The sequence below is a fragment of the Aythya fuligula genome, chromosome 2 (genome assembly GCF_009819795.1).
Source record: "Aythya fuligula isolate bAytFul2 chromosome 2, bAytFul2.pri, whole genome shotgun sequence".
Lineage (NCBI taxonomy): Eukaryota > Metazoa > Chordata > Aves > Anseriformes > Anatidae > Aythya > Aythya fuligula.
This window is the reverse complement of record NC_045560.1, coordinates 32,913,728-32,985,816: the sequence shown is the minus strand read 5'-3', so window position 1 is coordinate 32,985,816 and position 72,089 is coordinate 32,913,728. Positions and strand designations below refer to the sequence as shown.

Genomic DNA, 72,089 nt, shown 5'->3' with positions numbered 1-72,089 from the left:
CTTGCACTTGCACAGTGGTCCAGCTGAGAGCAATAGGGGTATTAAAGGATACTGTACACTATATGATCAATAAAAAGTTATTAATACTATTGGAAAATATTTTGTTAGTCAATGAGCATTTATGAACATTTCATACGCACGTTGTCTAGAATTCTGCAATTTTTTTTTTTTTTAAGGAAACCACTTAATCCAACATGTAGGGAGCTAGTACCATGTCTAGGTGGGCATTGCAGCTGAAAGGGAGAGGAGAGGAGCACTACCTCTCTGCAGAGAGAACTAAATAGTTTCAAGGACGGTGGCAGAAGGTCAGTATAGCAGCTGTGCTGGGGCAGCCTTTTGATAGTCTTGTCAAGTTATGCATTTTGTTTTACAGACAGAAGACGCTTGGATGCTCTACCTTGTTTAGTGTAGCTTGAGTCTTTCCAAATGCATGCTTCATAAATTTTTCCTTATATTTATGAAACCTCATTAAGTTGACCAAAAATGTACAAAATGCTGTGATCTGATGGCTTTCAGAGCTTGCTCAGCCCAAGATAATATTTAGTCCATGCTATCTGATCTGATACAGATCTTTTGATCAAATCAGTTTGTCTAGTACCTACTGAAAGGTTCCTGGAGGATCCTCAGAAATATAAGAGAAAAATAAGGTTTGCCATAATAGAAGGTTTATCTTTTCATGTTGAGTTAAGAACTCAAGAAATACAGACTACATAGTATGTACAAAATATAGAATTAACTAGTTTCTCATGTTGACTAGACCTTAGCTTGTAAAAAATTATCCTATAATTCACTGAAAAAGCATACAGAGTATTACAGAAATAGGCAGGCTGCCTAATGTAGCTTGTGCTAGATGAATAAGATAGAAAAAAAATGGAAGCTCTTGGGAGAAATTGTCCAGCACACTCGCCGTGTAAAGTTCAGAAAGCAAACATATTTTCAGTCGGGATTTCCAGTGCTGTATGAATAAACCCACTGCAATAACCAGGCACTGTGACTTGAAAAGGTGAATGGGACTACATTTGAAAAGGAGCAACACAACTTTTTACCTGTTGTGGTCATTTGTACTTTTGCATGGAGTGAATATTCACGGCATGAAGCTTGTAGTTTTCCCAAAGCCTGCCCTTTCCTCCAATCCATGTCAGGACTTGTTCTCTTTGATGAATTTGTTTCAAAAGCACAGCTGAGACTTGAGAGGAGAAAGCCTTGAGTAGGCCAGGACTGGGTGCCAGGTGGCACTGAAGCACTGGAGTTTTTCTGTTTCAGTCTCTTCCTGTATTTCATCTATTGATTGAACTTAAAGTACAAATGCAGTGCTGAAAGTAGAGGATATCCTCTAAGACTCTCTTCTTATATATCCTGGTGGTACAGCTGGAGATGATGGTCTTGTTGCAAGCTGTAGTTCACATGTTCCTCTTACCAGCAGGGCTGGCCAGGCAGCTCCCTCAGCTGGGATCACATCCAGATTGAAAACAACCTTACCCTTCCAGGGAAAAATGTAGCTTCCTGCTGGCCAGTTTGCAAGCTTTTAACAAACACTATGCATACTTCTGACAAAAGAAAAAGAAAGAGAAAAAGAAAGAGAAAAATAAGACCAGAAGGGGAAGGGGAAGGAACAAAGAAGAAGAAAAATTTAGAACAAACCCACTTTGTGGGTTTGTTCTAAAGTAACTTATCAACAGTTTATTCACTAGTTGTGGAGAGCAAGGATGGGAATCAATTTGTTGTTGAATAAAGCACTTATTTATTTATTCGTTTTTTTTTTTTTTATTTTGAAGTGCCCTTTGACTACTAGGGTGATGAATGATTGAAAACCTGACCTTGTATTTGTGAGCAGACACATCTATCAACATTGTCATTAGTACCTGCAAATGCACAATAAACTGTACTGGTGTGTATGGCTGAAGTTTTTTTAGAGTTCATAAATTCAGTGTTGGTGGAGCAGGAGGACAGGGCTTCTTGCAGGGCAGGGTTTCTATTCCTACAAAATGAAACACTTTCAACTCTGCAAATATCTGCAATAAGAAGCAGCAGTGATGTGGGAATATGCTCCATGTCCACTTGCACTGAGCATTTCATAAAGTCATAGAATCATAGAATGATTTGGATTGGAAGGGACCTTAAAAATAATCTAATTCCAACCCCCTCCCATGGACAGGGACACCTCCCACCTGACCAGGTTGCTCAAAGCCCCATCCAGCCTGGCCTTGAGCACCTCCAGGGATGGGTCAGCCACCACTTTTTATGGGCAACCTGTTCCAGTGCCTCACTGAGTGTCCCATTCTTTACCCTCTGAGTAAAGAGTTTCTTCCTAATATTTAATCTAAATCTACCTTCTTTTCATTTAAAGCCATTACTCCTTGTCCTATCCCTACACCCCCTGACAAAGAGTCCCTCCCCATCTTTCCTGTAGGCCTTCAGGTACTGGAAGGCCACTATAAGGTCTCCCCGGAGCCTTCTCTTCTCCAGTCTGAACAACCCCAGATCCCTCTGCCTGTCTTCAAAGGAGAGATGCTTCAGCCCTTTGATCATCTTTGTGGCTCTCTTCTGGACTGGTTCTAATACATTCTTTTCTTTCTTGTGCTGGGGGCCCCAGAGCTGAATGCAGCACTCCAGGTGGGGTCTCACAAGACCGGAGGGGGAGAATCACCTCCCTCACCACACTTGTTTTGACACAGCTGAGGATAGAGTTGGCTTTCTGCACTGCAAGTGCACATGTTGGCTCATGTTGAGCTGCTTGTCAACCGACACCCCCAGGTCCTTCTCCTCAGGGCTGCCCTCAGTAAATTATTATAGAAAACTTAAATCTAAATAAATATTTTAACTCACCTTGAGGCAGGCAGGAACACATCTAGTCACTGCCAGCAAAGCCACATCCATGCAGTTAAGCTTAGAGAAGTGTTAGTTCTTGAGTACATTTCCATTGCTCAAGTCACAACTTCATTGCTGCCTTGCCCTAATTTCCGTATATCCTCTCCCTAAAATTAAGCATATCCTTTTCCTACCCTTTGTTGACAGAATTATTTAAGCCATACAGCTTCATGCATTACATCTGACATAAAAGGCTGGATGTCAGCTAAGGCCTCTTGGTGCCACTTGAAGAGAAATAAAGAAAATATAGTAACACAATTCTATTGTCCTCAACAAAAGACAACTGGATTGCTAAGCAGCAGCATTTGATCTGGTGCTGCCAGTTTCTAGAGGCTGCCAGCAAACACTCAGCAGAAGCCTTTGTTCTAGTTTTTTGGAAAGAAATTAAGTCAGCCTGTTAAAAAATAATAAAAAAAAGTAAATGAATGACCAATAAAGTCGCCACAAGTTTCTAAGTATGAGATTTTATCTTGGAAAAATCTGGCAATGGTTTTATGACTATTTTATTTTCAAAAAGGAATTTGGAATTAAAAACTCCTTTAGAATTTACACAATTGATTTGTGCGGGGAGCAAACTTTCAGCCAAATTTTGTGCAACCTACTCATGCACGTGCATTTTGTTCATGCTAACAGCTCTAAGAAATCACATGCAAACTGAGCCCATAATGCTGCTATGCCCTGAAGCTTTGTTTTACTGTCCCAGTGCTGGCCAGGAGGTCATGTCTAGCAATTTGACTGTGACCAATGTTAATTTACAGGGTCAGGGTGAAAAGTCTATCTGGACAGAGGAGCTCCCTGTGATTTAGAACGGAGTTGCAGAGAGTGTGGCCTCTCTTTCCCACCAGTAATCCATCTTGCACAGCCACCACCTGGCTCCATTCACAGTGGCTAGTGTCAGTGCACATCTGCTCTACAGCTGGGCTCTGTCCCAGCACGCTGCTGCCCACCACGAACCACACCACTTGCCTGTGGTTTTCTTATTTCTTGGTGCTTTTATGCTCTTCCTTTCTCAAACTGCCATTGACATAAGCCTTGTCCTTCCCTCATTCTTGATTTTATTTCCCAAAACCTCAGGGGAAAGGGGCTGCAAGTAACATGCTCATTTTCATGTCGTCACTTCCATTTTAACAGGGTACAGCCCTAGGAACTGCTACTTTATAGAGAGAGAGTGACACCAACTACTCTTTGTCACTGGACGCCAGCCAGGGGAAAATACCCTCTCCTCACCTCTATTTTGAGCACCCAGTTGCCTTGGTGCTGACACATTTTTGCTGCCCATTCCCCAGGCATTCAGTTCACTGAGCCCATGACTCTGCTCCCAGGTGGCCACAGAAACCCCATGTCCACTTTGCTCATCTGAGCACAGGGGCCTTGTGGAAGGTCGTCTCCAAGTGGGACAAACTGTTTCCACACAGCTCTCCCATAAGAATCATATGAAATTGTAGAAACTCCCTGAGAACAAAAGACAAGTCACACCCACCTAAATCAGTATTTATTCATTAAATCAACCAACATCAGGCTGAAGGGAACTCTGTGCGCTTTCAGCTGGAGGAGTTCTTTCAGAAGGCATGAATGCTACAGCAGAGCTGGAGCTACTCTGATCTGTAATTTGCACAATGTGCAGTTGTTATTAACATTGACTTAGCATGATCTCTTCCAATTAGAGTTTATGCCTCTTGCAATCTTTTATAATCGGTTGCCTTATTAGCAACACCACTTGTAACAAGGAAATGTATATTTATGACGCACTGTGGTTAGATATGTACAAATACACGCCCTGAGCCAACACTTACACACCAGAGGTTATCAGGAACAGAAGAAGAATTTTAAGGAAAACCATTTTAAAATCTCCTTCTCATGCCAGAAGAATGCCAATGATGCCAGATGTGATGGAAAAAAGCCTATACCTTTCAGCACTCTTAATATTTTAATAGTTCACAGGTTGTCTACTTAATCATTCTGCTTCCCCACCAGAACGTTAGTGATAGTGCAGATGTGGATGAAGACAAAGAGTGAGTGAACATTAAGTTACAGAAGCAAATTCATGAAAGATTGCAGCTGGGCAGCCTCTTACAAATTAGGACTGTCCTGCAGGTAGTCTGCTTTTCTTCATGGTTACAATGCACGATAAATTAACAATCACAGTGAGAGAAATAACTCTAAGAAAATAGGAACATTGGAAAGAATCTGGGGAGCTGTGACATCTGTGAGTCCACACCAGCACTGAAAGTGGGCAGTAATGCTGACTGGCTCCTGAGCTTTGGATGCAACATATTACTGAAGACATTTAAAGTAGAACCATAACTTTTCTAAAAATGAACATCAATTCCTATGGTGAGGTAGTCAGATATGAAAAGTCCACTGGAAAACACAGTGGAAAACTAACACATAGGACGACAATACTACAGAGGAGGAAAAAATCTGTCTACCGTAACCTCAAGTGATGAGAAAAGATGAGTGCACACAGGTTACCAAATAGCTGTAGGTCTGGATGTGGACATGAAACAGCATAGCCAAAAGTAAACTTGTTGCCGGATTCTGGTAGTTTATTCCTGATGCTGCCACTGTGCCTGAAGTTTCAGAAACTGGAGTTGCAATTTCTACATGTGCTCATTACTTGTGACCAATGAGACAGCAGAAAAGGAGGTTGGACACCCTCCCCTGGGTGGTAACCACTCAGGCTAAGAGTGGAATTAATTATCGAGAGCAATTAGTGTCAGAGTAGCTCACAAATACTACTGCTGCAGAAGGATTTGTAGCCAGAATGCAGAGAATCTTCTCTAACAATTTCATTTAACAGAGTTTTCCTTACAAACTTGATATCACAGTGATTGTTTTTCCTAATAAATGAAAATGCTGTACTAATAAATGTGTCCTAAGAAAAGGTGAGGCTTGGTTGTTTTCTTTTGCTATAGATAAGCCATTGGTGGGACAAACATACAGTCCTGCAAGGCATGACTCATTCTTTCTGCTTTTACAAAGCAGATCCTGAAAGATGGCCAGGACATACAAAAACTATCAGAGTTTAACTTTAATAGGAGTTCATGCCTGCATGGCCCAGAGTGCCCTGGGGAGAGCAGAGGAGCTGCCAGGAGCAGAGGAGTCGTATATTTTATGTCTGAACTGACATCTATCATAGGTGCTGTTGCCTCAAATCTGGCTCTGTACACATATGTTGCAGTGTGGCAGGATGTATCGTGGTCTTGCCATGAAAAGTGCTGGGTTTCTGGGGTGTGGGTGGCTTGTTCCTATGAAATGGAGCAAAAGACTTACCACAGATGCTTTGCAATCACTAGGCGTTGACCGGTGTTAAGGAACTGAATTGAATGAACTGCTCTGGAGGCGTAAGGCTTTGAAAACCACCAGCTATCACTGAGGGACCAGCTTTGAGTTTCTTCTGGTTAGCAGATACCATAGGAAAATTTCCCAAACTCCAAAACCCCTCATATGCCTTTGAAAAAATCTTCCCCACCAAATCTACTGCTCAGGAGTTTATGTGAATTGGAAAGCTACTGTAACAGCCTCTGGGATGGAGACCTTCTCTATCATAACTCATCATGGCCTGCTCTCCTTCCTGCTCAGATTTGATTCAAAAAGCTGTGATAACACCCCTGGCGATGTACTGAGAACAGAAAATCCCTACCACCACCTCTCTTCATTTGGCTCAGTAGTAACTACATGACCAGAGTATTAACATTGCTAACTACTGCATGTTAAAATACTAATACTGCTTTCTTCTCTTAGTGTTAAATATGAGGACTGCAGCTTACTACAAACTCCAAAAATATCCATTTAGGCTGTAAGAGAGAGTTAAGCTTTCCCAGAACACATTAGGTAATCTATCCACTAAAAATTCTTCAGTAAAAAATCAAAATTGTTTCTCCAAGAGGGTTCAAACTGATCACTTTTCTCCTTTGATCAGAACCATGGCCATCTTAGCACCACTGATCTCAGCCACAAATTTGTATCCACACCTGCCCCCAACTTCAGATGGATTCAGTCAATACGACCTCTGCAGAAGGGCTGGTAGAGATTTACCAGGCAGATATATGTTCGGTGGGAGTGAAATAAAGATGATGGTTAGCACTTCCCTTCTTCAAAGAGCCTCAGGACACTGTGTTCTTGATCTGGCTCGGGCATCTGGGTCTTGCTCTTGGGGGGGAATTATCCATCACGCATCCTCAAAAGTCTCATTTGTGCTCCTTGAGATAGAATTTTGCTGCAGAGGAAGTGAGAGAAATTTGGCTTGGGAAGTCCTTGCTTCTCTATCCTTGATCTCTTGATGCCAGACTTTGTTTTCTTCTTTTGGAAATGCATTATTTTTTTATAAAATATTTCAGAAAGAAAAGAAATCAACTAGCAGAATTCTTCTGCATTTAGCTGTAATTCATCTCTATTCTAAGAACTAATTTATCTATATAATAAATATAATAACATATAATACATAACAGTACATTATAATATTTGATATATTTGGTATATAATAATATACTCTGTATAGAGAATTTTTGAAGAGATGATGGTACCTTAGATAAAAATAGTGTGAATGTTCTTTCCAGGCATGAAGGCATAGCATGGACCAACATTATTTTGTGAATGTGAGCTGTGTACATCATGGACAAAATATCTCAACCAACATTTTCAGATGTGACCAGTGATTTTTCTGCCTTGATTATATGTTTGCAAAATGTTGGATTTTTGCCAGGTGAAATACTGTTTTAGGTCCCCCTGAGACTGGCCTCTAGGAATTGAGACACTCTCTAAATCTTTAGCCACCTTCTAAACTTCAGGCCAAGATACAATTTAATTTAGATCAAAGAGTTTCCTTATGTGAGAGCCTTCCTCTGTCTCTGTAGCAAAAGGATTGTCAGTGTGCTAACCAGTCCCTCATATCACAACATGACCCAGTACGTAAGGCAACAGTGTGCAGTGATTTACCTCCCTGAGAGGCAGTGCAGAATTTCAGAGATTTCCCTGGAAGCCCTACTTGGCATAGGGGAAGTTGCTGCCTGTGTTCAAGAAAATATCTATTAAATTGCCTGGGAAATTCTCCTCAAGGAATACCACTGAGGTATAGTCAGTAACACACACATTGGGAATGCAGGGCAGAAGGGAGACGGAGAAGGCATGCCAGTATGGGAGCTGCGTTGGCTGCTTTACCTGCAGGCGAGTGCTCTATGTGGGATAACAGTGTATGGCTATGCTCCTGGAAAGGCTTTGTAGCTGGACTGTGTGCAGAACCTAAGAAGATGAAAAGCTGTAATTAAACCCAAGTGAAAATAAACAGATGGTCTTTCTGTTAAGAGTGAGGCTGTTGGGCATTCCCCTCTCACTTATTGCCAGGGTCATGAGAGTGCAGGGCTCTTGTACAATAAATAACCAGGCTATAACTGTAAGATGGGATTGTGAGATTTCCCTCAGTGAGCCATACCCACAGCACAAGGCCCTGAGCCTAACAATGCGCTTTATCTCCAGGTGACAGTCCCTTGGATATGGAACTTCATCTGCATCTGGATCGTGTCTCAGTTCTCAAACCACAGAAATAGGCAAAAGAGCTAGAATAGTCCATGAAAATTAGTTCCATTTCCTCAAGAATGGATTTTAATAACTGTATTAAGCATATATGGGCCTCTTCCCTTGCATTGCTTCTCCCCTGAGCACCTTCTATTTGAATTGTTTTTGTCCAAACTGGAGACTTGGATTCCAGAAACTTAATCGGTGTTGTGAAGCTTTTCCCAAAGGACATTTGTGATTCAACAATAAATGTTGCTCTTGGGAAAATGTTTCTTCCTCAGAAGTGATCACAGTTGGATGTTGGTCTGGAGATGAGGAGACCTTCTTATTCTGAAGGTCTCATTTCCCATTCTGCTCAGTATGGACTCATGCAAGGAAGACCAGATCTCATGTTGTGTTCCAGAGCATTACTGTAGAAATTATGGTGGTGAAAGTAATGAGACTAGTTATAAAAGAATGTAATCACACTGAATGATTTTAAAAAATCATTCAGTCTATCCCCTCTGAAAAAAGAATAAATATATATATATATAACATATATATATATAATAAATACATATTCAATCACAGAGATGTTTCAGAAACCAATTTATAAACTTAATTCTAGTTGTTATTAGACAAAGTTATATTAGGGACGCTTCTTAAAATCCTCTGCCATGGTTCATGGGCATGTAGGTGAACTGAGATCAAGAGCTATGTTTTTCTTGGGGCATCATAGTCAAAGGTGTCATGGAAACAGTAACAGAAGCCAACTAAACGGTAAAGTAAAGCTGAAAGCAGAAATCAGTCCAGCATCTGTTGTAAAATAATTGCCTAGGACCATTGTTTCAAACAGATTGGACTGTTGATTAATGACATGACAGATGATGATAGGATGTGCAGTAACCTGTAATTTATCTGTAATTAATCCATAATGATTTATCTATGGAACACCTTTCTTCTTTTGTGTGCCTCCTGTTTGAATACAATATCAGAAAAAAAAGTTGTGAACTGCATTAACATTTTTATTACATGTATTATTGGGATATAGTAATGGAATAAACACTGAACATTACAATAATTACATATTTTAAAATAAGAAACAAAAAATACCCAAATGATCATATGGAAAGAGAAAAGATAACCTAGCTAGCCACTGGATGGCAGAATTGCTCTATTTAACTATAGCATAACTAGGTTCTTTATTCTTCAGATGCAAGAGAATAAACAAATCAATCTGGATGAAAAGTAGTTACCTTATATGCAGCCTAGTAAACACAAGTAATCAAAATCTTACACCAAGTAGGAAGCATGGTTTATTGTTACATAATTTATGACATCCCTCAACCACTGCTAATTTAATAGATCAAATAACCAAAACAATTATTTGAGAAATTACCACAATAACAAACTTTGCTTTCATTTCTGTTTATGCAGCTCCATTATCTTTAAATTCATAAAAAAAAAAAAAAAAAAACTAAAAACACCTGAGAAAGTAGAAATATAAAGGTCTAACAAAATGAAATTAAGCTTCTTGCCCAAATGCTTTCAGTTTTTTTTAAATAAGTAATAGCTCCAAACAGTCAAGTTTTTCAGAAATTTTGCCCAGTTTGCTTTGAGGTCTCTGGTTCATGGCACATGGCATCAAAGGTATTTAAATTACTTGATATTTTTTTTCTGATGTTTTTTGGGTCTGTGCTTTTTCTCTTCCATTGGGGGAAAATTGGGAAAGATTTAATGCCACAGCCCAGAAGGCTATGACATATAATGTTTGCCTCCAATGAGGTACCAGTTATGGAAGTATTCGAAGGAAAGAGCCATCATGTAAGGCTGATATACAACCTTGGTAGTACCATAATAATACAGCAACAGCAGCAGTATCCTTTTGATAGGCTTTGCTGTTTGCTCATTAGTGACCTCTGCTCAGCACTCAATTTTCAGCTGTGATTTTGACTTGTTTTTCAGGGACAGATATACACCCAGTGACAGCTGCAAAGTGGGTGGCCACCATTGTTTGCCCAAATCAAACAAGGAAGAAAGCTTAAGAACTGATGATTTAACTTATTGCGGTTTCCTAAAACAAACAAACAAAAAACAACCAACCTACCACCACCACCACCACCGAAAAAAGCAACAAACAAAACAACAAAACAATAACACAATAACAGGGAGAGAGATTTGCTCAATCACATTGTTTTACAGTTGGCCACTTGCCTTTAATAACTCTGAAAGATGACAGCAGCCTACAGTTCTTAAACAAAGAAATTTCTCCAAGTTTTAGGTGGAATAAAACAGTATGTGGGTTCACAGGACATGGAAAGAGTGGTGTCCCGTTGCCCTGTCCAAAAGCTGCCTGTTGCTGTTTGGGGCATCAGCCTGCCGATGTGCACATGCATTGCTTCAGTCTCTGATCTGCCAACCAGCCACACGGGGACATAAGAGAGGGTTTGTCACAGAAATATTGGGAGGCTTGAGGGGGATGGAGAGCAATAGTCTGCAGACAACCAGACTTCATCAGATCCATGACTTCTTTTTTTTTTTTTTTTTTTTTTTAATTTTCTTTGAAGTCTGAAAGGTGCAATCATTTTTCAGACATACGCAAAAAAAAAAAAAAAAAAAAAGGATTGTAAAACTAAATAAATAATGATGCCCATGTAGGCTGTAGAAATCTAGAGCTCATAGAGCCATGATGGAAAGGCTGACAGCAGTAGATCCAGGGATTTGCATGTGGAAACAGTGGCAAAGGGCCAGTACCAAATCCCAGAGATGCTGCTCTCCCAGCAAAGCAAATTCTTTAATAGGCATAATTCAAAAACAGAGGAATAAACAGTATTTGTATGAATAGCTGACCAGTTCATGTGTGGAGGAGGGATCCCCTTGATGGGGAAAAGCAGTAGTACCCTTGAGACCCAAAACCACTGGATGAAACTGAAAAAATGCATGTACTTAATGTTACCGAAGACTCCTACACACACACAAGGCAAGAGCACAAAGAAAGAGCTTGCTTTTTTGTTAGGAGATGAGAAATCCTGGCACACCACTGGTAACTAGAAGACATTTAGGGGATCCTAATTTTTTTCTCCTCTAAGTGGTGAGAAAGAGGTAAAGGAGAGTATGATTCACTGACAGAGAGGGCTGCAGCTGCGCCATGTGAACCCCAGGACCATAGAGTAGAGGGCTGCGATGTTGGGGCACAGGACACAATGCCCAAATCCTGAGTAGGATCTGGGCTCATCCTGAGCTGGCCCCAGCTTGCCCTGGCCCCCAGGGATGGTGGCCCCACAAGAGTTTTGTTTGGGGCTTTCCTTGCCTGTGGCACAATGGGTGAGTAACTTCTGGCTACTTCTGCAGAGTAACAAATAACCCCGTTTTGAACCCAGTTACAGATACATGTGGGATTACTTGGACCTATTGAATCCACAGGCAAAATCAAAAAATTTTTGGTGTCTCTGAAATAAAAGCTTTGAGGATAAAAGCCTTCCATTCTGTACATTTAGGGCTTATTTCTCATAAAGAATGTAAAGCAATTGTCAAGAGAATAGAGCACATAGAATAAATATACTGTAGGCCTCTAATTTATTCTCAGAGCTTTATTGATGCCACAAAACCACAAACAGCAACAGATCCCTTCGTGTGAATTAAAGCTTATATTCAGTTACAACCATCTGTTCACAATGCATAGTTTTGAGACCAGATTCATTATGGCCTAACTCCAAAGTTATAAATGGCATTTACATTAGAGTAACATTAGAACAAAGCTTGGATGAATCTGGCTGTTTAGTGTTTTAATATTTTGTTTTTCTTTAACTATCTGTGTTATTACCTGTTGGAAAAGTAAGAGTTGAATGCAACTCTCACTGCCATGACTCCACTAGAGGTAATGTGCTGCTGGTCCCTACAGCTGTCTAAGGAAAGGACTGTGACTGTGAGCTAACAATTGGAGTATGTTATAAAATACTACTGTTGGGCAACATATTTAGGGGGAATTAATGTTTTTCTTGGTGTGCTAATCTGTCATGTGAAAACTCAACCATGTGGTAGCTTTGTGGGATGTAAATATGGCATCTGTAGGAAATTTATGTGTACATCTCTACTGGCAAGCTTGTATCTTTCATGTTTGGCTCTCAAGTTTTATTCTTCTGGTCACCCAGAGGGCACATGCCCACCTAAAACAAGCCATGGAGCTCTCTGGGAGGGGAGACAGAGCCTTGCTCATCGTACACTTTTTTGTCCTTCCTGCAGCACCAAAAGGTCTGTGCTACATGTTTTATGCACTAGTGACCCGCATGTCTTGGGCTGAAGGGCAAAGGGCTCTTCTGACATGGACAAGGACAACAAAACAGAGTAAAGGAAAACAGTTTGAGCTGTCCTTAAGGTGGCTGCCTGCCTGGGTTGCAACATTGACCAAGTTTCCTGTAACCATGATGAAAGCACAGTGTTATTGATATAAGCAATCTGCTATCGATTTAAGGCCTTCCAGATTTTGCCTACCCCTTTTATTATTCTGATGCAAAATGAACAATGCAAATAGCAGAACCTTGCTAATGGAGAGAATGCTGGCCTCAGGAACCTGTTGTTCCCAGGTTAGTACATAACCTACAACAGAATTAAGTTGTAAGTATTCTTTTTTCATTTATCTTTTATACATGTATATAATACCGTCCCATCTCCAAGTATTTCTTGCAATCTTGCAGATAACAGACTGTGAGCATGTGGCTTGCCATCCTCATGACCTGCTGGGAAAGATGTAGGCCACTGTTTAGCTATCTAAGTCTCATACCTGTGGACCTTGCCCAAGAAAGCATACATTGATTCAGTAGCCAGGAGCAAAAGAGACTGAGTTCTTGTTGCAAAGAGACTGAGCTCTTTAAGATGTAGCTGTTTCACTCATGCTTGAAAATGTGGGAAGACATAAGTCAGTAAGTGAATAATATGCTTCTATAAATATATAACTCATAAAGTAACTGAAAGCAGTTCTGTTTATTTTAGCTTTAAACATTGTAAAGTTAATTGTAACTCTTTTTTTTTTTTTAATTATTATTTTTTTTTTTCGCTTGATTCAGTTCCTACAGGTATATACTGTACTGTACCTTGAATTTCAAGGAAGTTTAAATGCTTATGCTTATGCTTATGTTTTAGAATTTATTTTAAAGATTCAAATAACACTTTTTTTTTCTTTTTTTTTTCTTTTTTTTTTTTCTTTTTTTTTTTCTTTTTTCTCAGAGCCATAGAAATACATCCTTTACTAATCAAGCTAATAAGGAATATTTTTGGAACATATTCAGCTTCTGTCTAAATCTTGGGTTTCAACCTTTCTCTTTGTTTATTAAGCAAGTTAAAAAGCAATCTAAAGCCATCAGAGAAGGCACAGATGAAAAAGCTAAGTTAAACTCAGCTCATTCTTGATATTTTTGGTACATAAAATGGCAAATTAACATCAGATTGAGGAACCTTTTTTCTTCTATATATCAAAATTAGTGCAGTCTCACTTTAGACTGTCAAATGGCCCATTTTTGTGGGGGGCAGGAAAAGAAAACCATTAATAAAAATGTACATATATTGTCTTTTTTACTTTTTTTTTTTTTTTTTTCTCCTATGAAATCAATCTACCTTCACTGCTGTAGAGTCTGCCTTCCTAAAGTTACTGTGAGTGGCGTTATATTCAACCTTGTTTATATAATCCCTTTGTTATATTATTTTGTTAATATTTAAAATAGCTTCAAGCCTGCAATTTGATTCTGAAATGTAATAAAATATTTGACAGTGGATTAAGCTTTCTCATAACGATACTTTTCCCTGCCAAACTCTATTTTTTTTTTTATACTATCAGTCAGTAGTTAAGGGTTCAAGCCTCTCCCTTGGTTATAGCTATCCATGCAGTTGTTTTCACCTCAATAATTTATGAGAAGGGTTTTCCCTTCAGGATTCCAGTTTAATAAGAAAAATGTTACGGCTCCATCACCATAGTTTAGGCAATATTATAGAAACCCAGAAGGGGAAAAACAAAGAAAACAAAAGCAAAAACATTTTTGCATGACCTTGAGCAACACGCATACCCGGTTTATGGTTTCTATTGTGTTGGTTCAAGGTTTTTGCATGAAAAACTAAACTGCTTTTTTCCTGGTCTGCTCAGTGCGTGTTAGTAACAGCTTGTGGCCATACAACTCCAGGCTACTTTCTCATAATATCTTAATGGGTTCATGCCTGCTCAATGCGTCAGTGTGAAACTTCCAAGGAAAATGAGGATTTGGGAGGAGGTGGCCCTGGGGTTGGTGCAGCCTGGTCCCATCCCTGGCTAAGCAACAGGGACAGTGCAGAGAGGACATGAACCAAGCATTTGTCACTGGCGCTGGGGCACCTTGTCCTCTGCTTGGCTTTTAAATCTGGCATGTCTAGCTTCATATGGTGGACATCAGTCAGTTGTGATGTTTTTCACACGTGCAGTAAATCCCCCTTTAAATTCACTCTGAATTAACAATAGCCTACACAGTATTCTAAAGTACAGTGAACCAAGTTATGTTTTACAGCTTTGTGGACATAAATGATTGCCCTGGTGTGATGGACAGACTTCAGCTTAATAGGGGAAAGGGAAGAGAAGGGACATTTTCCACAGGAAATGTGAATATAAACTATACGAGGAACATTTGGCACTTCTCTAATATGTCATATATGTTCCCCAAGCTTTTCAAATCCTTTCAAATTCTTGAGTGGAAAGAGAGCATGAATTACAGAAAAAATGCATAATATTTGCTCTATTATTGCTGCGTGATACTTTTGGCCTGAAGTGATCTTGTGAATTTCTATTTCAGATTACTATGGTCTTTCTCAAGAAATCTAATTAGACTTCAAAGATGTTCCCACTAAAGTAAATGAAGTCTATAATTGCAGCAGCAGGAATGACATCAGAACCTTTGGAAAGGAAAAAGATGAATACTACAAGGAAAAAAATGTAGGAAAAAATAATAGGATAATGTTGACCATGGGCCAAACCATGCCCTCAGCTGTGTATATTATTCCCAGCTAGGGGATCTGTACATGCCTCAGAGCAGGATATAGTCCCTTGCTTTAGATGGCAAAACTCTTCCATGGCCGTATAAGAAAGACACATTCAAAAATCAAGGGCTGCAATAAATTTCACTGTACTGAATTTCTGTATATAGCTATTTGTTTAGTGAAGAAGATCCATCTGCTTTGCATAGCAGCTTGAAAATGGCAGCTTTTCCTTCCCAGCAGACTCTAAGCAGATTCGTTGCTAGCAGTACAGTTTTTCCCTTGCATACAGCAGGCCTCTTGAAGTAAATGCAGGTAATATGGAAGAAGAGAAGAACCAGGTTCCACATTTATAACAGACTCACAGACCTATTAAGGTTGGAAGAGATCTTGCAAAGTGTCTAGTACAACCTCCTGCTCAAAAGAGGGTCAACGCTGTATCAGATAGGGTTGCTCAGAACCTTGTCCATCTGGATTTTGAAAACACTGAAGAACAGAGACCCTACAGCCTCTTCAAGAAACTTCTTTCAATGCTTAATTACCCTCAGAATGAATATTTTTACTTCTATCCAGATTGAAACTCTCATTTCAACTTATGTCCATTATCCACCATGCACTATGGAGTGCTTGTGTTCTTGATAACCTCCCAATAGGCCATTGCAAGCAGCTTTTCAGCCCCCTGAAGCCTTTTCTAAGCTGAAGAAACCCTGATCCCTCAGTCCCTCCTCCCTAAACAAATGCTCTGGTCCCAACTGGCTTGGTGGCTCTTCACTGAACTTGCTTCAGGTTATCAGTCTTTCTTGTACGGAGGCCCCCAGACTGGATGCAGTATCTAGATGTGGTCTAATGGGTGCCAATTAAAGAGGTGCAATCACTTCCATCATTTTCCCAGCTATGTTCCTGTTAGTACAGCACAGAATGCTGTTGGCTTTCCTTGATGCCAGGGCTCACAGCTGGCTCACTCTCAACTTGTGTCCACCAGAACTCCCATATCCTATCCAACAGAGCTGCTCCTTAACAGGGAAGACCCCATCCTGGATCAGTGCAAGGGTTTAGTCCACCTCAGGTGTGGGACTTGGCATTTGTCCTTGACAAATTTCACAAGGTTCCTGTTGGCCCATTCCTCCAGCCTGTCAAGATGTCTTCCTTAATCCAAATACTTACCCCATGTGGAAAAGCCTGAGAGATTCATGCTGTGGAAAATATCTTAATAGATTTCTGCTGTGCTGAGTCTTACTTTCAGAGCTATCCCTATAGTCTTTTATTGTTTTTAAATTTTCCACTTCTTAGGATTCAACAAACGTAGGAGTGCATTTGGGTCTGCACTGTGCCAAAAGGAATCTCTTCCAAAATTTTTAAGTTCAGAACTTCAGACTTTGAATGAAGCCTAGGAGTAAAATCATGATTTCCTACCCCAAAAGACCATTTTTAAGGTGTCCCTATAGCAGAGAACATGATAACGAGGACATGGTAATCTTTTTATAACTGTTTTCAGGTATACTCTTGTTTCTGTCTCGTTTTAATTTTTGTCTTAGAAACAATCCTTGTCTTTGTTATAGCTGTGTCTAATTAAAAAATCAGTTTATTTATAATTCTGGGATCTTCATCTACCAAATGACCTGGTTATCAGATTATATCTTTGGCAGTAGGACAGCCTAGGGACCTAAAACAACAGCTTCATCTTCTGTGTGACTCAAGCATACTCCCTTAACTCTGGCCCCCAAACTTTGAAATCACCTCAGATTTCTAGGCCCTTTATAAGTTACCCAACCACAGAATCAGGTGTTTATTTATTCATTTATTTGACCTCCTAAAAATACTTTTGCAGAAGCTCCAAAGATAGGAAGGTACAAAACCTTAATGAAGCAGAGACTGTACGTATGAATCCAGGTTTAGATACTGAAGAAACTCTCCTGTGAAGCACGGGGAATGGACAGAAATTTAGCGAAGACATAGCAGATTTTCTGAGAAACTGTTGGGATGCTGTAGGTACCTTTCCCACTGTGGGAAGTTGTGGATTAACTGGTAGGCAGAAAAGCTAAAATGAAACAGGAGGCTGAGCTAGGAGCTGAAGAACTTATTTCTGTTATAGGAAAATTAAAAGTATTATAGTTCTTTCAGTTATAAATTTTATCATCTCCTTAAACATCTGTTCCCATATCCATTTTATATCCCATTTACAATGTTTTTTCCCTTTTCTAGAACCCTCTATATACAGCCAAGATGCTAATTAGCCAATCAAGTAACCAAACAAGGGCATTCAAGGACAACAACCCATCTGGGAAGAGTTTGGGGTGGGATGAGTGGGAGGAGGCCACCCACTCACAGGTATAAAACCAGGGGCAAGGGAATGATGCCTTTCTTAATTAGGGCCAGCTCTAGCATGGAGTGAGTAGGAGTCCAGAAGTAAATAGCTAAGCAAGATTTTTTGCTCTTGTAGACAAGACAGTAACAGAAGGAGTTGGTGACTCTATTTTTATGCCTATTTTGTGGCGTATGCACTTAGGGAGACTAATAGGAGAAAGAGCAGCTGACAAAAGGGACTGCTTTAGGAATTGCTCTTGCTCCTGTTCAAAAGGATGAAAGGAAGAAAGAACTCTAGAAATGCTGTTCTTGGGGGTAGAGAGGGACACTGAGTACCCACCCTGTGGGGAAACCAGTGTCTGCATGTTATGGTAAATTGGCTGACCCAGAGGAAGACAGACTGATGGAGATGTTCACTGAGGAAACCTTATGTAGCTGAGCAGTTTGGTCTTCTAAAAAGCAACTTACTGCTTTTTAAACTCTCTCTGCTGAGAGCTAGGCTTACAGAGGAGATCTCTAAGGATGTAATATCAACAAGTGAAAGGAGATGTGACTATAGCATCAGGTTTCCCTCAGCTAGATTATAAGCATGTGCCCTTTCTTAATGAGGATGTTATTCTGGGTGTAGAATGTAGAGAAAGGAAGATGCTCTCATCCAGCAAACAGACTTCTTCCTCTGGGGGGGCGGGGGGGGGGGGGGGGAACAAAAACAAAAAACACAAAACACCACAGATGGAGACCTGGACTCTGGGAACTTTCTCTGAAATTCTCTGAAACATTCACTGAACTCTATGCAGAACTGAAGACAGAAGAAAGGCAAAGTTGTAGTGGTAGGAGGGTAAGATCTAGAGAAAATTTCTGATTCTCTGAACCATGGATACTTGCAAACAAAGCAGAAACTATGAAGAAAAGAGATTGCTGCAAGGAATATTTCAACAGAATTAAAATCTCAGGAAAAAAAATGCTATAATAACCCTTAATTAGCAAGATTTCAGGTATGTAGCTGCATATGAATGTTGCTATAAATTTTTATATCCTATAAAACTGCAATAATGCAGGTGATGGTATAATTCTGCTATGATTACAACCTCTTTACCAAAGCTTGCTCAAGAATAACATTTCCCTTATCTTGTTAGTTCAAAGGACATTGCAGACTTAATTTTGTTGGCAAGCACCTGCATTGGACTGGAGAAGCAGTAGTAATGGGGAACTAACCAAGTAGGGAGTAAAATTTGGCAAGATAAAAGTACATGAATTCCATATGAACTAGGTCACCAAATGTATCAAATAGCTTAAATGATAGTAATTATTCAGTAACACATTTTCCTTCAAGGTATTTCAAATAATGGTGACAGCCATTTGTTATTTTTTTTCTTTATGAAATAACAGTAAACTTTTCATTTACATATTTGACAAAAAGCCAGCTACCGAGACAAAATTTCTGGGCAGTACAGTGAATTCTACATTGCATGCTTTTTCATGTAGTGGAAATCTGAATAACTTTTTCAGTCAGTGAAAAGTAACGGAAGAAGTAAGAATACAATAGTTGTTTGCATAAATACTCTGTGATCTGACAGGGAACATCAACTAAGACAAAGCTTTTTATGTTCTGGCTAACAAAAGGTCCTGTAAGATACCAGGTTTTGAAGAAGGGAGACATGTTACAAACATTAACTGTCTTGATCTGTTATACCTGATAAGCTCACAGGGGAGCTTAAGGAATTGATATTCAAGTATGCTCTAACACATTCTTTGGCTGAAGCACATGGGCCCAGCAATTTCACAATATTGAACCTCAGAAAAAAAAACATTTCTTATATATATTTTTGTCTGGAAATTAACCTGATTGCTTTTCATTTTAAACAACATGAAGCATTCTTTGTCATATGACATGAATTGTCCTTTGGAGACTGACACTAATTTTGTTTTGCAAAAGTATTTGATATGTTATCTTTTTTTTGACCTAATGATTATTTTCTTTTTTAAAGTCAAGACCTTACTCTCATAAGCAAGGAATACAGTGGCTAGAGAAATATGATGTATGAAATATGATGATTAGAACCCAGTTATCAACCAAGAGTCCACTGTGTAAAAGGTGCTCTGCCTGTCTTCCATGATGTAGTTTTAATGTGTAGGACAGCAGCTAAAAAATATAATCAGGAAAACACAAGGAGTCAAGGAGATTAATACTGGGGAATACTTCAAGTCACATTTTCAACATGATAGCAGCCTAGTCATCAAGGGAAATTTAGATAAGTATAGGAATTTCTAAAGGAAGACCCTGCTGTGCATGAGAAACTAGGGGAGAAATCCCATTTCAAATATTTCAAATGTATGTATATAAAGAAGTATGTGAGACTATCTGTATATATAGTTCATCTATTTGTATAGCATATATATGTATGGTCTTGTCTGACAGGATATTGAGCAATCAGAAATGAACTTGATACTGAAGAAACTTGATTTCAATGGAATTTTCAGTCATATAAAGGTATACATGAATAAATATTTACAAATAGTTAATGTAATAAAAATGATGGTACTTAAAAGAAAATGACTGTGTGTGTTATTTATAGCTTTAAACCTTGTCAGGTTTAAAGGTTATAGTTAGAGAATGTGTGATTATTTTGGGACTGGCTAGTTCACTGAGGAACAGACCTGACTTCCTAACATTGGAAAGGAGCAGAGGAATGTGAGTGCATCTGATCAGGTTGAGAGGTGCTCTGTTTAGTTTTGCTCTACAGACTAGAACTTGTTCCTGTCTGCCCAAAAAAGCTTTCCTCATGATATATCAGCTGCTTGCTGATGAAGCCCTATGATTTAGTGTCTGCAATTTTCAAGAAAGGCATGGTGAGGAATTTTTTTTCAGCCCAATTTAGAGAGAAGTCTGGGAAGTATTTTTTCTGGCTTTTTTTTTTTTTTTCTCCCCACAGGAGCCTGAGAACAGATGCAGAACAATTCAAGGACAGGAGACAACTACAAGCTGTACACCTTAAACATGAAGATAAGGATGATCTTGGTAGAAAGCACCATGTTTAAATTGGAGAAGTCTTTAAAATTCCTGTTTCTCATAAAGGAGAGTAAAGCAAAGATGTGTCTAAAAATTCCACAGAAAACTTATCTGTTGGCTTGTCCCCTGTCTCCATAGCTGTTAAACCACATATCATGCACCCTCAGTGATATTCTCAAGAATGGATGTGTTAAGGCCATGGCAAAAGAGTCAGAAGAGGATTTTTTGGGAATAGCTGCTCCTGTGAGCAGTTTTGGGAGCACAGAAATCCCAGCCAGGAGCAGGTCTTGCACTTTCCAGATTGCGGAGGCATAAACAGAGTTTTGGGATGAAATGTTGGTTAGGGGCTCAAAAGGGGAACTTGGCAAGCAGAATAGCTGAAAGAAATACATCACATGCCCTGATTTCAATAAACATAATGTGACATAACTTGGCAATACTGTGTTTTTGTGGTTAATCATTTAGTTTTATCAGCTTGCACACACATCGTCTTTATTAAACAGTAACTGTCCTTCATGAATCATCCCATTCAAGGCCAAGAAAATAGCCAGAGGCCATGCTATGCTCTGGGCTGAGCAGATGATGAATGGTATGAAGAAAGGAACGCTGCTTTCTGCCACCCAACACCACTTCCTCAGGAGGAAGGACAAGGAGATGATAATGTTGGGCCTCTCTAGAACTAATAAATCAGACTTGCATCCCTCTAGAGCAATCAGATTACCTAAGTCTATGCCATGTGAATTCTGAACAGTCAGAATTGATCAGCCCAAGACTTCCAAGCATAAGATGAGCAGTCAGAAACCCATAAACTGCAGTGAGCATACCCGTGCTTTAAACACAGCTCCAGACAATTTTGGTTTCTGTAAAACTAGTTTTTTTATTTAATTCATACAATATATTTAAACTCTTTGGTTTTAAACCCAGGGTAGCAGGAATGTGTTTCCAAGGTTCTTGTCTTTGTTGTAGACCTAGAAGGAGAACAAACCACCCACATTAACTCCTCACTAGTTAAAATCTCTATTAACAAAGTTTTTATTCATGATACTAATCGTTGACGTTGGCTGTCATCATGCATACTCAGATCTTCACTCAATCCTCTGTGCTGAGCAGATAACTTACAGCAGTCCCTAACACAGAACTTTCCTCCTCCCATCCTCTCTGTATATCACATCAAATTCTGCACCTACCACAATAGGAAGCATGCAGGCAGAGAAATTTTGTAATAGTGTGCACCTACATGACTGGTGTCAAAAAAGTGGCTGAAATCAGGATCTCTGTCCTCCTCCGGCTTTAGAGGCTGTAACTTAGGTTTCTTTCCTCTTTGAAGTGCTTGAGCAGCAAGCCTTTTTCTTGCCAATGGTATCTGCAACAAAATAGCAGTTGCATTACATTACAGCCAAACTAGAGCACTGTCATGCCCTGACTGACAGCTTCATGGATGTGAATGGAAATTGGATAAATACAACGATGCCTGTGTCAAAACCCTACCGTTACCTGGATGTTTTAAAATATACAGGTATGTTCTGATTACCAGATTTCACAGGAAGGAAGACTTCATACAGATCACTTAGCATCATTCCACAATATATAAGGTGTGCAGCACTGTTTGGTGCCAGTCTATCAGAGACTTAAGGTTAGTGTTAACACTGACTTTGAGCTTACATATCAAATGGAAAAAATGAACACCATGTCTGTAGCTCAAGATACATGCTTAAATTCTATGTCTGATATAGGCTGATGTTTACTGCAAGTTGCTGACAGCATTCATTCCTTCCATAAAGAGCTGCTGTGGAAAATGTGTATTTCTCTGTGGGACTGCTTGCTCTTTGTGTTAGTAAATGCTTATGTATCTCTTTCCTCTGTGAAAGGAAATTCCTTAGCCTCCATCTCATCAGGTTTATATTGGGATTATGTTCATTGCTTCAACAGAAAAAGTAACCAAGATGCACAGATTGCCATCTATCATATAGATAGATGTGTTTATATAATATGTACGTATCTATCTAATTTTTCTTTCTAGGTTTGCTGTACACCTTTTCCCAATGTTTTCTGTTCTATTGTATATTGTTAGGGTGTGGCCACTAAGTGGCTTAATGACCGGGAACATATCAGTCATCTCTTGATTCCACTTCTCTCTTGCTCTCCAGAGCAAAACCTGGGTCTTCTTAGAAGCATGAGCTTTCCTTCACATGAGAGAAGTCCTACAACTGGTTTTACCAGTGGTGTTGTCAGGTGGTTTAGTGTCACAGCTGTCTCTGATGCATCATATATCTTGCAGCGCAAATTTTGATTGTCAGAATGTCTGAAGTCCTTTTTATGAGAAATTTTATGGCATTGTGTAAAGCATACATTATTACCAATTCCGCAGAAAAACAGAAGGTGTGTAACCCTTCCAAAACTTAAGTGTTTTCACCAGTACTCATAAAGCAACTTAGGTCTGTAGTGAGTGGCATAGATGAGGCATCTACAAGAAACTGCCATTTCTATGGCAGTAACACCTCTACCACCAAGGCACTGCAAAGCAGAAGGATGCTGTAACTGCCTACTCATAACATATAGATCACATTTCTCCATGGAGTATTTTCTTGTCTCCAATAGACTGGTAACACCTCCTGGTACATTCATATTTCAATTGAGTGGGGCAAGGCAAACCAGCTGCACTCCCAAACTGCTGACTCCCCAGATTCTCAAAGCCCATCCCAATTGTGCATTCATCTGTTTGTCTGCAACTGATAAACTGGTATTCCTTGTATTTAGACTGATCTCTCCTGACCCAGTATTATTCCATTTAAAAACACTGTAATCATATAATTCCTCTTCTGGACATGTACATACATCTTAATGAAAATGCTTTACTTCTTAAAGAGGTGAGGATCTCTTCCTTATCACAAATATCCTAGGCATTAAAAATATGAAAATTCCGTATGGATTAAATATCGATTTTATTTTTTAGAGAGCAAGTACAATGATGTTGCATTAAAATAATGCTATGTCATAGTTGTTACAGCTCTGATAGAAAAATAAACATCTCAATATACTACAGTGTCAACTCATTAATAAATATCAAAATAGAAGTTAGTAGTCAACTGAAATTAATAAACAGCTATAAAAGTATACTATTTTAAATAATAAAATATTCAGTATATTTCCAGACAAACAAAAGTAGTGATTTAAAGTATCATTTAAAAGTATCATTTAAAATGGAAAATGGACAGTAAGAAGTTACAAATTTATTTAAAACCTTTTCCCTTACTAACATTCTCTATGCATAAAATCTAGAGAAACATTATTTATCTGTATATATTTTTTACAAAAGGTAGTATATGTTAAATAGAAAGTTTAAAACTGTAGTATTTTTAATAGTTGTCACACCATTGCTAAATAAGACACTTTAACATATCTTTAGGTTCTGAAGCAGTAGTAGGTAAAAGTGAAGATGTTAGCACACTGAATTCTTCTAACACAAATGACTTTCCAAACAAATCTCTCATCTTTCAACATCTCCCTTCAAAATATAACTGGAAGAGCTCAAACACAATATAGGTATAAGGATGAGAAGTTAGCATTTGGATAGAGATATTATTTTAATGAATGCCAGATTTCAAAACTTTTTTCTTTTAAAGGAGGTATACTTTTTTTTTTGACAGTACATGCAGAAAAGGAAACAGAGAAAATGCATTCCAGAGCAGCATTTCTTAAACTGAAGAATGTACTACTTTTATGTATTTATTTTGTTTCAACTTTTATTTACATATTTGTTTTCAGAAAGACCAATCATTCTGAGCTGGCTTGCACTCAGTGAAATCCCACTGATTTGGTTCATTATAAAATACATTCACATTGGCTACTTTTAACTGTTTTTTCCTCTCCGTGAATTTCAACTCTGTGCTATCCATGAGATTCTGTGCACTGAGCAGTGTCAAGATCATCATTGAAAAGTAATGTTGCTCTTAACTATTGCTCCATTTCTGCTTAAATAAATCTTGCTCTTCTGTTTCAAGTGGACAGCAAGAACACTGGCACTATGTTTCCCTCATAGAGCAGAGTAAACATCACCCAGCACTCGTTCAGCATTAATGTCTCTATGAGAAGTGCCCTTTCCTGGCTACAGAAAACTTGACTTAAGGCTGGCAAGTGCAGATCTTGGGGCTGGGCTGAAGTCAACGGGTAGATGCCCAAAGCATTCTCAGAAGCTCTCAAGAAGGCCTGAAGCATCCATGTTTACAGTACTTACTGGCACCAGTTGTCTCTTTCTAGATTAAATGCAAGCATTTTTTGATGAGTAAAGATGTAAAAAGCCTGTAGAGCTGAGGACTGCAGACTGTACACTATGTATTTCCAATGCGTGGACAAGCGTTGGAAATACAGGACAGAAACAGTGTCACCCCTGCCCAGCCAGCCTGCTCTGAAAAGACTTCCTGCCCTGACACCTAGAGCAGTATGATCTCAGAGCACCATCTCTGTAGGGACGCTACAGGAAACTGTAAGGTGCCTTGTGTCTGCTTGGGATGCCCACTGCAAAAGCAGTAGTACCTCTCTGTTCTGGGCTTCACTATTCCTTATGGACTAAGGGTTGCTTGAAGCTGCTTCACATGTTCACTCTCCGTTTGCAACATGTGTACATTTAAGTATGCACACTAAACAGGAAACAAATATATATGATCAGACTGGGAAAATAATTTTGTCCACTGCAGTCTGAAGAATACTTTACATAGCAGGTTTTCATGACACCATAGAGAGGAAAAAATAAATCCAGTTGATTATAATGGATAAAATGTAAACTATGCCTATACAAATGTCCTTCCTTTTTAAGGTCCACTTGAAACACTGCTTGTGAACATAAGGGAATTTCAGCTGGGCACAATGAAAATTCCTCACATACCATATGCACGTTTTCTGGATGAAACATCTATTTTCCCACACACATCTGCAGTGATGTTACTAACATGCTCATGATGCTTGGAAATAATGCATAGTATTTCTTCATTTTAGAGTCTAAAAAAAATCTGAAGATGTATGTTTTAACTGCATAATAGTGTCACTTCTAAAATGTTATACAATTGATAAATGGTAAAAATAATGTGGAATTATAATTAAAAATTATACACACAGATTTTTAGCATTAACAAATCTGCTTTGAAGAGTCATGCAGATGCTCTGTCTCAGAGGAAATCTAAAAACAATCGTGCTAACCAGTTATGAGGTGCTGTCTGAGTATCTGTCTGTATATTTTTGGGTATAGGCATGCGGTCAAATCATTTGACCTTTTTTTCATTTTTAAAGCATTGTAGTATAAGAAGTTTTATTTAAAAAGTTTGAAATGTGCTATTCTGAGGATAGATTTTTCCCACCTATTTTTACTAGCATCTTTGACGCACAATACATTGAAAACTAATCTGAATTAATTTGTCTGTAATATCTAAGCACTATAGGAAGCACAGGCCTTCTGCAATTGCTGAGGAAATTCCTTGTGAATTACAGGCTGCTTTCTCATTTAAGGTCATGTGCTGAGGGAACACAGCTCCCTAAATAGTGAGGCTTTTGTTGGGCTATTCATCTCCTGCAGCAGCTCTTCTGAAAAACATGGTCAAAGGCAGAGCGAAACAAGTACCAAGTAAAGCCAGAGTTTCTCATGGATAGATTCCATCCCCAGAAACAAAGCCTCCTCCCAAGGATCCTGCTCTATATAGGCTCCCCATGGGCCTTATAAAAGCCTTGACCTGTCACATTAGCAGCAGCTTATTCTTTTTCACTAGCTCCCTCCACAATACAGCAAAACACTGAGTGAGATGCAAGAAAAGGCCTTAAAAATTATATATATTCAATATATATATTTTTTTTTGCCTTAGGACAGCAAGCAGTTTACATTGCAATTTTGTCTTGCAAGACTGCTCAATGCAACCAGAGCACATGAAACATTCAGGCAGGTGTGTGATAAGGAAATACTGGCCATGCCCCTTCACAGGCAGCACTGCAATGCCAACAAAGTGCTACAGGAGAAGACTGGCAGCTATGTGACGTCTGGATGATGGGCGATACAGATCAGATCTTTCTCCCCCAAAGACCCCAGTCCCATTGTCCCCTACCCGCACAATTAACTCCCTCTAACAGAGAAAAAATAATTTCTAGAGAAAAAAACAAAACAATAGCTAACACTTCAGTAAGTAGCTTAAGAGCTGTAATGAGAAACGTATGCTGAGGAATCTTTTCTGTTCAAAAAAACTGTATCAAATTGTTTAAAGAACATAACCATGTTAGCCTTTTGTTAAACACTCAGATATTCTTGAGTGAGGTTGTATTTCTTTGCTTTGTTTTGCTAAGTGAAACAGAAAATCAGAGATTTTGTTTCTTACTTGCCTAAAAATACTACCGAATTGTGACAAGGACAATAGTAAGCAAACCTTTGCAGATCTTTTATCTTAATTCCACTGATACCAATGGCTCAGAGTCTGTTAACTTACACGGGAGGAAAATGGTTCTATGCGTTTTAAAAAGAAAAGGAAAGTTCAAGGTATAGTTAATACATTACAGAGCAAATCTTCAGACAGAATTAATTTATAACTAAGATGTTACAATGAAGCAATCAGTAAAACCAGGGTCAGTGTAAGGATGACCTTTACTTTTAGCTGAATGGTCGAAAGTTCGGGGACTTCTTTGAGGATTGCTTCAGAAATATTTCATATGTTAGTTCAAAAATATTAAAAAAAAAAAAAAAAAAAAAAAAAAGCCCTAAAATCTAAACCTTTTATGACAGTTTAATTGAAAGACCACTGCTCCTGTTTTTATTTTTCTCAGTCCCTCACTTGACACATGACCCAAGAAATTCATTGTGAACACTCACATAATATTCATTTGTTTTGCATCCTACCTTCCTGTCACCTCTATATTACTCAGATTTCAGTAGGAATTTAAGAAATATTGAATATGAAATATTAATACATACTAATTTCTACCAAACTGCATAGAAAGTGGTCCTGTTTTGTTTGTGTTACTCTTATCTATGGCGATTACAGATTAATATTTCAGTAATTAATATTGCTAAAATGACTGCATAATATCTTATGAGATGATTTTTTTTTTCTTTCCAGCAAGATTTTAGTGCACATTTCACAGACAATGACCAGAATTTCTTAGGGTCTTGGAGAGTAATTAAGGTAAGTAAAGGTTAGCTGACTCTTGCAATTAGCATACAGCCATAACACGTTTTCTACTGCTACAGCCAGTTTCAAGGGTAAGAAAATGCTTCAGTTTGACCTTGTAGCTCAAATTCTGCACTCAGATCAGCTTATATTGGTCCCACTATGATTAGAAGAGTTTTGCCCATCTCTGAAGGCAGAATCTAATCATACATTTATTAAATCAATTAATGTGTTCTCTTGAGAAAATGACTCCTGTCTTCCTCACCTTCTTTCAAACTGCAGATTATTTTTCACATCACACTGGACACATTTCTCAATGCACAGTCACAAAAATTGAAGTGGTTAAGTAAGAATTCAAGAAAACTAATCCCGCCAACTAATTTACTTAGAAAAAAGAGCACGTATGTAAAAACAGACTTATGTCTGACATACAAAAAGAACAAAGCCCTCATTTGGCAAAACACTGACATGTAGCTAGCAAACCAAACACATCTCTGGTGCAGTTTATCTGATTGCAATGGAGTTGATGCTGCTGGCTCCAAAGGCGAAGTGAGTCCAGCAGTGATGCTATGTAGGCATCACTGTAGCATGACACTGGTGGACAGAGGAACTCTCATTTTCTGTATCCACTTAGTTTTTCAAATATCTTAAAATTCATATAAAAGTTTTTATGTTGAAACAAATAAAAAAGCTAAAAATTTCTCTCTATCAGATATAAATTATCTTTAAGTGACATAATGCATAAAAAACTATATATATATATTTATCTGTGTGTTCACGTGTGTATACACACACTACTATGCACACACACCAGTAACTAAGCACTCATTTAATCCAGTCATTTTTATTAAGTAACGAGGAAAAGCTAAGAGGCTAAAGCAGACAAATCAGTGGAATTTAGTCAACTGAGAGAACTATAAAAGTACCATTTACTCTATTTAAGAGCATTTGAATAGTTTCACCTATTGCTATAACATACAGCAACGTTAATATTTCAGTCACAGCTTTGTCCATTCCTACAGAGCATATCAGTACTAGCTACATGTACAGCGAGATCAGTGCTTTGTCAGACCTGTTCATATCTACATTCTATGCCAGAACTAAATAAATTAGAATACATTAAAGTGCTACATCAACACTAATGTTCCTGAACAGTAGTAACGCACATTCCTCTTCCAAAAAATAAAAAAAATAAAAAAATACAGCAGCTATAGTTCAAACATAGTCACATTATGTGAATATGCTTACATGTCACTTTGTTACAGTATCCAACAAAATGCATGACACAAAAACAAACAGCAACAGTCAAGACTCTGACAGAGTGGTAATTTTTAAAAAATTGAGAATGATGAAAATAGAAATTTGCAGAAAACACACAGTCTTCAGAATTCACACTTGAAAGTTTCGTTTAATCGTAACTTGCTGATGTCGATATTTATTTCCTCTGGTTTGTCTCGTCTGTATGTTACTGTTCTTGTACAAACAGTAGGCAAAAACATCTTATCCTTGAAGGAGAAGATACAATTTTTATCAACAATTAGCTAACTTTTATGTGCAAGAAAATATTACTGAATAGGATGGCTCGGAAATCAATTACCTTCTTTGTTGCAGACACTCTGTAATCAGCTGAAGATTTAACTTTATTGCTATTCCCCTGCAGAATTATCTGCCTGATGATAAGTACAACAAGCAACCCAATCAGAAATGTAACTATAAAGATTATGGAAAACACTCTGAAGTAGCTTCGTCCAGAGAAACATTCTGCAATGAAAGGAAAACACAAGTGAAAAGCCAAGAACAAGGAATCTGCACATTCCTCAAGCACATTTATGTCTGCTGCATATTAAAAGGGCATAAATGTAACACAAGTCTGATAAAAGTTAAGGGAAAATAAGTTGCCATACACAAACTATTAAAACAAAGCTCATCAAGACCAAATGGTCAAATATTATTTTTTGAATCTATAAAAGTAAGAGTAAGGCTTCACTGTGTTGGCCACCATAAATTCTCTGCCAACTGATGAGTTTACAGCTGAAACAGAGAAGATGAATTTGTGGAGGTGTGCGATGCCAAAATAGTTTAATTTTCACAAGATTAGAGCACGTATCATTGGCAAAATATGAAAGAAAACACGGTTTCTTGATTACTTGTCCAGTACTCTTTTCACTAGCCAACTTCTCTCACATAGTTGGCTTTCTTCTAATTAATATGAAGCCCAAGAGAAAAGTGTTCTCAATTAGTTTTCTCGTTTATGAACCTTAAAAGAGAAAAATGTGAAGTGACAAAATAGCCATTTTTTGTTGCAGTGTGGAGCGTTTAAGCTTTACAATATTTTATCAAAAATATTTTAGTCTTTCAAAGTCCTCATAACTATATATATATATGTATATATTTTGTACTTGAACACAATTTCTTGAACAGTAAAAATACTTGAACAGTATTTAAACATTGCTGAAAGTGAGGTAGGCATTATTTAATTATTCTTAATTTCTGGTAATGTCAAATTATGTATACATATCTGAAGTAATAAAACACCCAAACGCCATAATGGAGATTTATAAATATTTCTTTAAGCATTACTCAGGCAGGATTCATTATTATTAGATGTAACTTCTCATGGAGTTGGGAAGTCTATTTAGCAATGCTTGCCAGTTACATTTCCTGTTATTATTTATCTTTTATTTTCCCTGAAGCTAGGAGTGATTGCTCCCTTTTTCCTGCTTTGTTATTACAATAATACTGACACACTTTTGAAAGACATTGTAACAGTGGTGAATTCAATTATTAATCTTGACAGATTTTCATCTCTTACCAAAATTACCTAGAAAATACCACATACCTGAAGTTTGGTCAATGTAATGCAACAGGTAAGCACATGAGGTTTTACACTGGTCAAGTTTAGCTTGAGATGCATTGTTAGAATGATGGCACTGAACACAATTCCTATGAAAGAGAAATGTCATTAAAACCTATGTCTTTCTCTGCACTCCCCTTTCAGAGATTGTATCAACAAGCTGATGCATCACTTGCACATAATGTTTCCCTGTTGTTAGTAAAAACATTGCGACATTTACTATTATTTTTTTGAAATGTGATGATGCATTTTATCCCTGTGATACTTCTCAGAACTGACCAGACAGATGTAATTAAGTAAAGCGTCTCACTGGCCTCAAGCCACTTCCATCCGGCCCCTGCTCTGCACTTTGTGATGTGTGTTCTTCAGGGGAGTAGCTGAGGGTCTAGCACCATCTCTTCCCATTACAGACTCTAGTTCAGTCTTAGTCTTTCTTACCTATCAGTCTCATTGGGACACATGCTTGACTTTGGACAAATTTCAGCCAGCAGGGCTAACTGCATTTTACCTAGCACTCACCTTTTCACACATGGCCCAGCTTGTCCCTCCAGCTGAGCTATTATTCAAATGAACGTACATACACAATCATTTCTACTGCATTTTCCTTTCCAACAGAGGCCTATCTGTCACTTTCTTATCCACTGTGGGATGCAGGAGGTTACATGTGCTAACAGGAGAGCTTAAGGACAGGGTTTAATTTACTCTTTAAGTCAGCCCCAGTCTGCGTGTCACCAACAGGATGGTCTAAATTCTTCCCTCCTCTGGCTGCTGATTTTGACTTCCTTCCCTTCCTTAAATGGATAAGGAAAAATGACATGGCTTAGAATTAGCACACCAAAACCAAGCGTAGTGGGGAATGCTGTTCTCTGGGTAAGACCAGCCCTGCTCTGCTGAGCAATGGTGGTGATAGTGCACAGGTACAGCTCTTCTTCCACACCTCTATCCTTCTTCAGGGAAGCACAAGGAATTCTGATTGAGTTTCCTACAGCCTAACATCTAAGAAAAACAGCACACATCTAGCCAAGCAGAAATATTCCTCCTGGTTTCAACGTTACAGTTAAACATCAAGTCTAGCATAAGAGACGTACCAGTTTTCTTCACAGGCTTTGTTACAAGCAGGGCAATATTCACAGAAACGGCCAAAGCTTCTTGGGTCAGTGCACTCACACTTTCCACATACACAATTTCCTCTTCCACTGCAAATCTGGCCCTTTGAATTCAGGCACTGTTTTGCTGATTGTAATGAACACTGGCAACGGTCCCCTTCCCAGCCAGCATAGCATTTACATTTACCAGCTTCACATTCACCATTACCTACAACATCAGATAATCTTGAGTCATATGCTTTTATGAAAACAGAAAGTCAGTTTTTACATGCATATGTTTGTATTGCTGATGCCTTGCTGATAAGTTTTTTAAGTTAACAAATCTGGCTGAAGTTGTCACCATGATATGTATTTATGACTGTTTGTTGCTTATTTGAGAAAAAGCTTCTTTCTACCTTCATCTCATCCTAAAATATTTTACTAGGATTTTCCCTGTTGCCTTGGATGAAAGCAGCAGTGATTAAAAATTACACAACGTTCAGGAACGTAGTCTTCAAGCCAAATAAATAAACTTCTCTGTAGCAATAAAGCATTCAATTCATATAAATGGCAAGCTTTTGGGAGGACGGAGTATCAAGTTCATGTGCACATGCCATTATTTTTTACTTTTTATTTTCAGAAGCATCCATTACAACAATGCTTTTCTGCCTTTCTAGAGGACAGATGACTGAGCAGGAGAGGTGGCTATGCTCTATTTATGAACTGTGGGTTGTGTAATAAGAACTTAAAATGCACACCCTCAAGGACTCAAAGGCTACAAAGAACCTCTGGTGGCCTTTATAATTTTCCAGGCAAAGAAGTGAGAGCTTTAGGGCAAAATCCATATGTTTTTCATGTTGCAATACACTTAGGCAGGTGTACAATTGACATGCTGGCAATGTTTAGTCACAGTTTTACAGTGTGGGAAAACACCTTTAGGAAATACAGAAACAGCACATAAAGCACTTGCAGGTCTAGCGAATCTCTTGAGATCTCCCCAGCTATGCCTCAGCAGTATGTGTTTCACACACACTGCAATAGCCTTTCTTGTGATCCAGGGACCCATACACACAAGCTACAGGGAGATGGTTGCATGGGATCCCCAAAGAGGCGGTGAGGATAGAGGATAGATTGCCCCTTCATCTGCCTGGGCTGGGCAAAAGGCAGGTAAAGGAATCATAGGGCATCTCAGTGCAAGGCTTTGCATTCCAGCAAGGGGCATACTCCTTGGGCAGGAGACTCCATCACACATGAGAGACCCCAACACCTCTTAGATAAAAATTTCCCTGTTTCTTCTTCCACCACATCTCAGGCTTTGTGAGCTCACAAATTTGAGAGGTCTGCTTAGGTTAAGAAATAAATTCACAAAGTTTTTGGGCTACAGAAGAAGGTTGAGAACACGAACCATAATTCTTTGTGTTGAAATGAAGTATTTAAAGAATTAGGTAACATTATTTCTCTCCATTTTATGTAAAGTTCACAGTCACCAACAGAGCAAAACCAAAGAAACTCTGCCAAAGCCCTTAGTATTACTCTCAATTTATCCTACTGTAGCAGAAAAAATTGGTCCCTCAGTTCACAAATTGGTCAGTGTAGAGTGAAATGAAAGGAGGCAGGACAGCAGAACAGATTTAAAAATACTTCAAAAATTATGTTTGAGGGGAAATAATATATTCTGGTAGAGACAGTGATACTGACTAAATCACATTTTTCCATAATAAGATTAACTTAAAAGTCTCAGAAAACAAAACAAAAGAGAAACAAAGCACAGACATTAATTCAGCAGCTTACCAGAACATAAGTTTCCCTGGTGATACGGGCAGGAAAAGTCATCCATTTCGCAGTACTTGCCGTACACCTTGCCTAGCTTGTTTTTGTAGCAGAAACATTTTCCATCTATGCAATTTCCTTGACCACTGCAAACTGGCTGGTTCGGGTGTTGCCTGCACCTCTCAGAATGAACCGTATCCCCATGAGAGCTACAGTCGTTGTCACTGCAATGGGGCTGTCTGCCATCAGGAAAAGTTTCATCAGCCCACACTCTTTTCTGCCTTGCACTATCTCCACTCTGACACGCACAGCTTTTCTGTACATTAATGATGGTGGTTTCATTGAAACCAATAGGCTTAAGTATTGCATATTTTCTTCCTCCGGTTGTGTCACATCCTTTCATTGTAACTGATACATTGAAAAGAACCTAAGAAGAAATACAGATATACTTTACATCATTACAATTTCCTATAAACTGCTTACATTTTTTAACAAACAAATAAAGCAGAATCTCACATTATATGTGAGATTCTAATTTAATAATTTTCTTATTACCTGCTGGTAATAAGAAAAGATACAGTGCCCATTTGTGAAATATATTAGCAAAGATAGGCATCACAAATACGGTTAAACCATAGCAGTAGTCTACTTCTCCTGCTGCAGAAGACAAGTTTAATACAAGTTAAATACCCATAGAAGTACCACAGTCCTCCTTTTATTTAAAGTGTTCATTCTGTGTAAATTATAGAAACACTCAAGATCAGCTTGAGCAAGATAAACACAAACAGAAACAGTGATACTCATCATAAAAACAATCTATAATAAATGTTCTTGTTGCAGAAAATGCCTTCTGTAGAAACAGAAAATATACAGACTTTTTCTTTGGGAGGCCCTACCTACTCCAGCTAAAACACAAAAATGGCTCACACATTAGCAGCAGCTTATTTTTTCCTTTCCTGTGATGGGAATGAAACAAGAGAGTATTGCTGCTCTTGCTGTGGTCCTGGGCAGACCAAGTGCAGCTTCGGGATGGACCCAGCACCCATCTGCTGCCCATGGCATGCCCTCACCACCATGCCCTGCATCCTTGCCTCTGGCAGAGCTCTGTGCAGCATCAGCCCCTGTGGCTTTCCAGAGCTTTGGCACAGGGCCCTGGCTCATTTTGGTGGCTGGTAACCGCCACGGAGTTGGCATCAGTGACTACCAAATTTCTGACAGCTTTGATATCTGTGATAGTTTCACCATAGCAGTCTTTGTATTTCACAGCTACCTTTATTTTTCTTTTTTTGCCCGGTGGGCTCCTGGCAGGGTATTCTCACTAAGGCTGCATAGCCTGCTGGCTGTGAAGAACTCTTTCCGGCCTCCTTGCAGAGAAAGCACCACCAAGAAGACAAGGTGAAATAAGGGCCTGACAGACACAAGTACCTTTACTTTTTACCAGTAAAGAACAAAGATTTGCAGCTCAAAAGAACTGAAAATGTAAGAAACTGATTACATGGGAGGCTGAAAGCATCCACAGAGACTGTGAGCATTCATTTCTTGGCGGTCCCCCTCTCCCGCTGCGCCCCCACCCTGCTTGACAATGGCAGCTTTGTGGCCAGCCAGGCCGTGGCTGCCTACACGAACAGGAGAAGAATGCAGTGCAGAGCATGCACTCTTAACTGTCCCATCCAGGGTGCATAAAGGCTTTGTCTCTCTCTTTTTGCTTTTCTTCATCTTTTTTTTTTCAAGTGCACTATTGCGCGTGTAACCCCTCAGCTGCCTGCAGCCTCTGTGCTTGAGGCTTCTTCCATTAGAAAGTGTGGATATGCCCCAAGGATTCACACGGCAGGTGCAGATTGTGTGGGGGGAGGAAAGGCTGCAGCTAGAGAACGTGCTTTGTGTTCAACACAGAGCCCTGCTGGAAAACATGATCTTCACGTACACCACTGGAGGATCAGCGAGGAGATGGGAGGGAAGCACAAACCATGTCTGACTTGTGAGTCATTAAATGTGATGGGTCTGAACACAGCAGCAGAAAGATTAAACTTATTACAACTAAATAATTATGGCACCGTGAACACTGATGCTCACTAATTGCCAAAGTTAGTTTTGCACCCTGAAGAGGCCATAGGATTCTTCCCAAATATAATGCACTTTTGTGTTTTGGTAAGAAAAGGAAGGAAGAAGGATTAGACAATGAAAGGAATGTGAGAATTAAGGAAAAGCATTTAGCCTGTAAACAAATACTGAAAGGAGGATTTATGGTTAAAAATAAATTAATCTCTTGAGGATGGCTCATTTTCAACCGCAGTAAGCTTTAGGACCACATGCAATCTTTTACAATCAACTGGCTCAGCTTTTTATTAAAAAGAACCAGATATAAATATTTTTCTTTTCATTAAACAGAACAAATTCCAATCCTATTTCTTATGACATACACAGGGAACAACACTGTAGAGGAGTTAAGAAGAAAAACATATCATATCTCCCTTAAAGAGTAGCATCTAATCAGCAGCAAATTATTCAGACAAAATACAGAATATTATAAAACACATTTAAATGAACATATTTAAAACTCCCATGTTTAATCTACTGTTTTGCTTTGCTATTTCTACACACAGACACAATCAAATCACATCAGCTGAGCTGTGTGTACATTGCAAGAAGGAAAGAACTCCTTGACCCCACTCTCCAGAAACACAGACCTCTTCCTGGCAAGCTAAAGGAATTAATCTACTGGTCCAAGCAATCAAATAAATATATCAAGGCACAGAGAAGTTGTTCTCGGAAGAAAATTGTGTTCCTTATATAAGCCAGACATCTTCCCCTGCATTGTCACAACGCATGATGCTCCAGTTTTAAAAGCCATTTCATTCAGTAGGTGGCACCAATCCAAATGGGGATAAATCATTTCATTAATTTAATTTATAAAATAAACTAGTTACCCATGACTTTGAGTGTGCAAGAAGGCTAGCAGAGCAAGGAGAGGGAAAGGTGGCATCTCCTACAGATCCAAGTAGCACAAATTCCAATGATTCTTTTGCATTGGGTGATTATCTTTCAACCTCTTTAAGTACAAATTTCATCACAATGAACACAACCATTGTGTCCAGCAAAGGACAAAGAAGGATAGTTTTAATAGACATTAGCTTTCAGGAAAAGCTTTCAGCCTTAGTCTCATGAGATTAGTGAGAATTGAAATAAGATTCAGGAATAATAAAACCCAAGAATAATAGAGAGTCTGTGATAATTAATCACTAAAATCCAGTTTCAGTTTGAGTAAATCGCTAGAAGATTTCACACCATTGAAACCCAACCAAACAGAAAAATAAGTATTCCAGATCATTGAAGAAAGAGAACTATAAACATACTTCTTCATTATATCCCACATTTTTACATCCTTCCATGCCAGTTTTTTTACTTCCATCAGGACAGATTGCAGTGATATTGAAATTAAGATCCTGGATCTGGTTATCCACTTGGATTTTCACTTCAGAGATTAGTTTCTGTAACCAGAAAACAACTTTTAGTTGCATTGCATCTTAATATATAATGTGTACTAGTGACTAATACCAAGTACTGCTACTATGACTAACTAGAAATGAAGAAAGCTCGTCTGTATGAATAAAGGAATGAATTAAAGCATTGTTTCCCATATAAAGACTTGATTACATTCCAAATATACACAACCAGTGAACTCGTAATTCTGATAAAGAGGATTACGTTTTCCAGATAAAAAATGTTGTCAGCTTTTCTAAAATGGTTTTGAGGCTGTATTTTTGGCAATTTGAAAATCTATTCCAGCAACCATGTGTAACAAAAAACACTTATTTTTTGAGAGACTATTCTGTATTTTAGCTACACATTCAAAATAAAACAATAGACATACATACAGCCATTATTATTCAGCAGAAAAAGTTACTAATGGAATTGATGCTTTAAACTTCGGATGTTTTGCGTTTGTCTCAGCAATGTTTCCTCTGAGCAAACCTTAGGGTGATATAAAGGCTACTGGGTTTGATTTATTTGGGTCGGCTAGGTCTATGTAAGTCAACAACTGGTTGATTCCCATTAGAGTTTTTTACAATATAAAATAATGAAAAAGCCAGCTACTTCGTAACTAGTATTTACTGAAACTTCTAAAATCTTAGTAATTATAAAAAGAATTTTACTTCTTTTTCCTTCCACAAATATATTAAAACTCTGTACAATTCTATGAGATGAAAATTGCACAAAAAGATTATTAAAATTCATTGCATTTTACTATTTTTAAAATAGGATATTTTATTGTTACAAATAGAAATTTAATTACATGAATCTGAACATATGCTTATCTTAGTGACTTTTTGAAAATTAGTGACTCATCCTTGGCTTTTTAGACAGGGATTTTCACCCAGGGTTTTCCACAACTAAGCCTAAGGCTTCCCTGCTTAGAAAAAGAGTGCAAGAGGCTCACTGCTATCAAACATCAACACTAAATTTATTTTCTTATGTAAGTACTTTTGCTATCAAGAAAGCAAAACATTCAAGCCCTGTTCACTGTGTGTTTGTATATTACAAGCCACTAAAAACATGATAAAAAACCTCAGAAGTATCAAGTCCAATGGAGTTAGAATGGGAAGGAAAATACTGTCAAAAAAAATGAAAATAAAGTAAGAACAAACTGGGGGTGGCTGGAGCAGGAAAGTCCCACAGAATCTTCTATTTAAATAAAAGGATTATTTTGTAAATTTTTATTTCCTCTCCTTGAATGTTTGCCCTGTAGTATACTGTAAAAACTCTGATTCACTTTAGGATGGACAGTCTAAAAGGGGCAAAAGAACCATGAGTTTCAATATTATATTTTTTTTTTGCCAGCAGTATTTTACAGTTTTCTGCAAGCCTTTATATTCAAAATGAAATTTCTTGATTTCATAAGAGAAAGTATAATACCAGAGAGAACTTTTATGCAATTGATTATACTTCCTCTGCTTTTGACTGTCTTTGACTTCCGCACAACATTTCCAACACGAGACTGAAAAATGAGCACAAACCCACTCTATTGCTAGTAACAGACATGGGACTTGGCTCTTCACTAAAGCCAATGGCTGCTGAAAGCAACCAAATAGCCTAATTTGCATTGTTAACCTAGTTAACAATGATGGATGGATGATTCTATTCCATCTCCAAATAATTAATGTGATGCACATTAATACCTTGCATACAGGCTTGTAGCTGATTTTTCAGCTTTTGAATCTTGCATGTTTATGTAACTTGCACACCTTGACAGAATTCAACTGTCTAATCCATCACTTTTATTTTGCTGCTGCTGCGGGCTCCCTTTATTACATCAAATATATACTACATGTTGTTTTTTTTTCAAACCTGTTTATCCCCCTTCCCACTCACTACCAAGATGACAGTCTCCACTTTCATGCTGCCATTTCCTGCCAAGCATTTATGAAAAAATAACTTAATGCTCTTTCCCATACTATGACTTCCAGTGGAGAACTCCTCCCAGAAGTTCACAAAACCATTTCCATTGTTTTCCCTCAAATCCCTATCAAAACTCTTCTTTGCTGTAATGCCTTAAAACCCTGAGTCATCACACTGCTTTGTGCAAAGCAAATGCTGCTTTCCACAATACCCTGTTGTCAAACTGCATCCTTCCTGTTGTCCATTTGCTAAGAATTCATGATGTAAAACCCTCTATATACCACTGCATCTTTTTGTTCTGAATTTATATGATGCCCAGATAGCAGTGCCAGGTTTATAACTAAAGATCTGAGATTCCAAAATGCAAATGAGACCGACTTTTCTTTTGAAGTAGCATGGCAAGAGGTGAAAAGAATCAAACATCATATTACGGAGCATCCTTAGTAAAGAAAAAGTGCCAGCCCTTGGCTTTGAGACCCAAACAGCCTTTGAGATTGGAATGGTTATTGTGGGGCAGTATCACCCACCACCAACCTGGACATTCAGAAAATTAGGAAACTTATCCTGGTGGACTTCAGATAGGAGTCAACATTCTGGAAATTCCAACTTTAGGCTCTAGACTCTGAAAGGTGAAAAAATCCTATACAAATACAGCATCCAACACCGTCATTCTGATCATACCTGATAGGCTTCTACCACCAAATCATTGAGATTTGCTGCTTGTGATTCTATTTGTCTTGCAACAGTACCAGGCAACAGAGGTAATAGATCCTGTGAAAAATACAATAATTTATGCACAGTTTTAATATTTAATATATTAAATATATTAAAATGTGTTTTCAAATTTGGAAAAAGAATTTGTTTTCTAACCTACTTTATACCAATGGAACTGGCTTCCTTGAACTGCAAAAATAACATTGATGTTATTGTCAATCAATTTTTCAGAGAGCTGCCCAAGAGATGGATGCTCCTGCAAAATACAACAGAAAAAAAAATGAAGTTTAGTAGGGGAAACCTTACATTTTATATATGACACAATACAGGACTCCAAAGCCACTCTAATTCTTATTTCTAAATGTACAAAGGAATGCTAGGCCTACAGCCAAAAGAAGGTGGGACTGCCCAAATTAACAGACGGTGACAGAAAAAAACGAATCACCAGCACATCAAGTTAGCTGTGACAGGCTTCTTTGTTGTCAGCTCGGCAGTGGTGCTGCACACTAGGAGGACCAACTGGACCCTTCACACAGCACCATTTTGCTGGTTTGAGCCTGATGCTCATGAAACAGCAGCTGAATATGGTGTTGTCTGGAAGAACAGGATTCCTGAGAACAACAGGTGGGTTCTTGTGCAAAAGTCAGGGAGGAGGAATGACATCAGATGAGGTATGCTTTTGGGGGTTGCAAGGTGAGTCATTAAGTTTGTTTCTCAGAAAGGTGTTTTGGCACCAGGAATCAGACACATCAGCTAAATAGGTCAGGCTCTGGCAACATCAATATCCTATACCTGTCTTACAGCTGACACCTTTCTCCAAGACTTGCCTTAGGAGTGATGCCTCCAGCCATCACTGCAATGGCCTGCTACAGTTTCTGAACCATGCTGGTGCTTGAAGGTTTCATGAGTTTCACATCTCTCCTCCGTGTTGACATTGTTCTACTGGGTGAACTGACTATTATAGCATGTCCTGTGCCGTGACCTGCCCTCCTCTACTTCTTGTTGAAAGATCTGTTGTGGATTTGGGAACAAGAGGTGTGTGGCTATCCCTTCATTCAAGAAACGGGGAACCACAGAGGTGTTCGTGTGGTCCCAGTAGGCTTCATACATCTGTGCTGCGTGGCATTCCTCCAGTTCCAGTACTCTAAAACAAACTGTATCTGAAAGTCACTGCTGATTTACCATATATGTGTCTGTGAATGCTTCCTAAGAGATAATTTCAACATTTAAAATTCATGACTAAAAATAGGGAAGTGACTGGGGCTTTTGCCTGTGTTTACCCTCCCCGAGTTTTCCTCAGGAGAGCAATAGACATATGTCAGGTTTTTCAATGTCTTTCCCCCACATATTTCTGCTGTCTTTCTCTTCCTGACATTTTTCATCATCTGTCCCATATTCTTTCTCTCTGTCCCTCTCTCCTACACAAACACACTCTCCCTGTTTTCATGCACAATTCATTACTCCTCGGAGTGCCACTTGTTATTCAAGGCACCCTGCAAGTCAACTGCTATCCTAACAGTAATTTGAAAGCCAGGACAGCAGAGAAAAAGTTATGCAAGGGGGTAAAATCCATTTTCCACCACATTGCACTACTATAAATAGCCTTGTATAGAAAGAACAAAGGAATTCCTTGCTGCAGTTTGATCTTAGCACGGATCTCAACTTACTTATTCTTGATAAGAGATTATATTTTTTAAGATAAGTGATGTATGTTAGGTAATACGGCAATAAACAGGCCTTCCTACAGCTGCAGCTGCGGAGCATGCCATATATGAGGGTCCAGAGAGCATAAATACCAGTACACGGCACATTTACATGTGAAGTGCAGCAGCAGTGGCCATGTTGCCATTTTCACACCACCGCATTAAGGCCTCTTCCCTTCTCTGTGACCACAGACCACAGGGACAGGGCCTCCATTGTCCTGCACAAACCAACATGCCACATGCACCAGGCTGGCAGATCACAGATGCACCAAGTGGTCCCAGGACATGTCCTAGCAAAGCCAGATGTTCTACAAACACCTCCTGCACCGTGGGGCAGTGGTGAGGGATCATGAGAGGGTGCTCAAATTAGTCAGTCTGCTGGTTAACATATGACACTAGCCATGTCCAAATGCCAGCAAAGTGCACCTTCAACATCTCTGCAACTAATGGCAAAAGTTTGAGACTGGTGGCATCAGAAATGGGTTTCCAACCCCTGATGAAACAAAAGCTTATTCAGATGGAGTTTACTGAAGTCAAGAGATGATACGCATAGACATGTGAAAGTTGTAGGGACTGAATCCCCAAACCACGCAGCATGCTTACAAGTAATACTGGACTTCCATCTGTTTCTTAGCTCTAACTCATTACAGTGTCCAGTTTGGTTAACAGTACATTAAATTCTCACTTCAGATTAGAAAGAAAAATTTCCTTCTTATTAGATTTTTTTTTTTTTTGCTTGCTGTAAAAAAAACCTCGGTGTACATTTTTATCTTATCTACTCCCGCTACTGCTTAGGAGAATGTATTCTCATTTTAGATTTTCTTTCTTGTTCCAATTCCATCATTCGTTTTATTAGTTTAACCTACTATATTATTTCTAGAAGATAACTAATACAGACATTAAGTATTTCAGAAAGAGAGTGAACCAAGCACATATCTAATTAAAATGGTCTAGATTTCTTTCTTACACTTTTTCTGATCTCTGCATAACTACTTAAAAAAAATTAGAAAGAAATAGGCAGAAAAAATAATAACTGGAAAGATTTTTTTTTTTATGAAAATACATAAAGCAAAGTCATCTTAACTGCAACAAGAATAAAATAAAGTATGCCAGAATTCAGTCTTCTCTAGACTACCAGGCACTAAGAATGAAAGCAGGAGCACCATGTTATTACAGATGACTCTTAAAATTAACACTTCATATCATAATTGCACTGAGAAGGAAAAAAAAAAAAAAGTAAAACTATGTTTCTTCTTTAAATTTTTTTTGACAACCTTTCAAGACACCTCATTTAAATATTGCTTACAGAGATAACCTTTTTCGTGTTTTACTTGTTCATTTGAAGTTTCTTCCTGTTTCTTTATGGATCTCTGGCTAATGACAATATGACTAAAATAATATATACTATTGTAGGCTAATACTATTATAGCAGTGAGAAGAAAAAAAAAGGCAAGAAACTACCTGCCCTTATAGATACTATTGTGTGTTATCATCTCAAATCTATTCCAGAAAATATCTGACACTGAGAAAGATTTCCATTTTAGACCTTTTCTATCACTAAACTTTATACGTGGGTCTGCAAGAATTAGTCAGTGGTTGAAAAAGTATATGGGCCAGAAGCCATGGGTCAAAATGTGCCAGGTCTTTCAAGGTCTTTTCATATGGCTGGCAAAAGAAAGACAACCTAATTTCACAAAAAGCATGAATAGCATCAAAAATCATAGAGATTTCTTACTCTATATGGGACAACAAAATCATGATTCTTCAGCCCAGAATTCAGAAAATCATTTAAAACCTATTCTTCAGTCAGCCATCAATCTGTCACTGAAAGAAATTAATTAATTTTGGCTGTATTTTATATTGGTGAGGTTTTACAGACTACAAAGAAGTTAATTTGCCAAATTGGATAGATTTTTTATTTTTTTTGAAACTGAAAATATCTATATTAACAAAGAAATCCTGAATCCCACAGAAAGATTTTTATCTATAGCAATTGTGTAATAAAGTGGATAAAAAATAGAGATAGGGACGTCATAACAAATAAGTATGCTCTCCTTTCCGGAAGGAAAATTTCTGGATTCTTTGCTTTGAGCAGAATAACGGAAGGGGTTGTTTTTATCCCAGGGACACTGTAAAAATAATGAAACTGAACAGACTAGCAAAAGGGAAATAAATAATCCTGACATCAGTGAGGGAATATCCAAAAGGTGACAGAGGGAGTGCATTGAGGGAGTGCATTAATGCAAGAACATCAGATAATCGGAAATCCAGACGGCCTTCCTGCCAGCACATGCTTAGTTGCCTCCTCCATTCAGCAAGGTCCCAAACACCCACCTATTCCTGTAAACCTCCCACATTTCACGATCGCACACCATACAGCCAGCCGCTACCTCCTGCTGCCTCGCAGTAAACACTGGGACTAAATTCAGGGCTAGCCTGGCCTACACCGAGCCCTCACTGTTCTCCTGGCCAGGAACACAGGCTGGATGCTTCAGCTAAGTGCAGTGAGCACTGAGAAGAAAACCCTGATGTGCTCTGTACCACAGTTCATATTACCATTTTCTGATGCTTACATAACAATTAAGCAATGATTCAAATGATTCACATTTCTTAAATGAATGAATTACATTCATAAAAGAAAACTGTGCAATTAAATAGTAAAAATCATAGAGAAAAAATTCTTGTATCTCTATAGCTATCTTATACTTGAAGAAATCTTTTTGAAAGCTAAAAATATCTGCTGAAGTCTTATTGTTTGTTACAGTGAATTTGAAGCAACTTTTTACACAGGTATTTTTTACCTGTGTAATATTGGTTTTATACTGTGAGACTCAGAGAATGCTACATTAACACAACAAAGCTTTGTGGCACCAAAATGTTTTCTAGTCCATCAAGGTTGGATTAGCTCATTGGTGCTGTACATCTTCAGTTTCACTTTTACAAAGCTTTCTCAGTCAATGTAACTATGAATCTTCTGACCATAAAGCATGACCACCACCCTTGTCTTATTAGTACAAACATGCAATTTATACCTGCTGCTTCTCCTGCAAAATATTGCAGAAACTTCCTATTTATACTTTACAGAAAATGTGTGCCATTCTAATGAGATAGTAATAAATAATAAAAAAAAAAAAAAAAAACAAACATTAAAACAACAGTAATATATTCTTCTCTGCTCTGTACTGTTAATTCAGACTGAACAATACTAAATCCTAGATAAAAAGGATGTCAATATTTCCATGTGATGTATTCTTTATTTTACATCTTGTCTACCTGGGAAAATATTAATTTAATAATTGAATTAAAAGCAATGCTTTGCACTGATCCAAAAACCTCATTTACACCACTTCCCTGAAGGTAGAATGTATGACATATACCTTACCATACTCGTAGCTTTGACGTACACATTATCTTTCAAATGACAGTTTCCATCATGGGGAATTACAATCCCTGCTAATTTACTATCAAGGGCCAGATGGGAAGTTTGATCTGTCATCACAAGAAGTAGTCGCTTGGCTTCTTTGCGCCATCCGATGTGGCTCTGAAAAGAAAACAAAATTGAACATAAGAAAGTGATACTACTTTCTAAAATGTTAAATAGCAAAATGAAAGTTGAACATAGAAGTCTACTTCCTGGTATTACACTACTCAGCAGCAGTGAGTTTAAACCAGGATATTTAATGCATTCAATCTGCCTTTGTGTGGAAAGATTTTTCACATCCTATGTCTGAAAACTACTTCTGGGAGTCAAAGATCCACTTACCACTTGCTTTCTTTTTTGAAAGAAAATTCCTCAAAACATAAACAAGCTATGCATTATACAGTGAGCTTCAGTAACAGCTGCCACATTGTTATTACATACAAATGCATATGCATAGCATCCGTATAATTCTCTGGGATCCCAAAAGCATTACAACCAACAAATATGCATTAATTGGTATTGGTACTTGGTGCCCGCTTCTATGTTTACTTTCTATTTATTTGCTTGATATTCTAGTCATTCTCTAATTTCCTTTTCCTACACTGCTTTCCAGAAAGGACTTTTGCATATGATCATCCAATCATTAAACACACAGCTTGTGTGTATTCATGCACCTGCAAATTGATAAAATCTTCATTATGCACAAAAATACTACAAATACCAATATCTCAGAGGATTATCAGCAAAGCAGTATCTGCAAAGGTGAATTGAATGTGCTTTAGGAATTCAGTGATTTGAAGGTTTGCAGGGCAAGCTTGTATCTGGGTTGGGTGCCAGTTTTTATTTTTCCAGAACGTTTATTTTTCTGCAAATAATAATGTCTGCTTTAAATCAATTTTTGGAGAGGCAGACACGAATCACTTTATATTCTTCTTCATTCTCCCTCTCTATTATTTTGTTTCCTTTTTCACTAATTCCATTTTTTCCTCCCTTTTCCTTCTTCTTTGCTTCTTCTTCCTACAACTCTCTTGTCTCTGCCACTTCCCTTAACGCTGCCAGGTATCATCCATCTCATGTGAAACCTATCTGCAACAGTCCATGCATTCAGCCAGGGTTCAAGATTTATTCTCTCTTTCCTTTCTTTGCTTTGCAGAGAGGGATTTAGGCCTCTTCTCACACTTTTTCACTGCCAGCTCTGAACAGGGAATGAGTACCTAATAACAGTAGGGATAATAAATGCAGATTACACTTATTATTAAGCTTACTGCTTACATGCAGGCACCAGCCTCACTCAGAAAATCCTAGACAGCATTCCCCTAAACAAAGGTATTAAATTGTTTTTATAAACAACTTATATCTTTAAAAAATCCCAAATTTTCCTCCAACAGCATAGAACCTCCTTGCTCCTAAGACTCCATCACTTCACTTTGTCAGTTCAAGACTCCTACATTCATACATCACAGCAACCAAAATTTCAAAGTTGCTCCATGTACTAACCTGATACTGCTTGCAACAGGGATGTATGGGTTACAGCAAGTTGGAGCAAGTTATAAAGTTCCTTTGTGGGCAAAAGGAGCACACATTAATATAAATTATGGTAGTTATGAATTGTACATTTTTCTCATCCATTTTTGTTCACTACTCAATTAGCATGAAAGCCTCTCCATTCTCACAAATGTTTTCGTTTATTGTTTTTGGAAGCATAGATTATTCTAAAACTCACACGTCCTAAATGTGGAATGTATCCAGTGAGAAACACTGAATTTTAAAGATTTTTTCCAAAGCTTCAGAATATTTTTTAACAGCTGTAATAACAGTTTCCATGAAGAGTGGATTTATTTACCTGTGTTACATCTCATAAAAATCTGAAAATAACATTGGAGCCAAACTATTCATTTTTAGCACAGTTTGCTTTCCTTTTTGGCCTTGACTCCTTCTACTGTTCCAAAAGAGAATGTGAAAATTAATAAAATAAAAGAATTACTCTGACATCATCTGCAGAGACAAGAACCACACCAAAAGCCTGTGATTTGGGCAGGAGCTGAATTACTTTCTGTAAGAGGACCAGAAAGAGTTTTAGAGTAACCCCCCAAATCAGCCAACTTTCAAAATTTCTATTGTACTACTAGGCATACAAGGAAGATAACAAGGAAAAGAACCTTTAAGTGCAAACAAATTACTGTTATTAATAGTCTTAAATCTTGGGAACCACTAATGCAGATCTTTTTGATCCCTTTCTGCATGTAAGAGATGGTGATGCAATTCTGTTAATATAGAAAATGTTAATTAATTTTTAGTTGATTTGCATTTTGTCAAGTATTAACTCATCAAAAGCTTAGGATATATGAACTTTCAATACTGAAGTGCATTTGTTCTTTGTATCTATAAAAGATGTGTTACTGATTCTTCAGTTTTCAGATACATTCTTAAGAAGAAATGCCAAATGGTATCTCTTTAACTGGGAACTAAAGGAGGTCTTCAATGATTTTTAACACTGATTTTGTGATTGACCAAAAGTAATTCATGTCTGTTCAAACAAGAAGCAGTTGCTTTCACTGTCCATCCTGTGCTGTCTAGACTGTTTAAAGCCATACTTAAAGAACATCATTAGCTAATACTGATAAACATTTCTTTATGCTATCCTTTTTCAATTTCAACCGGAAAAAAAGGGAAAAAGGGAAATAACGGAGAAAGAGGAAGAAGTTTTCAGGCCTAGAACTGACAGTCTGAATTCAGGAACACTGAGCACAGTTGCACCTACATATATATATATATATACTTGTCTGAACTGCCATTTGGTCTTTTGTTGATAACGCTCCTTACCTGGCACACAGCTGCTTGGAGCATTGCATCAAAGCCTCCTTCAGGTGTATCAATATTCCCAGAAATTTTTTGTTTATTCACTGCATTTCTGAATTCTGCTATATTGTCAGTCAGGGACAGAACGTGAATATAACCATGAGGCGGCATACAATCTAAATTATAATCACTGTGCAAAACAAAACAAAACAAAACAAGATTTAGAAAAAAGTCTACCACAGTTGTCCACGTTTTCCATTTGAAAGAGATGTAAATATTCCTTATCAATCCACATAAAATCTTGTTACTCGTGAAAATGTATATATGGATGGTAAAAGAAATTATTAAAGAAAAATAACTCCACGTGAGATTAAGTTCAGTTGGAACTTGCTCTAATTTAAAATGAACAACAGATTTTTTTTAGTATTTTATGTAAATGTATACAATACAATACAAGTGAGCCCTCACTTAGATAAGTGTTGAATGGCAGGTATAAAATGTTGAATGCTTGAGAAAAGAAATTCAAGCCAGAAAAGTCCTAGGTTAGAAAGTACAAACCTCTTTAATGAATCTAGGCAACATACATCCAAACTCACTGAGAAAACAACAGTTGGCTATAAACACAAAACATATTCAAATAGACTAAAAAGATTTTGTTTGGCTCCTTTTTACAAACAAAAAGAAATGCACTTTTATTTTTATTATTTTTTTGATACAACAAACTTTTAAAAAATCACTTAGCAGATATTTCAGAAGTAATCATTGTATAATGATTCTCAGCATTTTCTTAGGAACTTTGCTGGAGAACCAAGGCATAATGAAATAGAGACAGATTCTAAAGAGCTTTTAAAATACATATTCATAATGCATATTTGCATAATTAAATCATTTATCAGTTCTACAGTAAATACAGAAAGATTACATACCTGCATTGGTTATGGATTCTACCTGGGTGAATGCTAATATAGGGTGACACAGTTTTATCCACATAGGATCCAAATCCAAGTCGAAAATCAAGAGAAATATTTGCCATCTTTTTAGATAAAGCAAATCCAATGGAATTGAGTTTCTCTATATTGTTGTGCATAGAAGCTGAGACATCAACTAAATAATAAAGGTCCACAGGATACTTCTCCAGAGGACGAACTTTTAATATAAAGTTTGCTTCACTTCCTGATTCAAAGGAAAATAATAAGTTTACTTACTTTGCTTATTTTTGAATGTACACTCTTAAAAATGTATCATTTTTGCAGCAACCTCAGCACAAAATTCTTTATGTCAGCAAACAGAAAAATGAACAAACAAACAAGAAAACCTCCCAAGAGTAAATGAAACCTTGAAGCATAGCTCAAAAATAAGCTATAAAGGAGTTCTTTGTAGAACATCTTGCATTTCTTTTCTCACAGGAGTATTTTTGTGAAAATCTGACTTCTCTCCATTTTCTTTTAAACTCTGGGTTATGCAATCCCTTTGGCATGGTACCAAAAAGCAGTTACGACTCAAAAAGGACACAGATTTGCATACAAATTGTGGCCAGTCACTTCAAGGCTGATACTTGGAACCATATTAGCATATCCTGCAGTCTGTCACGTGTATCTAAAACTACACATTTCATAAAGTGAGCACAGCCTGAAAAACTCAGGTAAGTTAGGGATCAAACCAATTCAGTTCCAAGGATTTGAAGAGAATACTCAGTAGAATCCAAATAAAAATAAACAAAAAGGTTTTAATGTTAAAAAAAAAAAAAGTAAAAACTGACCTCTGTTTATCACAAGATAATAAATATCTGCCTTTCCTGCAGAACCGCATCACAGATGTAATAAAAATGTTGAGGCCTTGGAAGCCCCTAAAAGATCATACCTACATTGTTTCTCATCTATTTTCTGTGACTGTGTGACTATTCTGTGATTGTGCAGTGCCAGTAGAGGGTGATGGGACTTTCACTACAGGCAGTGGAGATATTTCAGTGGAAATTTCAGTGGAGAGTCATTCAATGCAATGACTTCAAAACATTCATTATTTAATGACAACCAAAGTGTCAGCTATCTTCGAGAAGAAATAAAAGAGTAGGGCCTTTGCATGATGAGTGACTCAATGAAGATACAGCAAAGGACAGGAAGAAATGATACACTACCAAAAAATTATGCAGCTGTTCACTAAAACTATCTTAACACATTTACTTTAAAAAAAAATAAAAAAGAAACAAAAAAAAATTCGACCTGTTTATGTCATTAACTAGTGCATATGACATTGCTAGATAGTGTAATGAAAGTACGTGTAAGTGAACTGTGTCAAATTCTATCACAGATCTGACTCAAAAACGTTGAATGTGCAAAGTAGTTTTCAAATGGGCTAACTACAAATATTTTTGCTTCCAATGTTCTTTCAACAAAATCCACCTGAATTTTTCAGGATTTGTCTGTATGAGATCTCACATTAAGAAAATAGAATTTCAGCTTGCTATGTTTCCTCATTGCCAATTTTTTTTTTTTTTTTTTGCAAATAACCTTACAGTATTTGTTTTGCATACAGAGAGTGAAGCCTGTATTTTCTCCCAAGTAAATCATGACAGTTTGGATTCATGTAAACAGTGATGAAAAAAAATCGAATCAAAACAAAAACATCTTTGGTCTGCATGGTCAAATTTATGCTTGCCCCACTATGGCTGTATATCTGTGTATTTCCTTGTGGATTAAAATACAGGCAGAATGTCTACAAGACTGAAATTCCTAGAACTACAGAGAGAGAATATCTTTTATTAATAATAAAATATTTTTTTTTAATAATAAAAGATACTCTCTCTCTGTAGTTCTAGGAATTTCAGTCTTCCTCCTTCAAGCAAAAGCTTCAGCAAAGCATATGGAACCCCAAACTTAATTTCAGTACTGGCAAAATGGTTCATTAAGCCAATGTTTAGAAAGTGAAGTGTTTTCTATGAATCCAGCAAGTGTCAAAGCCTTCATAACTAAATGCAATTACAGACTTTTCTATAGCTATCTCAGTTCCTGAGACCATTTATCAGTATAAAACAGACCATCAGTCACTTCTTTGAAAGAAGAGTAGGGAAAGGAGAAGGGTGATGCTGCTTTTCCAGTTTTATTATAAAGATGGTAAACCAGATTTCCTTTGCGCTTTACACTCCTGCAGTTCCTTTCTTCTTCCTCATAACTGACAGAGAATTACTTTTATACAAAGGGAGATACAGTGAAGATCAGTGAGATATTATAGTACTTCACACATTTCTTACTCATTTAATGTTTTTCTACCAGCAATTGATCACTTCAGTAGAGGGCAAATTGAGGTACATTAAAAATCCCTCAGATCAATAAGGAGATGTAGATACTGTTAGGGCCAGGTGTGTCATGTTAGGAACTGAATACCTATGTCTTCTTTATGAATCCATCCCTTTCTTTCATATTGGCTGTGGTGCCTTCACAGTTGTCTAGTCTTTGCACTTAAAAGTAACCAAATTATTAAGAAGCTTATCAAATGATGACTATAGGAATTAGAAATTTTAGCCCAATATACCTCCTGTAAGGAATACGTTTTATACACATGTAAGGGAAAGTTATTTTGAAAGGAAAAATAATCAAGAAATCACAAGAGAAAACAGAAAAGACTATCTAAAATCCCTTTTCCACTTGATACTTGCATTATTCTGACCATCAGATATGTTTGACAGAAACACTTCTTGCTTAAGACCATACTTTAATATGGGAGCAACACCATCACAGTCCTACAACGCAATGTTACAGCATCATTCTTCAAAATAATGATTCCAGCTGCTTCTTAACAGAATATCTGTATTAAATATTATTGTATTATATTATCCATGTGTTAGAGATAACCCAACCTGGACGCAGTTGGACTGAAACTTTTCCTGGTGTCACTTGTGTATTTGTTTCTTGATCACTGGGTATTGTTACACGAACTGTGGGATTTTCTACAAGATCTGATTGGCAGCCTCTTTTCATTAAGTTGGAAACAGTGTCACAGCGTCCCTTCTGTGTTCCATCGGCCATGAAATCCTGTTTTATAAAAGACCAAAACAACATAGCAATCCGAACTGAAAAAAAATAACAGTAGTATCTTCAAAGGAAAGAGAAAAACAAAATAATAGTATTTGAAACAATAAAATAAAATATGCTACTATAATTGCATAAATTGTAGAACTAGTTTATGAAGGCCATATGTTTTACATAAGTGCAATGGCAAAATATTTAACTTAGATGTTAACCTAATTGCTACATTGACTATTTTTCTACAAAGAACAAAATTTCTGTGTGTGAGAAAGAGGATCTTGCACAACAAGAACAAGATGACTTTGGAGAAAAAGGAAACTATGTACTGTCACTATGTCACTAAAAATATTCTGTGCTATGCTATGAATTAGTTCTACCAAGAAAATGTCATTCACATAATTTCTAAACATGTCGGTTTTCAGAGGAAACCAACAGTTATCTTAGGGTAGTATTAAAAAGTAGAAGCAAAAGTCAGATTTAGGTTTACCTAACCTGCATTTATCTGTCACAGATGTTTAAGCTTTAACCCATAGCCTGCAGAAAAGCCAAAGACCAGCTAGACTACATCATTCCATTCCTCAGAAAGAGAAAGGTAAATTTGACCGGACTGGAGAGTTTAAGATGCCACCAACATGAAAAAAAGCCTCGGTAACAACAGAAAAATGATTTGTAGTAGAATGGTGTCAGAAGCAGCGTGTCCTTTCTTGCAGTGAAAGGGCAAAGTTGCCAAGACTGTGGCAACATGACACAGTGCGAAATTCCTGACAACAAATCTGATGATTAGCATGATCCTGATCATGCAAGTGACAAAAAAGGCTTGACAAGATTCTTTGTACTCTTTCAAAGCATTAATCCATCTCAGCCACAGCTGGAGACCAAACAATGGACAATCTCTGATATTTCAGAGGCAGATGGGGAAAATAAACAATCAAAAAGTGCATAGAGCCAACTGTGTATTAGAGAATAAATTGTCATTCAGATCCCAAAAAGACCAGAGAAAGCCCCTGAAGAATGAGACTTGTAAGTCATGTATCTTGTTTTCTAAGTTCCTACTCATTTTTGTAGTTTACCTCCGGTACTGTTTTTTCACAATCTTATTTAGACAACAGAGAATTAATTTTTTTTAGGTTACTGCTATTTATACAATCTTTTTGATTTATATAACTTCAGAGAGGTAGATTTTTAAATATACAAAGAACTTATCTACTCTCACTCTTATCACTGGTGATTGACAGATATGTTCTGAAGTTCACCATGTGGGGGTATAAAATCAAAGCATTTCAAGTGTTTTTCATGGCTGCTTTTATTATTAAAAACATAGTTAGGTAAAGTAGCCACACTAAGCTGAAAATTGCTCCTGTAACTTTACTCTGGGAAATTTCTATCTGAAATAATATGAGTTTTACCACTCCACAAACACGGACAGCGTGTTAGGTAAGCGGTACAAAAGGGTTTGACAAACCCCTGCCTTTGATGAATGGCTCTCAGGATTGACGTGAGAAGCAAGGTAAGAGAAGCACATCAGAAGTCAAACCCCGTCAAATCTGGGCATCTGGTTAGAAGGAACCCTCCTACAGCTCCATATAACTGGAATGCTAAGAAGCACTGTTCTGTGACAAACACAGATGTTGCAGGGTAAAATTGTGTCCTCTGCTAAGAGAGGATATCAGGTCACAGTAATGGACCACTCCACATTGTAATCCATGGTGCCATGCCCTGAAACAGCTCTTGGACAACAAGTTCTCCTTGCCTCCATTCATCCTCACATTACCTATACTTGCATCACCCTAAGTTAATCATTCCAAGACACAGTATCTCTGATAAACTAATGCCAGTGCCTTATGCTCTCTTATCTCTTCCGTATATCTGCCCTAGGAATTTATCTACCTTCTGTGCTAACCGGAAAGCTACCAGAGTGAATATTTATGTGACCTTCAAGACCATATAAACTTGCAAGTGGCAGCAATATTCTTAAAAACCTTGCTCCCCTGAAGTAATTAAAATGGTCCATCCTTACTTGAAATCACATAATCATCTGATTTTCTCTCTTAAACATATCCAGAAACAAACAAAAAAACAAACAAACAAAAACATATTTTTACAGTTGTCAAGGAAATAATAATTTCAGAACAATTCTCTGTATCTGAGATCTGTCTTCCATGACGAATCTCAGAACTGATAGTTTCAAGTGTCAAAACAGAAAAGTATCATTTTTTCCATTTGTGACGGGGGACATAAAATACGGTAAAATCAAAGTTAACTCCACTATTGCTAGCTATTGCTAAATGCAATAGGCATATATATAGACTTGTTCTGATATATAATAAGGACTTAATACAAATTACTGATAACTAATTTTATTTTTGAAGCCAAAAAATGTTGAACTCTCAAAGTTACTATAAATCTGCCAAACCCATCTACAAAGCAGATGGAACACATTAGAAAGTTCTCACTTTATTTAAAATTACTGCAATTTTCCAAATAAAAGATTGCATTTTCTCCTTTGGAAACTAAATATATTTCACATGATTTCTCAGGTGCTGTCTCCAGAGGTCATTTAAAGATTTTCCTGCTATTTCTCACTGTAATTTTAACAGTTTAGAAGTCTTTTATCTTTATAAAGATCAGAAGCAGCTAAAATTTAAAGTAAAAAATAAATAAGAAAAATGCCATACCTCTTGAGCACACCATCCACACTCTGGACCCAAAGCAAGACACTTTGTACATGTTACTGCATTTGAAGTGGCACATCTGTTTTCCGCTGCAATGAAATACAAAACCAAACATTCATGATTTATGAAGGTATGTGGGAATTGTAAAATACCTAATTTTAAACCAAGATTTCAAAAATTACTTCACCAGATTAGCAGTGATGACAACATATCCAAACAGAAGTAAAACAGAACAAAGGCAGCCCAGTGAGGGAATACTTGGAGCATTTTTGGTATCTACAGTCTAGAACTGTATGTATGGATAGAATAAAATCCATTCTCAAGGCCGCATTTTTAAAACTCCAATTTAGAATAATTTTGAAGTGAAAGTACATCTTTGGCATGTACCTTGCTGATTTACAGTCTAACAGAAAACATTTACCAGGTAGCTTATCTCTTCATAGACATTTTCCTCTTAAGTCATTTACACTTGACTAAGTTATTTATTATTCATTCTTCATGGAACCCAAAATATTTTCTCACCTTCTATAAATATACCCTCTGCATTTTCTGGAGTGAATAGTTTCCCAGAAGAGGCATATTTTTATTTTTATTTTTTCAGAAGCCAGTACAAATTTATCCAATATTAAGTATGTCACAGATTGAAGAAATAATTCTGCACTAACAACTGCAGAAAGCTGTGCCTACTAACAGGCAAAACACCTCTCTTTTTAGAGTAATGAGAGTGACTTCTCACAGTGAAAAGCATCATTAGGAACATATTTACTAAAATATTTTTCCATCTTTGTTTGATCGATTTCAGCTATGTATTCAAAGATGAGATCCCCTGTCACATGAACAGCAAGTGCTAGTAGATACCTCTGAATAACAAGTGACCCGAGGAACTAATCACAGCTTACAAGTTATTAGCATCAGCAACATATATACCCTTATCAGTATTAGCAAGACTGAAAAGCTTAATACAGCACAATTGCAGCATTATACTGATAACGGGTTAGCATTGATTTCAAAGGTCAGACCTACATTTCACATAACCTGCTGTTTACAATTTTTGCAATGTAGTCAATGCAAGAAAAGAAACATATGAAAGGGAGGAAAGTTGTTACAGATGTGATCAAAACAACAAGCTGGAAAGCAGCCTGAGAAGGTGGTGGAAGAGAGGAAAAAGTGCTTGAAGGAAGAGGTGGGCAGGGACAGATAAAGGAGAGGTTGCTGAGGAGAGAGAAAAGAGCAAGACAAAATCCCAAAGGTTTTTGTACGTTTGTTATAAAAACCAATGCAACACATTTGGCTTGGATAGGAAATGAGAGCAAGCTCATTCGGCAGCAACACAAGAAAACTTCTCTGCATGTATAAGAAGACAACTGCACTTGATGTTCTGGAGTCAGAAAGAGCAGAGCTGGGGGCTACAGAAAGAACTACCAGAAACCACAGGAGAGGAGGCAGTGAGGACTCCAGGTAGGTACAAGCAGGCTGCAGAGCTTAATGCAGATCTACTTCTGGCCAGACCTGGGAAAGCACAAATATGCAGGAAGAAAAGCTGTTGATGGAGTACAACTAAAAGGAATGTAACTGTTCTTGGCTTAGAGACATCTCTTCCACCGTCAGCTGTATACCACAGACAGCAGAGATGAAAGACAGCACAAGAGAAAGTAACATGATGCATTCAGTAGAAGTGACAAGGAAAGACTGGAAATGCTGATTTGCAGTACAGTGGTGGCTAAAGACCACCATGAGTCAAAACAGTGAGGAGATGACACGAACTTTAAGGTCACTAATCAAGCAATGATCCATCTTAGAAGACAGAACTATTCTGATAAGAATAAATAGTTGGCAGGACAAAATGAGGGGCTTCTGGATCTAGCTAAAAAGATACAGAATAAGATAAATTGATTTCCGGTCATCAACACGGGTAAACCAAAATAAACCAAATAATGAGTTTGGCCTAATTCATTTGCTACAATAGTTTCTGAGCCTCTCCTTGCTTAAAATATATAGTCTCATCCACATAACACAGGCATTGTACTCTCTCAGATTTTCACATTTCCAAAAATTAAATGCTATTGAACATGTAGAAGTCATTCATGTCCTACTATAATGTACACATGCTAAAAATAATAAAAAGTGTCTAAGACTGGAACAACAGTATGGTATTTCCAGATGCATCAGAAAAACGGTTGAAAAATAATTGTCCCAGATTTTTTTTGATGTGGTTATCAAATCTACTAAGGTCTGATTTAGTTTGTTAATACATGCTGCTAAAATAGAAGGTGTCCTTTGTGTCTCTCTAAGCTGCTACAGCATAAGAAGAGATCTTAAAATCCAGTTTGGGTTTTCAGTGTGATCATGGCAGACTAAATGCTTTACCAAATGAGACACACAGTATTGCTGGATGCAAACCCCTCTGCTGATAACTCTCCAGTCTCATGAGCTCCATTTTCACAACATGAAGTCACGCATTGGCAATTGACGAGCTTGGTACCATTGGTTCAAAAATTTGATTTTTTTTGGAATAGAGAGAAACTTGAAGAAGGTTTATTAATGCCCAAGACACATTTTGGCTACATAACTACCGTAGTTCCTAAGTACACAGTCCCTTATAGCAGTAACATTTACGGACATGCTTTCATTCACCAAATATTTATTATTTAGTTATAAATGTACTCTAAAACCTTAACTGATTTAGTACGAACTTTTCAGTTTCTTTTAAAAATCATATGTTAAAACAAGAAACATTTTTTTATGAGTTGGCTCAACAAAGAACTGAGATTTTTCCTGCCACTTCACCAAAAACAGAGTCCAGACAAGAATGCGTTACTGCTCAGCCAAAGTTAAGGGCAAGTTTCTACTGGCTTCGTTATAACTGATGTATGCCAAAAGGTATTTTCAACAAGGGCCAAATTTTGTGCTGGGAACTGTGCAGGCATATGCATGTAATAAAAAATGAGTGCTGCAGGTTAAACTACACTTTTCCAGCCTCCCCCACAAAATACAACTGGGCTCCAACTACTGAGCACAGGTGTGGCAAGCCTAAACCTTCAGCAACAAGAGGGATCCAGGCTAGATGAAGATCCTGTATGTTATAATCATATCCTGCCTTCCTATTGTGAAAATAACTTTATCATGATCAGAGTATTTATCTGAGAGATGGAATAATAATAATGCACGCTAGGGTTGGAGAGTGCATGTTAAACAGCCATTTATTTTTTTTTAACAGACAGCACGTTGTTCAAGTACAGCCAGGAATTTGGACTTACATTGACTTTGCTGTTGGTACACGTTTGTTTTTGGAGGGTGCACCCTTTGTTATCTTAAAGCAAAAAGACAAAGCATAACTAGAAGCTTATACTCCCTGATCATGGTCCTCAGACTGCTGTGCACTACTTAAGGCAAGATACAACATTATGTAGCCTCAATGGTGTTTTTTTTTTTTGTTTCTTTGCTTCTTTGTTTCCCCCCCCCCCCCCCTTAAATTCTGCATCCAATCTTGTCCTGCAGCAGCAGTTAACCAGGCTGTCCCTCTCCATTGATAATGTAGCCTTTGACAAAGTGCATGTAGCATTGCTTCTGAAGAAAGCTGCAGCTCTCCTGCAGTATTCTGCAGCTGCCATCACCTTTCTGCTTTCCTTCAGAGGCTGTACAATGTGATCCCTGCAGAGGGGACAGCCAGAATCTGTCCCAGCAAACGCGCAGCTTCTCCATTCACTTTGGCTGAATGTGCAGATACAATGAAAAGCATTGTAAAAATGTTACAGAGGGGGAATTTTTTCCATGATTATTGTGTCTGACACTTACTTGCTCAGATTACAAGGAAAAAATGAGAGCCTGTGCTTTCACTGCCAATCCTAAAACCTAATCCTGGAATTAGGGCTTTCTCCCCCCTTTTTCCAAGAGAGAAATAAGCAAAGCCTCTTTACCCCTTGTGCACAAAGGCATACTTCAAAAACATGCTTTGTCACCACTTGTTTTTCCAAGAGGGTTACAAGGTACACCTCTGAATAAACTCTTCCAGGTCCTCTCTCTTGTCCAAAAAAAGGGGATTTCAATTTGAAAATTGTGCATCTATTATGCTGCAGAACAAATTCCTAAGATTACTTGAACAAAATTACCAGACAATTTCTCTGCTTTTCTCCCTCTCCCATTTCTTACAGTACAGACTTGTTAATTTCACTGCTGTATTAGTGGTTGTCCACATTAGGTTCACTACTCAAATAGGAGCTAAACTGTACACCGATTTGGAAATATTTTTTATAAGCAAGAGAAGCAGCTGTATTCTAAAACTGAGCATGTAAGAGATGTATATTCTATAAGAAAAAGAAGGTGTTTAAAAGAAAGGTGCGAAAGATGATTGGCAACATTAAATCCTGAGCACTGGAAAAAATTTCTGTAAACATGTAAACAAGTCAGTAAAAACACCTTTCCATTAGTCAGTCAGTCAATCAGACAAATAGAAAAACACCCCACCCCAGGTATCCTTTTCCGTTCAAAATTTTTTTTTTTTTAATCAAGAGTTACAGTATTCCTTAAAAGAAAAGCAGAATATACTGAAAGATAAATACATGATGTGGTTTTAAAGAAGATAGATAAATGAGACATAAATAAGATGTATACATATATGTCCAGATAAATGCAGTGAAAAGCACTACTGATGACCAAGTCCTGATGACCACTACGGGCTCCCATTCCTAACTCTGCCAGTATCCTACTGGTAGTTCTTGGTTTCCTCAATCACTCTGCATTGCCATATGATCACATTGCTCTATGAGCCTGAAGGGCATTAATGAAAACCACACAAATGATTTTAAAAGTCATCAAAATGTCAAGTGATGCAGCAGTCTGCCTCAGTACAGCAAAGTTCATGTCTTTGAGTATGCAGTGACTTAACCAAGAGTTTCCTTTTTTTTTTTTTTTTTTTTTTTTTTTTTTGCACATTGTGCGAGCTCTAAGTCACAACACTTCAGAGAACTGATGCTGGATGTCTGCTGAACAAGGCAAAGGGGAAAGAGGAAAAGGGAAGAAGAAAAGGAGGAGACCTTGGGCCACTCTGGATTAGGACAGTTTGAACAGAAAAGTACATTATTGCTGATGCTGGGATTTGTAATGCTGATGCTGGATGCTGTGCAATGGCACATGGAATGGAGATCCTCAGCAGTGTTAGGAGTGTGCACACTTCCATAACTAAGGAATGATGCAAGGCTTCAGGGAGGTACTCCTGACACCTCCCTGAACCCACATGTATATCTTTCTTAGCTTCATCTCTCTGGTAAATTCAATTATATGAATATTGCACTTCATTCTAAAGGAAAAAAACTTGAGAGCAGAAGCCTCAGATTCAAATAACTCCAGTTTTTCAGGGTAATGTATCAATTTTGAGGATTTTTTTTTTCTATCAGAAAGTTGCACATAGCATTTTGGAGAAGGTACTGCCTAAACTAGCTACTGGTGCAGTAGTTAGGACTCACAAACACAACATTCAAACTGCAGTCTCAAACACAACCTTGAATGTGGGAGACAGAGCTATTGACTACTCCAGACTGACTTTGTTCCCAAGTCACAATATAGAATGAAAACAAGCAATGTGACCTTGGAAGTTTTCACAACACGCAATTTTTGTTTCTTGTCCAACTCTACTTGTAGCCTCTCCTTTCCATGAAGCTCCCTGCTTTTACAGGAGATGGTTAAATTTTGTTGCTGCAATCCATTGCCTGCAAACAATGAGTCAAAGATTATTCGGTTTCTGAAGCCAACCTATTCTGTCTCTTGCAAATAAAAACACACAGGACAATTTACTCTGATTATATCATTAGAAGGGACTCATTTCCCACAGCCATTAGCTTTTATGGCACAGGTTTGATGGCCCTGTTTGCACAGCTTTGCACCAGTAAAAATGTAAAGCATATGGAACCAAAGGGTTTAAATCTTTTTTTTTTTATTATTATTATTAAATCTCTTGATTTAAAGGGAACTTCAGGATGCATGGAGCTGTGTTAATTCCTGTGTTTTCTAAGAGAGAACATAGGCATGGGAATCATTATACTCTACTCATTTCCAGCTGCTAGGATCTCCCTAGGAGTTGGCCAGCTTGGCTACAGTCACGCTGCTATAGTGAAGCCCTGAATGGCTACTGCCGTACCTCATGGCTGATTTCATTTCTTTTGTGTTTGTAAGCACAACCAGCAGTAACACAAGCGCAACCCAGAATGGTTAGTACATTCCTGTGTATACTATATAGGAATATCGAACTAGACCCAAGCTACTTTTTTTTTTTTTTTTTTTTTTCCAAAGCATCTTCTATAGCTTCAGATCCTTTGACCCCAAATCACCTCCTTAAGTTGCCTTTCTATTTTCTACCCAGTACGCACCAAATTCTGGCTTTCCGCCCCATTAAAACACTACATCTTCTTGCTTCTGCACTTGCATTCACAAAGCTAGGAACAGTGTAGAGTATTGGCAACAGCTCAGAGCTGTTTCTTCACCAGGGGCATCAGCACGGACTACCTGCTCCACAGGTTCTTCCTCCATAGCAATGCAAACAACTAGCTTGACTTACTACTATCTGTATACATTGTGGATTGGAACAAGTTTATTCTCTGTTCCAGACTGTAATTCTCAAAGCTGAATATCTAGAGGAACCAGTCCCTCAATTCTGAACACAATAAACTAAATTTTGCTTTACAGAAGTTTTACCTGAAACAAAACAAAAGCCCCAAACCACTGTATGCTTACATATAAACATGAAAAGCTGTGTGTATGGGTATAAAAGGATGAAATGTCAGGGTTAAAAGAAAACACTGAACTCATAATACAGAGATTATACTCACAATTAGAAAACCTCAAGAGTACCAAGTTAAAAGTAAGACTGATATCAAAGAGGGTAACCACTACTCTTTATGGATTTGTAGTGTGGAGTGCACAAGTTCTGGAGGGAGATATATTCAGCAGCTCTATTTCAAAAATGCTAATGCCTTCTGGACTACCAAATATTAGCTATTTGTTATTTCAGTAATTTGCTTTTCAATAGAGTTTTGCATATTCCAACACAGTCATTGGCCATGAGAACAACAGAATGTGGTAAAAACTTTCTGGGATTTTCTTTTATTATACTGTTGTTGTTACTTTTATTCTATATGAATGCAGAAACAGTTATAAGATGTTGTATTTTAATAAATGTGTGATAACACAGCACAAGACTTTTAAGATACAATTTGACCGTTAACAGCTGAAGCATGAATCCTTCAAATTTGAGTGCAACTTCAGTGCTTTTCTGAATATACACATCAAAACTGGATGAACACAAAGATCTTCTACAAGAATAATGAGACATGGAGTTTCTAACATAGGAGACATGCATTCATCAAAAACATTCCAAAAAAATGAAAAAAATAGCAATTATTGCTACCTAGGAACAGGCACTACCCAAGCTCCATATAAGCCTGTTAGGTTTTTGTAACATGGGGGTGAAGACTACATAAAACATGACTGCAGGCTGTAAAATACGCAGACTCATATACTAACTCCAACTACTGGTGCACATACGCTATTTGAATGCAAACTTCTGCTTGTGTTTCTGCAAGTAAGTACTCACATATGTGCATGTTTTGCAGGTGCAGTTTAAATGCTCTGTAGGGGACAGCCTTCAAATATGCAGCTTCAAGACTTTAAACAGGTAGTGATTATATAACATACTGAAGTCATGTCACAGCATTTTTGACAGAAAAATGCAATTCAACAGCTTTGCTTAGATTGGAAGAGCATGCTTGCTTATGTCATTAGTTGTATTTAGGTCATCATTCATGCCAAAGTGTAAGTTGTCTCATGTTTTCTTATTTCCTGGGAGTCTTGTTTATACAAGAAGATGGGATTTTGCCATGTTTAACCTCCTGCTTTCCAGCAAGAAGCACCCATCTCAAAGAAACAAGTTGTCCTCAGCACAGTACTAACCCCTGTCACGCTGCAGAGGTGAAGTGGAAATAAATCATACTTAATTACAGTACAGCAAGTGGAATTCACTTAGCTCAACTCACTTGAACACCAATAAGGAAAAGAATTTATTTTGGAGAGGGGAGGTACTGGTTTAATCAGATTTGGACGACTTTTGTGATGCCACCATACATCATGAGGCTCTATTCATAACACAGCTACAACAGCAAAATACCAAAAATAATGAAGTTTTTAAGATTTGAACTCAAAAACACTGTGTCACTAACAATTCCCAAGTCAGTGGGTAGAGAATGGGCCCTAAGAAAAATAAAAATCCAGCATCCAGGAGCACTGTCCCACCTGCCTGAAGCTACAGATTTTCCCTCCTCCAATAATTACAGTTAAAATCTCTCTTATGTCTTTTGATAATTACAAATACTTCAGACTCATTACTGTCACCACGGGTTACAGCAGGCAGAAATTACTACAGGCATATGACAACAATGCCATGGGAAGCATAAAAACATATGAAGAAAAAAGACAATTATGAACTTTGCACATTTTTTAGGCAAATATAGACTCAGCTAGAAGTTGCCTTTTTGGCAGCTTTCTAACGCTGTAAATTCCTATCATCCTGAAGCACTTACATTATGCTCAAGGGGTTATGCTTTTTCTGCCACCAGAACAAGAGGGAACCCTGAATGGCTGGCAAGAGGCTTACTCTTCTTCTTGAAGAAAAGTTCCATTACAGTGGACAGTGAACTAATTCATTAGAGCCCTACATCATTCCCAAAAACTAAATAGCCCAAGTCCATTTATGCAAGCTGCCAAAGAAAAAAACGTTTTTATTTGTTAATAAAGTTCAAGTGCCTAGAGAAGAATAACAGACCATAATCTATTTTGTCCATCAAAAATTATGCCAATTTAAGCAGATTAAAAAGAAGTACTACATCTATTTCATTGGTTAGACAAAAGTCAACAATCAGTAATGGACACATACAGTTGAAGACAGATTTTGTTGGAAAGAAGACATAAGTAGAAACACTGAGGCCTTAAGAATTTGACTTTAAAAATTATATTAACAGAAAGGACTTGATGTTCTTTTCCAGATTTTTGTTTCCAGTACATTCAACTTGAGAAGCTATTTTTTACACCAAAATGTCTGCACCATTAGCTACTGTAAAAGGAGAGTTCACATCCATACTTCTTGAAAATATATGATTTTAGTGTCATGAATGTATTTTAAGATCACCGAGCAACTTTTCAATCTCAAGACAAAGCCATTCTGCTTGTCCTTCTTGGCAGACCCCATTAAGCCACTGCCTGAGAAACACCTGTCCCAATACTGAAAAAAGCACGTTTTTGCTATGGGTAGTTTTTAGATGCATATTGGTCATAAACAAAATAACTCATGTATATAGCATAGATTTTATTTGTAAAATGAAATTAATGTTTCTTACCTCACATCTATTTCAAAGGCATGAGATCTCTAGCTTATACTAAGAACTTACTCTCAAGTATACTAATGATGAATCTGACTTTCTGAAGTCTTGATAAACATCAGCAGCCATTTTCACATTACGCAATTTGTAAATGATATATTTCTCTTCTCACACCTCCTACTGTAGATTAGCAATACCAACTGATCCAAATCCAAGACTGAATTAACACATACATCTCATTGTTTTTATTATTTCCATTTTAAAATTGTCTTAGTTTGGTAGCTCTCTGTTGTACTACACTAATACCTGGAACTGATATGGTTTTGTCTTCAGGAGTCATTCATGTGAAAAGTTCCTTTATGTTCTTAGTTTGTGACTGAGTTCTTTTTAGGAAATTGAAAAATGGTGCTGGCACTTTGTGAAGCATATGGGAGGTTACAAGACTCACTAATGTTTTCACGTCCTGTTTATGTATGTTGAACATACAAACAGATGAGGGTTTATTTGATGAAGATTTTCTTAAGCTTCCATAAATTCAAGCATTCTAATATCTTACTGATGCTCTGAGGAGGTAAATCAAACTTAGACTGTTTTTAATGGAAAATCAAATTTATTCATTCAGGCATCTTGACTAGTGAAGTATAATTCCTGCTTGCTCAATTGTTATTGCAGCTTCAGCCCTTGAAAGCTTAAGTACCAGAGAATAAGCCACTGCCTATTCAAACTGTTCTGAAGAGCATTCCTGTTGCATGCAGTCTTCAAGCTGCAGCAACATGTCCATAATGACATAAAGCCAACCTTCCTGGTGCACCAACAGTTTTATTTTCTTTTTGTATTGCTCCTCCAGTTTGTGAATTGCCCATCTCTTTTCTCACAATCACCCCATCTTAAACATCTGTAGTATGGAAACATTGCAAATGTTATACTTGCAACCACCTATTTCATTCAATTTGCAAAAAACATAAAATAAAGGACTACTGCATAACCCTCTCCCCCCCCAAGAAACATATGAAATTGCAACAGATTATGAGAAGTATGCAATCTGCAAAGTAAACATATGCATACTTTTGGCATAATAGCTCCACAGGCAACACACAGATAAGCAAACTTCCCCACAGCTATTCCTCAGAAGTGCAACCCACTGCTATATTCCCTCTCAAACACTCAGGTTGGCTTTCCCAAGGATGATCTAACACCCTTAGGGAGCAGATCACCCACACAGGCTCAGGAAATTATAAATGGTCTTTCTCTTCTCCTTGGATTGCTTCAAGACTTAGGAAAGGCAGAACAGCCTCCGTGCTCAATATCCCACGCAACACAGCTTCCACTGCACCCTAAACAGAAATGGGCTGGCACAGAAGAGAAATCAAGAGACAAACTCAATGAAGATGTACCATTTATTTCAGTTTTGTTTGTTTGTTTTTTTGTTTGTTTTGTTTATGCAAGGACATTTCCTGACCACTTTGCATGGGTGATTTGAATAGCTTTTCATAGTCCTTTGAGAAGTGACACAGTAATGATTTATGAAACTTTCTAACTAGAAGGAACACACATGAGAATATAATGTGACAAAACTGGCAAACCACCAACAAACCAGATGAGAGAACATTAGTGAATTATGTTTGGCATCAGAAGTACTGCTGTTGGGATAAATCAATGAACAGTTGTCCCTGCTATCATCACAGATCCTCTCCTTTCCCCAACCCCCTAGCTTGTCTTCCCGAGTGGTGCTCTAAAGAAGACTGGAAATACCAACTTTTAAAATGTCAAGAGATTTGTCAACCATGGCTATGTACTAGAATTGTCATATGACTGTTCTTTAATTCTGACACTGGAGATATAGACTTTCATGCCATCCAACCCCTGTGTGTACATCACATGTAAACTCTGCTTACTTGAGTTTCATACAAGAATGACTCTGTAGGTATTTTGAAAGCACCACCTTAGCATTCAAATTTCAAAAATTCAATATGCTTAAAAACTGCTTTTTAAGACAATACTGGGATTTGAACCTATGTCCTCTGTTAACCCAGACCAGTCAGTTATCCTACAGTATTTTAACCCCATGTATTCCATGTGGTTATACAGCAGATACAAACTAAAGACTTTTATAAGTTTAGTTTCTGAGTGAGCCAAGTGAACTGACTCTCTCTGCACCTCAGTGCAGAAGTTACACAACAGATTAACAAAATGCACACGTGCTCTTGCTGTAGAATTCAGCTTTTATTCACTTCACTGCTTTACGTCCTTAGGAGTTTGTCAGTTTTCAGTGTTCCATAATAAATTCAGGATCTGTGTAAATCACTACAACCCAATTTCATTTTGAATTAGTCTCATTCTTACATCAGGTATTTGTTTTAGTTGGCTTAGTGAACTGCAAACTTCCCTTGGTAAGACTTACTGAACAAGGGACCCTTTGTAGAACAGAGCAACACTAACCTTTTATCTGAGCTTACAGAACCTTTAATTTGGGACTTGTGGCTTTACAGTGTTGTGAGATTTCCTTCTGCACTCCTCTTAACTGCAAACTCGAGGTCAAGTTGTACCTTTTCTTACACCCAGGCAGTAAACTCACATCCCAAATTGTAGTTTGCGGAACAAACACTTCAGGTAGCATCAAACTGCACTTTTTTTCAGTTAGAAGAGCAGCAAATGCTCCAACAAGAATAAATAAATTACAGTCCCATGTACATTTTATATTCATTCCAGCTTCTTTCAGAACTGGAGACTCAATGCAACAGATATGTGGTTTCTGCCAAATCCGCACATAAATAAACTAAACTTGCTGATGGCACAGGAACAGCATGATGCTCTTCTCCATGCCCAGCACTGTCAAGGCAGAAGCAAAGAGGAGTGGCTGCTTCAACAAAGCTGCTGTGCTGCCAAGTAGCTGTACATGGAGCTGCTGCTCTGCATGTCTCCAGCAGCAGCCTGCAGAAGTTCAAGGAACTCAGGTGGTGCTGTGCTGGCTGAAGGAGCTAACACAACCAAAATGAAAAAGCAATGAGAAGTAAATAATTACAATCATAATCAGCATCCAAACCCCTACCATTTATGTGCTTGCTCAAAGAAAAACAAACCAAAATACTCTTCTTGCTTCTACTGTGGCTCTTGCCTGTAAAGTGATTATGTATGAAGGAAAGAATTCAGTGTGACTTTCAGCTTTCATGAATTAGCAGAGGTTTCAAATAAAGAGTAGAGAAAAAAAAAAGAAAAAGAAAAAAAAAGATCTATCTGAGTTACAGACTGCCTGATCTGGTAGCTGTTGTCACAATAAACATGTAACCCACGACTTACCATCCATGTGTATTTTCAATACCGAGCACAACAAAGAAAGTAAGCACCTTTTGCAGCCAAAGCCCCAAGTATAATCTTCACCTATGTCATACTGTTCTCAAGTATTCTTTGCACTATTGCACCCAGAAGCTACACTCATAAGCAGGCACACCACTGCACTAAGGCACAGCACTCTCCTCTCCATAAAGTTTCAATTAGCCTTTAAACTCAATTATACTGCACAGAAAAGAATCTGGAATGCTGGATGCAAGCTGTCATGTTTCATAAGCCATTTAATAATATTATATTTTATTTTTTCCTATTGACATTTAGTTTGGTTTTGAACTTAAAATATGAAGCCAAAAGAGCAAAATAAATTATCCTGTGAAAGTTAACAAATTATTCCATTGTTTTTAACAGCACTGGGCAAATCCCACTGAATTAGGCATGAATTTGTCACATATGCAGCAAGGAACTTAAAACTAATACATTGTTCCCATTGCAAATCTTATTTTTAGAGGTTAGAAGTTCTAAACTCGCTCCAGGCTTAAGCATGGGATACGCATTTATTCCAGAAGGGGAAAAAGAGAAAAAAAGAGAGAAAGAGAGAGAGAAGGAGAGAGAGGAGAGAGAGAAGGAGAGAGAGAAGAAAGGAGGAAAGGAGGAAAGGAGGAAAGGAAGGTGACTGACAACTTGCTCTGCGTTTCTGATCACGACCAGCTGGATGAGGGAGACCCTTTGTGGACTACCGGACTAACCTGATGGCTCCGTCTGACAAACTGCATGACCTGAGGGACACTTGCACAGCCTCCTCGCCCTGCCCGCGACGAACCTGATACCAGGGTTATTTTTGGGAAGCCGTGCCACAGCCCGAGGTGCTGCCCGCCTCGGCCAGCGCCCTCTCTGCCCGCAGCAGCACCCCGGGCAGGGGCAGGCGCCCTCCCCACACCTCCACCCCCTTCACCGGGAGCCCCAGCAGTGCCCCCCCGACACCGCCGCCGCCCGGCCGCCCGCTGTCCCCCCCGGGACGCGGCGATCCCCGGGAGGCACCCCGCTAGGTGAGCCGAGCCGCTCGGCGACTTACGGCGCTGGCAGAGTCCCGGCACGGCCGCCAGCAGCCGGGCCGCCCCGAGGAGGGCCCCGGGGCCGCGCTGGCACTTGGGCACGGAGACGATCCCCGCGGTGAGGCACGCCAGCAGCGGCACCCACATCGTGCGGCGCGGTCGGCCCCGCTCCCGGTCCCGCTGCCTCTCCTCGGGGCCGCGGCTCGGCGGCGCGGCGCTCTCAGTCCCGGCCCCCGCGGGGGCGGCGGCGGCGGCGGCGGGGCCGGGGGAGGAGCGGCGGCGGCGGCGGCGGCGACGGGCCCGGCACAGGTAGGGCGCGGGGCGGCGGCACCTCAAGGGCAGCGCCCGCCGCTCCCCGCGAGGGGCTGCCCCCCCCGGCGGCGGCGGCAGCGGCGGCGGCGGGGCGGCCCCGGGCGGGCGCGGAGGACGGCTGCCTCCATCCGCCTCCAGCCCGAGCGCCCTACCCTGCCCTGCCCTGCCCTGCCCGGCCCCGCGGCTCCCGCAACGAAACGACCGCCGCCGCCGCTGCCCCCGCCCGCCCCCGCCCCCGCCCCGCCGCCGGTGTGCCTCGGGCCCGCGGGTGTCCCCCCCTCTCCGGTTGCCGGGAGGCTGCAGCGGGGCAGGGCGAGGGCGGGCGGAGGCGGGGCGGCGGCGGGCGGTGAAGTCACGGCGTCCGCCCGCGCCGCTTTGTTCGGCGGAGGATGGCGGAGACCGTGGGGGGCGCCCCTCGCCACCGCCTCGGGACCCCCCCCCCCATCATACACAGACCGCAATCACCCCGCCGCCCTCCCCTCGCGATTTGTGTGTGCCCGGAGTTTCCGCCCCTCCGGGCGAAGTGGGAGTAACGCAAAGGTTATAGCCGTGCCCTTGGCGGCGCGGAAAGTACCTCGCCGTGCGGGCACGGAAACCCCCGGCCCGGGCTAGGTGCGCGGCCTCTCGGCCTCCTGTCACCGCCTCTCCGGCCAGGGCGCCGCTCCCGGAGCTGCCGTGGCGTCCCCCAGGCAGGTGACACGCACCTGTGCCGGCCTGACGGGCCCGGGTCCTGTGGCCATCACCGTGTCACCGCCTCGTTTGTAGCATTACCGAGCAGGTGGCACAGCGAGCCGTATCCTCAAATAACGCCTCAACGTGATGTGCCAGTCTGTCAGCACAGGGCACAACATTAAAAAGTCATTCACGTGCATATGGCATTAAATGAACTGTGGTCAGCTTTGGGCCCCTCACTACAAGAAGGACATCGAGGCCCTGGAGCGTGTCCAGAGGTGGACTATGAAGCTGGTGAAGGGTCTGGAACACAAGTCCTGTGAGGAGCGGCTGAGGGAAATGGGGTTGTTCAGTCTGGAGAAGAGGAGGTTCGGGGGAGACCTTATTGCTCTCTGCAACTGCCTGAAAGGAAGGTGTGGGGAGCTGGGAGTCAGCCTCTTCTCCCAGATAAACAGTGTTAGGACTAGAGAGAATGGCCTCAAGTTACGCCAAGGGAGGTTTAGGTTGGAAATGAGGAGACATTTCTTCTCAGAAAGAGCAGTCAGGCATTGGGACAGGTTGCCCAGGGATGTGGTGGGGTCACTGTCCCAGAAGGTGTTCAAGGAAAGGTTGGAGGTGGTGCTTTGGGTCATGGTTTTGTGGGTGACATTGGCAGTAGGGTGATGGTTGGACCAGATAATCTTGAAGGTCTCCTCCAACCTTAATGATTGTACGATTCTAACACTGTGCTCTTACAGTCCTTACAACTAAAAGGCTGTCAAAGCATTTTCGGACCCTGTGCCAAACTTTGTGGCACTGACATCAGGATGGCTTATCGACTGCATGTCAAAGGTCAGAAACTGAAGATGCACTGGGTTTGTGCAAGGTCACTGAGGAGGGGATGGCAAAGGAGCAGTCCTATACTCCCACTCCAGGGATTTTTAAATGCTGTATCATTGTTCTGCTTCATTTTGGAAAAATCCCCTCTTTCAGACCTTGAGTGTCATTGTTAAAGCTGCCACAGCTCGAATGGGGATATGGTGTGTGACAAAACCATACACAGTGATGGTCACATAAAAGGGTAGCATCCACATGACTTCAGATGTGGTGGCATTCTTGATCTAATCACTCTATGGTTTCAGAAATCACAATTTTAACACTATACAATGATGAGCAACTTGTCCCATGAGGACTCAGATTGGTGTAGTTCTTTGAAATGACACATTCGTGGCAGGCAAGCTAAACTCAATTGACTCCTGTTCATGTTCACCATGATGTCTAAATCCCACCTCATGATGTTGCAGATTCATGATGATTCAAGTTTATCTTGAAAAGGGTCCAGAATAAGACAAACAAGTTCAAGGAAATGTCTTAATAAAAAAAAAAAAAAAAAAAGAAAATCCAAGCAGAAGCAAAAGTTGCAGATAGAAAACTGGGATTTTTGCCTGCAGAGTCTAAATAGTGTTGAAGGGAGGAAGAATATGCGTAATACTCCATATGATGTATTTTGTATGAACATTGTTGTCAGATCAGAATTTGAATGCTCATAAAAGCATCATGAATAAAATGGTTCTGTCATCAACAGCATGAGTTGTCTTGTGAATTTCTAGTCATAACCTAGTCATTTCATCATACAAATAGGAAATTGAGTCCTTACAAGTACCACTTCTTGAGAGAATGATGTGCAAGGATTTGGCATTTGGGCAGACAGGCAATATCTACAGTGTAACATGGAAAAAATGGACAACTTTCATATAAAGTCTGAGAATAAGGTAACTAAAATGAACACTGAGAACATAACTAAAAGGTCAGATCAATAATGGCTGAGAACTATTCACCATGAATACTGAAAGACATGGATATCAACAGTAAAAAAAAAGCCAAGAGTTGAAGGTGCCAATAGTTGAGGCCACTGTAACTGTTCAGAGTAGTCTGTTGGTTTATGTAAAATGTGTCTTTCCCTTACTTCTTTACCTTCATTCCTCACATAGTGGGAGACAAAGACTTCAGAAGATACACTCTGTAGTGATGGCATCTTTAAATACACTGCTGGTTAGTGTTTGGAATGCAGTAATATAAGCTGCATCTCAGAGGATGTTACGCAGATTTGGATAGCAATTCAAGTTTTACAAATTGACAAACTGAATCGTGTAATGTCACATAGGAGACTTGGAACAAGGAACTTAAGATGACTGGAACTGGATGTAAGCATCAGTCTGTTGTTCTACCCACAAGACCATGAATGCTTGAGAAAATGTCATTGTGGAATCTCCGTCCTTGGAGATAACTGAAACTCAGCTGAACAAGTTCATGGGCAACCTGATCTTATTGGTCATGTGTTGAGCAGAGGGCTGGTTGGGCCTCTTGGAGCTTTTTCCAGCCTAAGTTACTCTGAATTTCTATGGTGAAAGCTGTTTAATACTCTGTTATTATATTGCATGTATACCTTATTTCATGTAGTTTTAAAAGGGTGCTTTCTTTATGGTACTTTGGGCTTTGTTTTCCTGCAAAGAGGATATGATTGTCTGTTACAGCATTAGCCCACAGCCTCTCTTTTCAGGAAACAGTTTTGAAAATGTTGAATCTGCAATGAATGTTCAGTAAAGCTGGTCAAAAAACCCAAAACATTTCTTACAAAACCTTGTTCCTTTTTTGGTTGAATAATCCTGACCATCTTTCATGTGCCATTTCATGGGGGAGAATCCAAACCAAGATTGCAAAGGGGAGAGTGATGGTGTTTTACAACTTCTAATACGAAAACTTTTTAAAATGAAAAATGTGATAGGTGTTCATTAGCTGGTCATGTGATTTCTTAGATTATCATGACATCTTCAATACTGTTAAAAACCCCATAGAAAGCATTTCAGTATACTTAAATTGATTGCCTTTCCCTCCAACTTCTCTACTTTTTTCACATTCCTATGAGACCTCACTTTGAATTGCTACTTTTTTAGTTAATAATTTAAAACTTTGCTGGGGCACAGTAATTTTTCTGAATTTGGCGGCTTCACTTGATGTTACTGACATTAATGTGCAAATTCAATTCTTTTTTTGCTATATAACTAAATAAAAGGATCACATGCTTGTCTGTCAGATACAATTACATTCGCTATAGCTTGGGTTCTTTTAAACAATATTTGAATCTAAACTGCATCTGTTTCGTATAAAGAAGTCAGTGTATTT

General features: G+C 38.6%; 1 protein-coding gene across 2 annotated transcripts; it reads right to left on the bottom strand.

The window, feature by feature from the left end:
- Positions 1-21,543: 21,543 nt before the first annotated feature.
- ITGB8 (integrin subunit beta 8) lies at positions 21,544-68,154 on the bottom strand. Of its 2 annotated transcripts, XM_032182146.1 has the most exons (15): positions 67,964-68,154; positions 54,245-54,330; positions 51,401-51,575; positions 48,474-48,720; positions 47,572-47,737; positions 44,710-44,868; positions 39,785-39,880; positions 39,592-39,681; positions 36,867-37,001; positions 33,535-33,940; positions 31,747-31,972; positions 30,644-30,747; positions 29,402-29,565; positions 21,903-22,028; positions 21,544-21,633 (listed from the first exon to the last, which is right to left on the bottom strand). In XM_032182146.1, exons 1-15 carry the CDS (start codon positions 68,088-68,090, stop codon positions 21,580-21,582), a joined length of 2,361 nt encoding a protein of 786 aa, XP_032038037.1. In that variant the 5' UTR covers positions 68,091-68,154; the 3' UTR covers positions 21,544-21,579. The 2 variants fall into 2 exon arrangements, with proteins under 2 accessions (XP_032038037.1, XP_032038038.1); XM_032182147.1 differs by lacking the exons at positions 21,544-21,633; positions 21,903-22,028 and adding an exon at positions 27,747-29,309 and having other exon boundaries at positions 67,964-68,153.
- Positions 68,155-72,089: the final 3,935 nt, after the last annotated feature.

Bases quoted from the DNA above. Each gene is read 5' to 3' on its own strand.
- ITGB8 (XM_032182146.1), bottom strand. From the start codon at position 68,090: ATGTGGGTGCCGCTGCTGGCGTGCCTCACCGCGGGGATCGTCTCCGTG. The intron at 31,973-33,534 runs GTAAGCTGCTGA...CTGATGTTGTAG, and splicing joins CCAGGGAAACTTATGTTCTG to GTAATGGTGAATGTGAAGCT. The intron at 30,748-31,746 runs GTACGTCTCTTA...TCTCTTTCATAG, and splicing joins AAAGCCTGTGAAGAAAACTG to GAATTGTGTTCAGTGCCATC.